Here is a 72,089-nt window from a genome sequence, read left to right as displayed (position 1 = left end):
TAGGATAGACAAAATGCAAGAAACAGTTAACAAGGACCTAGAAGAACTAAAGATGAATCAAGCATCGATTAAAAACACAATAAATGAAATGAAAAATACTCTAGATGGGATCAATAGCAGAATAACTGAGGCAGAAGAACGGATAAGTGAGGTGGAAGATAAAATAGTGGAAATAACTGATGCAGAGCAAAATAAAGAAAAAAGAATGAAAAGAATAGAGGACAGTCTCAGAGACCTCTGGGACAACATTAAACGCACCAACATTCGAATTATAGGGGTTCCAGAAGAAGAAGAGAAAAAGAAAGGGACTGAGAAAATATTTGAAGAGATTATAGTTGAAAACTTCCCTAATATGGGAAAGGAAATAGTTAATCAAGTCCAGGAGGCACAGAGAGTCCCATACAGAATAAATCCAAGGAGAAATATGCCAAGACACATATTTTTTTTTTTTTTTTTTTTTTTTTTTTTTTTTTTTTTGCGGTAGGCGGGCCTCTCACTGTTGTGGCCTCTCCCCTTGCGGAGCACAGGCTCCGGAGCACAGGCTCAGTGGCCATGGCTCACGGGCCCAGCCGCTCCGCGGCATGTGGGATCTTCCCAGACCGGGGCACGAACCCGTGTCCCCTGCATCGGCAGGCGGACTCCCAACCACTGCGCCACCAGGGAAGCCCGCCAAGACACATATTAATCAAACTGTCAAAAATTAAACACAAAGAAATCATATTAAAAGCAGCAAGGGAAAAACAACAAATAACACACAAGGGAATCCCCATCAGGATAACAGCTGATCTCTCAGCAGAAACTCTACAAGCCAGAAGGGAGTGGCAGGACATAATTAAAGTGATGAAGGAGAAAAACCTGCAACCAAGACTACTCTACCCAGCAAGGATCTCATTCAGGTCTGATGGAGAAATTAAAACGTTTACAGACAAGCAAAAGCTGAGAGAGTTCAGCACCACCAAACCAGCTTTACAACAAACGCTAAAGGAACTTCTCTAGGCAAGAAACACAACAGAAGGAATATACCTACAATAATGAACCCAAAGCAATTAAGGAAATGGGAATAGAAACATACATATCGATAATTACCTTAAATGTAAATGGACTAAATGCTCCCACCAAAAGACACAGAGTGGCTGAATGGATACAAAAACAAGACCCATATATATGCTGTCTACAAGAGACCCACTTCAGACCTAGAGACACATACAGATTGAAAGTAAGGGGATGGAAAAAGATATTCCATGCAAATGGAAATCAAAAGAAAGCTGGAGTAGCAATTCTTATATCAGACAAAATAGACTTTAAAATAAAGACTATTAGAAGAGACCAAGAAGGACACTACATAACGATAAAGGGATCGATCCAAGAAGAAGATATAACAATTGTAAATATTTATGCACCCAACATAGGAGCACCTCAATACATAAGGCAAATACTAACAGCCATAAAAGGGGAAATCAACAGTAACACAATCATAGTAGGGGACTTTAACACCCCACTTTCTCCAATGGACAGATCATCCAAAATGAAAATAAATAAGGAAACACAAGCTTTAAATGATACATTAAACAAGATGGACTTAGTTGATATTTATAGGACATTCCATCCAAAAACAACAGAATACACATTTTTCTCAAGTGCTCATGGAACATTCTCCAGGATAGATCATATCTTGGGTCACAAATCAAGCCTTGGTAAATTTAAGAAAATTGAAATTGTATCAAGTATCTTTTCCGACCACAATGCTATGAGACTAGACATCAATTACAGGAAAAGATCTGTAAAAAATACAAACACATGGAGGCTAAACAATACACTACTCAATAACGAAGTGATCACTGAAGAAATCAAAGAGGAAATTAAAAAATACCTAGAAACAAATGACAATGGAGACACGACGACCCAAAACCTATGGGACGCAGCAAAAGCAGTTCTAAGGGGGAAGTTTATAGCAATACAATCCCACCTTAAGAAACAGGAAACATTTCGAGTAAACAACCTTACCCTGCACCTAAAGCAATTAGAGAAAGAAGAACAAAAAACCCCCAAAGTTAGCAGAAGGAAAGAAATCATAAAGATCAGATCAGAAATAAATGAAAAAGAAATGAAGGAAACAATAGCAAAGATCAACCAAACTAAAAGCTGGTTCTTTGAGAAGATAAACAAAATTGACAAACCATTAGCCAGACTCATCAAGAAAAGAGGGGAGAAGACTCAAATCAACAGAATTAGAAATGAAAAAGGAGAAGTAACAACTGATACTGCAGAAATACAAAAGATCATGAGAGATTACTACAAGCAACTCTATGCCAATAAAATGGACAACCTGGAAGAAATGGACAAATTCTTAGAAATGCACAACCTACCAAGACTGACACAGGAAGAAATAGAAAATATGAATAGACCAATCACAAGCACTGAAATTGAAACTGTGATTAAAAATCTTCCATCAAACAAAAGCCCAGGACCAGATGGCTTCACAGGCGAATTCTATCAAACATTTAGAGAAGAGCTAACACCCATCCTTCTCAAACTCTTCCAAACAATATCAGAGGAAGGAACACTCCCAAACTCATTCTACGAGGCCACCATCACCTTGATACCAAAACCAGGCAAGGATGTCACAAAGAAAGAAAACTACAGGCCAATATCACTGATGAACATAGATGCAAAAATCCTCAACAAAATACTAGCAAACAGAATCCAACAGCACATTAAAAGGATCATACACCATGATCAAGTGGGGTTTATTCCAGGAATGCAAGGATTCTTCAATATACGCAAATCAATCAATGTGATACACCATATTAACAAGTTGAAGGAGAAAAACCATATGATCATCTCAATAGATGCAGAGAAAGCTTTCGACAAAATTCAACACCCATTTATGATAAAAACCCTGCAGAAAGTAGGCATAGAGGGAACTTTCCTCAACATAATAAAGGCCATATATGACAAACCCACAGCCAACATTGTCCTCAATGGTGAAAAACTGAAACCATTTCCACTAAGATCAGGAACAAGACAAGGCTGCCCACTCTCACCACTCTTATTCAACCTAGTTTTGGAAGTTTTAGCCACAGCAATCAGAGAAGAAAAGGAAATAAAAGGAATCCAAATTGGAAAAGAAGAAGTAAAGCTGTCACTGTTTGCAGATGACATGATACTATACATAGAGAATCCTAAAGATGCTACCAGAAAACTACTAGAGCTAATCAATGAATTTGGTAAAGTAGCAGGATACAAAATTAATGCACAGAAATCTCTGGCATTCCTGTACACTAATGATGAAAAATCTGAAAATGAAATCAAGAAAACACTCCCATTTACCATTGCAACAAAAAGAATAAAATATCTAGGAATAAACCTACCTAAGGAGACAAAAGACCTTTATGCAGAAAATTATAAGACACTGATGAAAGAAATTAAAGAGGATACAAATAGATGGAGAGATATACCATGCTCCTGGATTGGAAGAATCAATATTGTGAAAATGACTCTACTACCCAAAGCAATCTACAGATTCAATGCAATCCCTATCAAACTACCACTGGCATTTTTCACAGAACTAGAACAAAAAATTTCAAAATTTGTTTGGAAAAGCAAAAGACCCCGAATAGCCAAAGCAATCTTAAGAACGAAAAATGGAGCTGGAGGAATCAGGCTCCCTGACTTCAGACTATACTACAAAGCTACAGTAATTAAGACACTGTGGTACTGGCATAAAAACAAAAAGATAGATCAGTGGATCAGGATAGAGAGCCCAGAGATAAACCCACGCACATATGGCCAACTTATCTTTGATAAAGGAGGCAGGAATGTACAGTGGAGAAAGGACAGCCTCTTCAATAAGTGGTGCTGGGAAAACTGGACAGGGGCATGTAAAAGTATGAGATTAGATCATTCCCTAACACCATACACAAAAATAAGCTCAAAATGGATTAAAGACCTAAATGTAAGGCCAGAAACTATCAAACTCTTAGAGGAAAACATAGGTAGAACACTCTATGACATAAATCACAGCAAGATCCTTTTGGACCCACCTCCTAGAGAAATGGAACTAAAAACAAAGATAAACAAATGGGACCTAATGAAACTTCAAAGCTTTTGCACAGCAAAGGAAACCATAAACAAGACCAAAAGACAACCCTCAGAATGGGAGAAAATATTTGCAAATGAAGCAACTGACAAAGGATTAATCTCCAAAATTTATAAACAGCTCATGCAGCTCAATAGCAAAAAAACAAACAACCCAATCCAAAAATGGGCAGAAGACTTAAATAGGCATTTCTCCAAAGAAGATATACAGACTGCCAACAAACACATGAAAGAATGCTCAACATCATTAATCATTAGAGAAATGCAAATCAAAACTACAATGAGATATCACCTCACACCAGTCAGAATGGCCATCATCAAGAAATCTACAAACAATAAATGCTGGAGAGGGTGTGGAGAAAAGGGAACACTCTTGCACTGCTGGTGGGAATGTGAATTGGTACAGCCACTATGGAGAACAGTATGGAGGTTCCTTAAAAAACTAAAAATAGAACTACCATATGACCCAGCAATCCCACTACTAGGCATATACCCTGAGAAGACCATAATCCAAAAAGAGACATGTACCAAAATGTTCATTGCAGCTCTATTCACAATAGCCCGGAGCTGGAAACAACCTAAGTGTCCATCATCGGATGAATGGATAAAGAAGATGTGGCACATATATACAATGGAATATTACTCAGCCATAAAAAGGAACGAAACTGAGCTATTTGTAATGAGGTGGATAGACCTAGAGTCTGTCATACAGAGTGAAGTAAGTCAGAAAGAGAAAGACAAATACCGTATGCTAACACATATATATGGAATTAAAAAAAAAAAATGTCATAAAGAACCTAGGGGTAAAACGGGAATAAAGACACAGACCTACTTGAGAACGGACTTGAGGATATGGGGAGGGTGAAGGGTAAGCTGTGACAAAGTGAGAGAGAGGCATGGACATATATACACTACCAAACGTAAGGTGGATAGATAGTGGGAAGCAGCCGCAGAGCACAGGGAGATCAGCTCGGTGCTTTGTGACCGCCTGGAGGGGTGGGATAGGGAGGGTGGGAGGGAGGGAGACGCAATAGGGAAGGGATGTGGGAACAGATGTGTATGTATGACTGATTCACTTTGTTATAAAGCAGAAACTAATAAAAAAAAAAACCCAAAACAATTAAGAAAATGGTCATAGGAACATACATATAGATAATTACCTTAAACGTGAATGGATTAAATGCTCCAACCAAAAGGCACAGGCTTGCTGAATGGATACAAAAACAAGACCCATCTATATGCTGTCTACAAGACACCCACTTCAGACCTAGGGACACATACAGACTGAAAGTGAGGGGATGGAGAAAGATATTCCATGCAAATGGAAATCAAAAGAAAGCTGGAGAAACAATACTCATATCAGATAAAATAGGCTTTAAAATAAAAAACATTACAAGAGACAAGGAAGGACACTACATAATGATCAGGGGATCAATCCAAGAAGAAGATATAACAATTATAAATATATATGCACCCAACATACGAGCACCTCAATACATAAGGCAACTGCTAACAACTATAAATGTGGAAATCGACAGTAACACAATAATAGTGGAGGATGTTAACACCTCAATTACACCAATGGACAGATCATCCAAAATGAAAATAAATAAGGGAACAGAAGCTTTAAAGGACACAGTAGTCCAGATAGATTTAATTGATATTTATAAACATCAAAAACAGCAGATTACACTTTTTTCTCAAGTGCACACGGAATATTCTCCAGGATAGATCACATCTTGGGTCACAAATCAAGCCTCAGTAAATTTAAGAAAACTGAAATCATATCAAGCATCTTTTCTGACCACAACGGTCTGAGATTAGAAATGAATTACAGAGGAAAAAACATAAAAAACACAAACACATGGAGGCTAAACAATACATTATTAAATAACCAAGAGATCACTGAATAAATCAAAGAGGAAATAAAAAAATACCTAGAGACAAATTACAATGAAAACATGATCCAAAACCTATGGGATGCAGCAAAAGCAGTTCTAAGAGGGAAGTTTGTAGCTGTACAAGCCTACGTTAAGAAACAAGAAAAATCTCAAATAAACAATCTAACCTTACACCTAAAGGAACTAGAGAAAGAAGAACACAGAAAACCCAAAGTTAGCAGAAGGAAAAATCATAAAGATCAGAGTAGAAATAAATGAAATAGAAACAAGGAAAACAATAGCAAAGATCAATAAAACTAAAAGCTGGTTCTTTGAGAAGATAAATGAAATTGATAAATCATTAGTCAGACTCATCAAAAAAAGAGGGAGAGGACTCAAATCAATACAATTAGAAATGAAAAAGGAGAAGTTACAACAGACACCGCAGAAATACAAAGCATCCTAAAGACTACTACAAGCAACACCTTGCCAGTAAAATGGACAACCTGGAAGGAATGGACAAATTCTTAGAAAGTTATAACCTTCCAAGACTGAACCAGGAAGAAATAGAAAACATGAACAGACCAGTCACAAGTAATGAAATTGAAACTGTGATAAAAATCTTCCAACAAACAAAACTCCAGGGCCAGATGGTTTCACAGGTGAATTCTATCAAACATTTAGAGAAGAGCTAACACCCATCCTTCTCAAACTCTTCCAAAAAATTGCAGAGTAAAGAACACTCCCAAACTCATTCTATGAGGCCATCATCACCCTGATACCAAAACCAGATGAAGATTCTATGAAAAAAGAAAATTACAGACCAATATCACTGATTAATGTAAATGTCAAAATCCTCAAAAAAATACTAGCAAACAGAATCCAACAACACATTAAAAGGATCATTCACCATGATCAAGTGGGGTTTATACCAGGGATGCAAGGATTCTTTAATATATACAAATCAATCAATGTGATACCCCATATTAACAAATTGAAGAAGAAAAACAATATGATCATCTCAGTAGATGTAGAAAAAGCTTTTGACAAAATTCAACACCCATTTATGATAAAATCTCTCCAGAAAGCAGGCATAGATGGAACCTACCTCAACATAATAAAGGCCATATACGACAAACCCACAGCAAACATCATTCTCAATGGAGAAAAACTGAAAGCATATCCTCTAAGATCAGGAACAAGACAAGGATGTCCACTCTCACCACTATTATTTAACATAGTTTTGGAAGTCCTATCCATGGCAATCAGAGAAGAAAAAGAAATAAAAGGAATACAAATTGTAAAAGAAGAAGGAAAACTGTCACTGTTTGCAGATGACATGATACTATACATGGAGAATCCTAAAAATGCCACCAGAAAACTACTATATCTAATCAACGAATGTGGTAAAGTCACATGATACAAAATTAATGCATAGAAATCTCTTGCATTCGTATACACTACTGATGAAAAATCTGAAAGAGAAATTAAGGAAACACTCCCATTTACCACTGCAACAAAAAGAATAAAATACGTAGGAATAAACCTACCTAGGGAGACAAAAGACCTGTATGCAGAAAACTGTAAGACACTGATGAAAGAAATTAAAGATGACACAAACAGGTGGAGAGATATACCATGTTCTTGGATTGGAAGAATCAATATTGTGAAAATGAGTATACTACCCAAAGCAATCTACAGATTCAGTGCAATCCCTATCAAATTACCAATGGTATTTTTTATGGAACTAGAACAAAAATCTTAAAATTTGTATGGAGACACAAAAGACCCCGAATAGCCAAAGCAGTCTTGAGGGAAAAAAACGGAGCTGGAGGAATCAGACTCCCTGACTTCAGACTATACTACAAAGCTACAGTAATCAAGACAATATGGTACTAGCACAAAAACAGAAACATAGATCAATGGAAGAAGATAGAAAGCCCAGAGATAAACTCACGCACCTATGGTCAACTAATCTATGACAAAGGAGGCAAGGATATACAATGGAGAAAAGACAGTCTCTTCAATAAGTGGTGCTGGGAAAACTGGACAGCTACATGTAAAAGGATGAAATTAGAACACTCCCTAACACCATACACAAAAATAAATTCAAAATGTATTGGAGGGCTTCCCTGGTGGCGCAGTGGTTGAGAGTCCGCCTGCCGATGCAGGGGACACGGGTTCGTGCCCCGGTCTGGGAGGATCCCACATGCCGCGGAGCGGCTGGGCCCGTGAGCCATGGCCACTGAGCCTGTGCTCCGGAGCCTGTGCTCCGCAGGGGGAGAGGCCACAACAGTGAGAGGCCCGCCTACCGCAAAAAAAAAAAAAATGTATTGGAGATCTAAATGTAAGAACTGGACACTATAAAACTCTTAGAGGAAAACATAGGAAGGAGACTCTTTGACATAAATCACAGCAAGATCTTTTTTGATCCACTTCCTAGAGTAATGGAAATAAAAACAAAAATCAACAAATGGTACCTAATGAAACTTCAAAGCTTTTGCACAGCAAAGGAAACCATAAACAATACGAAAAGACAACCCTCAGAAGGGGAGAAAATATTTGCAGATGAATCAAGGGACAAAGGATTAATCTCCAAAATATATAAACAGCTCATGCAGCTCAATATGAAAAAAAAATAACCCAATCCAAAAATGGGCAGAAGACCTAAATAGACATTTCTCCAAAGAAGACATACAGATGGCCAAGAAGCACATGAAAAGCTGCTCAACATCACTAATTATTAGAGAAATGCAAATCAAAACTACAATGAGGTATCACCTCACACCAGTTAGAATGGGCATCATCAGAAAATCAAAAACAACAAATGCTGGAAAGGGTGTGGAGAAAAGGGAACCCTCTTGCACTGTTGGTGGAATGTAAATTGATACAGCCACTATGGAGAACAGTATGGAGGTTCCTTAAAAAACTAAAAATAGAATTTCCATATGATCCAGCAATCCCACTACTGGGCATATACCCAGAGAAAACCATAATTCAAAAAGACGCATGCACCCCAATGTTCATTGCAGCACTATTTACAATAGCCAGGTCATGGAAGCAACCAAAATGCCCATCGCCAGACGAATGGATAAAGAAGTGTGGTATATATATACAATGGAATATTACTCAGCCATAAACAGAAACGAAATTGGGTCATTTGTTGAGACGTGGATGGATCTAGAGACTGTCATACAGAGTGAAGTAAATCAGAAAGAGGAAAACAAATATCATATATTAATGCATATATGTGGAACCTAGAAAAATGGTACAGATGAACCGGTTTGCAGGGCAGAAATTGAGACACAGATGTAGAGAACAAACGCGGAAAGTGGCGGGGTGGTGGGGATGGTGGTGTGATGAATTGGGCGATTGGGATTTACATTGATGACTAATAAGAACCTGCTGTTTAAAAAAATAAAATTAAATTTAAAAATTTTTTAAAAACAAAGTAGAGGAATTGATCATGATGTGAGAATTTTTAGTGTAAGCAAACAGGAGTGTGCATTTTGCCATTTATTTATTTATTTTTAACATCTTTATTGGAGTGTAATTGCTTTACAATGGTGTGTTAGTTTCTGCTGTATAACAAAGTGAATCAGCTATACATATACATACATCCCCATATCCCCTCCCTCTTGCATCTCCCTCCCACCCTCCCTATCCCACCCCTCTAGGTGATCACAATGCACTGAGCTGCTCTTCCTGTGTTATGCAGCTGCTTCCCACTAGCTATCTATTTTACATTTGGTAGTGTATATATGTCCATGCCACTCTGTCACTTTGTCCCAGCTTACCCTTCCCTCTCCCTGTGTCCTCAAGTCCATTCTCTACGTCTGCATCTTTATTCCTGTCCTGCCCCTAGGTTCATCAGAACCTTTTTTTTTTTTTTCAGATTCCATATATATGTGTTAGCATACAGTATTTATTTTTCTCCTTCTGACTTACTTCACTCTGTATGACAGACTCTAGGTCCATCCACCTCACTACAAATAACTCAGTTTCATTTCTTTTTATGGCTGAGTAATATTCCATTGTATATATGTGCCACATCTTCTTTATCCATTCATCTGTGGATGGACACTTAGGTTGCTTCCATGACCTGGCTATTGTAAATAGAGCTGCAGTGAACATTGTGGTACATCACTCTTTTTGAATTATGGTTTTGTCAGGGTATATGCCCAGTGGGATTGCTCGGTCGTGTGGTGGTTCTATTTTTAGTTTCTTAAGGACCCTCCATACTGTTCTCCATAGTGGCTGTATCAGTTTACATTCCCACCAACAATGCAAGAAGTTTCCCTTTTCTCCACACCCTCTCCAGCATTTATTGTTTGTAGATTTTTTGATGATGGATTTTGCCATTTCCTGAGTTGGGGAGGATTATAGGAGGAGCAGTATTACCAGGGTGATCAGGTGCTCAGATTTGGATATGTTCCTTTTGAAATGCCTTCTAGAAATCCTATGTGATGGAGACATCAAGTAGGAAGTTGTACATGTAAATCTGGAGGTCAGAGGAGAATTCCAGATATATAAATCTGTAGATATAAATCTGTGGTCATCAATTTATAGATGATATGTAAAGCCTCGAGACTAGATGAGACTGAAGGTGTGAATGTAGATAGAGGAAAGAAGGCCCAGGAGTGATTCCTGGGATATTGTATCATTTAGAGATTGAAAGGTAAAGAATCTTCTCAGGGAAGAAACCGAGAAGGGGTAGCCATGAAGGGAGGAGATGCATCCAGGGAGTGTGACATCCTGGAGACAAATAAAATATCTCAGGGGACAGGAGAGGCTAGCTGTGTTAAGAAATATAGACATGCTAATTATGATGAGGACTAAATATTAACTCAGGGATTTGTAACTTGTAGGTCACCAAGAATCTTATAGTTTATAAACTTTCATATGTGGTAGGGGAAAATATAAAAATGGGATGAGATAAATTGAAGAAAGTGAGTATAGACAATTTCTTTTTTAGGTTTTACTGCTAAATGGAGAAAAATTCGGTGATAACTAAAAGTGAAGTGGGAATTTCTGGCTCCCACTTGGGATGCAGAATACTGGAAAGAGGCCATTCTTACTCACCACAGCAAAAGACAGTTAATTGTCAAATTCACAACTTTTCCTGAACTATCAGAGAGCTTAGGTCTCAGGGAAAACAAACAATTTAAAATATAAGGTAAGACTGGTGTTTCTAAATAGAAATGGAATGCAACAAGCACTTGCTTACCTGTAGCAGGTACTGGATTTCATTCAACAGTGCAAGAAAGTTTTAGCTAAAAAGTTTAATAAATTCTAAAGGCTGAATGTTGGCTAGCATGAGAGTATGGAAACTGTGAGAACCATAGACATAAGGGTTGTTCAGAAACACTTGCATCCTCTTCTCCATGGGTACTCATGAGAAAGACTGAGGGGCAAGCCTTTCTTGCAGTGCAGGCCCTCTGGAGAGGAACAGCAGCATTGCAGGAAGATGTAATGCACTTCTTTCCTATTTTTCCTACTGATCAAAAACCTCCAGCTTCTGTGAGAAGGGTACCAAACTCTATTGCTTTCAGGCCACAGTTAAAAACCCATTGCAGCTGGAAAAAGGGAACAACAACAACAAAATATTCTGTCCCTTAGTGGGGCAAGAAAATGCCCTGGGCCCAGATCATTAGAAATCTCCTGCTACTGGTTGGAGGGGTAGGAACAGTAAGAAGTCTCCACCTCTGAGACCCAGTGACACAGCATCTGTCAAAGACCGAAGCTGAACCAGAACAACAGAAAACATCCCCCTGTTTCCACCACCTGGCTACCAAGCACTGAGTAACAAGTATTAGTGGTCTACAGCTGGGAGAGGGGTATAAGCATGTGAAGAGACCCTCTCTGAAGTGCAAGTGCAAATAAAAGACCTGAAGCTGTGGGTAGAACAAACACTGAGGAAAACCCTCTGATGAATCAACTCCTACCCTAAGCATAAGAAAACACTAAAGGAATTTGAAGCCTGTTATGCACTAGGAATAACTACAGCAACAATAAATCCCCAAAGCAACTCAATTCTTGACTAGGTTGACTCACAGCATGCTAGAGACCTAGCAAAGGAAACAGTGTGCCCATTTGCAGGAATACGTACTATTTATCTAAACCTGTACACAAGAGATGTTTGGCTTAGTCTACACAAGGTGTTTGGCTTTCAAACAAAACAACACACCAAAAGCAAAAACTAAAATAACAGATGATCAGGAGATGAAGTTAACAAAACCAGACTCAAGTTATGCCCAATTGTTGAAACTATCAGATAGGGAATTTAAAATATTTATGATTAATACTATAAAGGCAAGAGTGGGAAAGGTGAACAGCATGAATGAACAGATGGAGAATTACAACACAGAGACAGAAATCATAAAAAAATCAAATGGAAGTGCTAGAAAATTTTCAAAAAACATGGTAACAGGGATGAAGAATGTCTTTGATGGGCTCATCCGTAGATTTGATAAAACTAAGGAATTAAACAGCAAACTTGAAGATAGTTCAATAGAAATTACCCAAACTAAAACATAAAAAGAAAAAAGAGTAAAACAAACAAAGAAACAAGAGGCTTCAAGAGCTGTGGGACAGTATCAAAAGGTCTGATATGCATATAATTAGAATCCATAAAGAAAAAGAGAAAGTGTACAGGACAGAAGAAACATTAAAGATAAAATGACCAAGACTTTTCCAAAATTAATGAAAGACACAAAAATTATAGATCCAGGGGGCTCAGAAAACACCCAGCTAAATAGTACTCTTCCCTCAAAACATTCCTAGGCAATTTTCATTCAAACTGCTGAAAATCAAAGAGAAAGAGAAAGTACTCAGAGAAAAAAGAAACATTTATACAGAAGAGCAAAGAAAAGAATTACTATAGAATTATCTTTTAAAAACTATGGAATCTAGATGACAATTGATTGACATCTTTAACATGCTAAATTAAAAACAAACTTTCAACCAGCAATTTGAAACCTAGGGAAAACATATTTCAAAAATTAAGGAAAAATAAACACTTTTTTTTCAGGTGAGCAAAATATGAGAAAATTCATTGTAGCAGACTACAAGAAATTTTCAAGAAAGAACTTCAGGCAGAGGGTTGTAATATACAGAAACCTGGATTTACACAAAGAAATGAAGAGTATAAGAAATGGCATATTTGAGGTAAATGTAAATTTTTCTTAGTTTTAATTGTTCTCTACACAAAAAGAGGACTATCAATGTGTTGTGTATTTATATCACAAAACTAAAATGTGTGACAGTTTAGGATTTTGGAGTATAATGTTCTAAGGTCTTTACACAGTACGTGAAACAGTGTACCATTCAAGGTAGACTCTTTTACATTAAAGATATATATTGTAAACCCTAAGGCAGCAGTCCCCAAACTTTTTGGCACAAGGGATCGGTTTCATGGAAGACAATTTTTCCACAGATGGAGCAGGGGGATGGTTCAGGTGGTAATGTGAGTGATAGGGAGCGGCAGATGAAGCTTCATTCGCTTGCCCGCTGCTCACCTCCTGCTGTGCGGCCCAGTTCTTAGGCCATGGACTGCTACCGCTACCAGTCCATGGCCTGGGGGTTGGGGACTCCTGCCCTAGCGCAACCAGCAAAAAACTACAAACAATAAGCTGATAGTGGAGACAAAATAGAAAATAAAAATGCCTAATCTAAAAGGCGGCAGAAAAAAATAGTTTTCCTGTTATTCCTTCATGCCTTTTTGTAATCTATTCCAAACAGAAAAGAGTATTGTTTTTAATTTACCATTTTAATAGTTCTTAAGTGTACAGTTCACTAATGTTAAGTACATTCACATTACTGTATAAGCAACACTCCAGAACGTGTTTTATCTTGAAAAACTGAAATTCTATACCCATTAAACAACAACTCCTCATTCCCTTTTCCTCCAGCCCCTGGCACCCACCATGCCATTGTCTGTCTCTATGAATTTGACTTCTCTGGGTACCTCATATAAGTGAAATCGTACAATGTTTGTCTTTTTATGACTGGCTTATTTCACTCAGCATAAAGTCCTCAAGGTTCATCCATGTTGTAACATGGGAAATGAAGGATTTCCTTCCTTTTAAAGGCTGAATAATATTCCATTGTATGTATATACCACGTTTTGTTTATTTACTCATTTGTTGATGGGCACTTGGGTTGCTTCCACCAACATGGGTGCATAAATATCTCTTTGAGACCCTGATTTGGATTCTTTAGGGTATATACCCAGAAGTGCTGGATTATATGATAATTCATATATTTTTTTTTGAGGAACCTCCATACTGTTTTCCACAGCAGTTGCACCATCTTACATTCTCACCAGTGGTGCACAAGGGTTCTAATTTCTTCACATCCTCGCCAGTGCTTATTTTCTGTTTTTTTTTTTTTTTTTTTTGTGGTACGCGGGCCTCTCACTGTTGTGGCCTCTCCCGTTGCGGAGTACAGGCTCCGGATGCGCAGGCTCAGCAGCCATGGCTCACGGGCCCAGCCGCTCCGCGGCATATGGGATCCTCCCAGACCGGGGCATGAACTCGTATCCCCTGCATCGGCAGGCGGACTCTCAACCACTGCGCCACCAGGGAGGCCCTGTTTTTTTTTTTTTTTAATAGCCAAATAACAGGTGTGAGGTGGTAGCTCATTGTGGTTTTGATTTACTTTTCCTTAATGATTAGTGATGCTGTGCGTCCTTTCATGTGCTTACTGACCATTTGTTTATCTTCTTTGGAGAAATGTCTATTCAAGTCCTTTGCCCATTTTTAATATACTTGTTTGTTTTTTGTTGTTGAATTGTAAGAATTCTTTACATATTCTGGATATTAACCCCTTATCAGATATATTATTTACAAACATATTCTTCCATTCTCTGGGTTGCCTTTCACTCTGTTGATTGTATCCTTTGATGTAACCATGACTTTTTGAATTCAAAATAGCTTATTTTTATCCCAACTAAACTTCATGGCTTTGCATGTTTTCATCCCTGCCTAGAATGCCCCCCTACCTTCCTCTGTTTGGATAACCCCAATGCATCCTCAAAGAGAGTATATTTTAATAAGCCTGTAAGCCTTGTCCATTCTATACTTTTAAACTGCATTCTGAGTTCCAGGTTCTCCCTTTGTGACTGTTCAGTCACATCTTAAACTGTTGTATTCGCCCTGACTGCACTTTATTGTGTTGACCTTCTTTTGTTTCTTCTTAGTACCAAACTCCTCCCTGAATCAGAGCCTTCACATTTGATGTTCTTTCTATCAGGAATGCTCTTTCTCAACCTCTTTATCTGCCAAATTCTCATCACCCTTCAAGTTTAAATTTACATGTTAATTTCCTCAGGGAAGTTTTCCTTCACCCTAGAGACTTAAATCAAGTTAAAGTGTTAAATAGTTTCTCATGACTCTAATTGTCCTTCAAAACATTTATTAAAATTGTAATTATTTATTATTTTAGGGTCTCTTGACAATGACATCTGCCTAGTTCTGACCATTCTAATTATTCATTTTTTTCTTAATCTTAATTTTTTTGAGATTTTTTTTTGATGTGGACCATTTTTAAAGTCTTTATTGAATTTGTTACAATATTGCTTCTGCCTTTTGTTTTGGTTTTTTGGCCCTGAGGCATGTGGGATCTTAGCTCCCCAACCAGGGATTGAACCCTCATCCCCTGCATTGGAAGGTGAAGTCTTAACCACTGAACTGCTAGGGAAGTCCCCCTTAATCTTAATTTTTAATCTTAATAAAAGTAAGGATCTTGTCTCTCTTGTTTATCACTTATATCCCAGTGCCTTGCACAGTGCCTGACATAGAGTAGGAGATCAGTTTATAGAATAAATGAATGAAGTACAAAGACGTAAAGAAAAGGAGCATTTTGTTTAAGATGTGGGGGAAACAGCAGTTGAAAAGCACTGATATAATTATGAAATAAAAGCAGCATATAGTATAAGTGTTCGCTAGATAGGAATTTAGAAAGCAGTCTATTATTTTCAAAGGAGGAAACTGAGCCAAGATTGTTTGTGACTTAATTCTGTTGTCACACATCTAATAAGTAACAGAATGAAGCAGGCTGAGATTCCATCATCATAAGTATAGTGCTCTTTACAATACACGATTCAGCTTTTATAGCTCCCCAAAATGCTAAATGGTAATGAAGTAAATGGACTTGTATTAAGTCGATCATTTGCACAGGAGTATGGATGAGGTCATCCTGAAATGGACCCCATGTCAATTTAGCTAAGTGTTCTAGAAGTTCTAGTAACTTCTGATGTCAGTTCTAAAGGTGAGTTCTGTGTGAGTCCTCTTCCTCTAATGGCTTTCTAACTCATAAATTTATCCATAAATTTTGCATCACTTTATATTTGCTGCCAGGCTGCTCTCTGCATCAACGGGTTTTTAATATGTATTATCTACTTAGTAAATACGTGCTTCCTTTAATTATTTCTAATTTGCACTGCTCAGGGAAGAAAGGTTTAGAGAAGCAATCTGGGAGTGTCGAATGAGCATAGGTCTTGGATCTTGGGTTTGAATTCTGACTCTGCCCTCCAAACCTTAGTTCTCTTATCTCTGAAATACAGGGGTAATAATACCTACATCCTAACATAGGTGAAATGAATTAATGTATGTAAAGGCATGACAAATAGACAAGTAATCATTTAATATTAGTTTCATTCTCAGCCTAGTCTTTATAGATTTGGTGAGCTAATCATTTCACTAATGTATCTGTTATGATTCTAGATTTTGATAATGAATCTTTCAGCTCAACCTTTTCAAATAGCAGAGTCTGAAACTCTTGAGTTCCTGTCTTCACAATGGCACCTGCCTTTATATTTCTGACCATCGTAATTGTTATTTTTTGGTCTTCTCTACTTCTGATGTACCCTTATAATATCTTAATCAATATTCCAAGTGTGGGCCACCAGAGTTTAATAGAAGGTAGGTTATAGTTTCTCAGTGTACCTGTTGATGATTGATTGTTATAAATATTAAGAAAGAACTTTTCATAAAATTGATAAACCAGGAATTCATCCATTTTTTTCTTAGGTATTTACTGATCTTCTCTTTTGTACATAAATTATAGTCGCCCAATTTAGCAAATATAAAGACAGGATGCCCAGTTAACTAGCTGTCTTGTATTTTATTTGGCAACCCTACCATAGATATGAGATAATCTCGGTATAAGAATAAAAGATTAATATATGGTTTCTCTCTAAGGAATTTTTTTTTTAAGTTAAGGATATAGGACTTAGATAGGTAACCAGGTGTTACATGGAAAGAAAGGGTTGCAAGTGGATGGTATATAAGTTCCTAGGGCTGCCATAACAAGGGACTCCAAAATTGATGGCTTGATATTACAGAAATTAATTTTCTTACAGTTCTGGAGGCTAGAAGTCTGAATTCAGAGTGTCAGCATGTTTGTTCTTTCTGAGGGACTCTGAGGGAGAGTCAGTTCCATGCCTCTCTCTTCTAGCTTCTGGTGATAGCCAGCAATCCTTGACACTCCTTGGTTTGCAGATGCATCACTCCATTTTCTGCCTCAGTCTATACATGGCATTCTCCCTGTATATCTCTTCTCCTCTCCTTATAAGGACACCGATCCTATTGGATGAGGGACCACTTAATTACCTCATTTTAACTTGATTACATCTGCAAAGGCCCTATTTCAAAATAAGGTCATGTTAAAAAGCACCAGAAGTTAGGATTTCAACATATCTTTTTGGAGGACACAATTCAACCCAAACAGATGGTGTGGATATTGAATGCCATAGAGTTCAGGAAAAGAATCATCTGTTTTGGATGGAAGATGAAAAAGGCCCACAGTAGTGTCAAGAATTAATTGAGCTTGACTTTGAAGGGTGGGGAGACCTTGTTGGAGAGGAGGAAAAGGGCTGGAAGTGGATGATGAATAAGAGAATAGTGAAGGGACTCATCTTCAAGGAAAGGAAGATATTTGCTGTAATTTACTAAGGATAATCACAATCATGCTGCAAACTCTGAGAAAAGCAACAATAATTAAAATTCCTCAGCTCAGAGAAGCAACAGTGTCTTTACAAGACAGATTTTATTGGTGTCCAAGTTTTCTTTCATGTCTAAAATTCAAATTGCTCAGTGTTAATTAGGTTTTGGCACCAACCCCAGAGATACTAGAGGGACAAGCCTGGGAAACTACTATAGGCAACGTTTGTATCCCTGAAGAAGGCACTAAGCCAGTTATACTGGACCCAACTTGGAGATTATATTTTAAATAAAATATTTATGTAAAATAAGGTGTAAACTGTAAGCAATCAATACATTCTCACTGTAGTTAGAATGCTATTTACTCAATAAATGGTCAATCTTTCTGACTTTTTAGGAGTTATCTGTATAGCAAAGTTGGTCTGGATGAAACAAAGACCAGAAAAAAGGCTTTATAAGCTTTACTGATCATATGAGAAGCCAGTGTAGAAGCATGCTAAGCTGGTTCTGTGTTTTTGTGAATGTGTACCATATTATGGCACACCATAGAATGTACCATATTTCTATATAGACTAAAGGTTTTAGACCTGGATTTCCAAATTCTTGAAGGAAACAAGTGAAAATCAAGTTAAATAGTAACTCACAGAAGAAATAGAAGATTAAAGGGACAAGCCAGAAGAAATGCAGGCAGTGGGCTATTTACTCTTTTTCTGGGGACTTTTCTGGATATGTGTATAATTTCTCACATTTTCCCTGCTATAATTAGTCAATTAAGTTTATGTGAAGCTCTTTTTTAAAAAAAATGTCAGTTACCTTAGAACTTAGTAAATTACTGAAATGCTACAAGGCTAGGGTTTTCTTTTGGTTTTGTTTCAAAAATTCATTTGAAAAGGAAGGGGAAATCTAGTAATTGTGATGAGCTCTTGCTTATTCATTTTTAAGTTACCTTTTCCCCTTGTTGCTGCCCTTTTTAGTCACTAAAGAAGGAAGTGCAAATACAGGGATGGACAGTGAAAAGAACCTCTTGAATCATTGTGTTACTTACAGTTCTGTGATATTTGCTGCCAACAGAGATTTGGGTTTGTAAGGCTAATAACCACAGATCTATGTATGTTACATTGTCAGTTGTTCAGATAAACTACCACAAGGCTGGGGTCTTGGAGACTGAAAAGTTCAGATGTACTCAGTGAGAAAATAAGGATGTGCCTGCTTTCCATTTAATATATCATTGTTTACAAAATTAATTTTTAATAAAAGGGTGAACATAAATATTTTATTCAATTATTATATTGTTGAATCTATTTAGAGCTTAGTGCAAGAGTTAATCAATCAATCAATCAATTATGATTAACAAGAAACCTAGATCCAGTTGCATACCTCATCCATAATCTGCAACTTATATCAGAAAAGCTTCTGCTGTCTTGGTTCTTTCCAGGCATTGGTAAATCTGACTCAGCAGAACTCCAGGAACTCTGTGATCCCCTGCACTTTGGCTGCTGACAAAGCCCCTGGAGGCTTTCTTCTGCCAGACACCTTTATTTAAATAATCTTCATTCTGGAAAGAATGTTTTCCATGCTTACCACTTATCAAGTGAAAGGCGGCATTTGTCTTTCTAACTTTTAAGGATCTCCCCAGGTTCCTTTCTTAATTCCAACTTTACTAGCTTGTGTTAAAATTCTACATCCCCAGGTTATTTGTGATAGATGTGCACATAGCTGGGGTCCTTATCTGCACAAAAAGGAATAGCAGCTCAGAATTAAAAAAAATCCTCCTTTCCCCTATGGGACTCAAAAAATCTTTTTTATTTTAGAACATCTTAAAAACATATAAAGGAGAAGGGAAAACAACCCAGAGTATCACCACTTAAAGGCAATTGTTATCAGTATTTTAGTTAATATTCTTCCAGTCTTGCTGCTTCCTGCATATTTTATTTTGTAAACTAATTTCATTTGTATTCTCTCTAAAATGGTGTGTGTGTGAAATTTTTTTAAAGCTAAAGCTGTTCATCAGAAGTGGTATAGCAAGGTCATGAATTCAGGAATGTGAAGACAGAGTGTGAGAGTTCAAAGTCTTATTCCTCTGTTTTTGCAAACTCAAGGAAGTGATTCAGCTTCTTCAAATCTTAGTTCCCTCATCCATAAAATAATCTTGGGATAAACATCTTTGTGTGAAAAGATTTTTCTGTAGTTCAGTGTATTTTCTGAATTATCTCAATTCCAAAAAGTAGTTTGACTGGGTCAAGCAGGGTGAACATACTGTAAAAATTTCTTTCCAAATGTGTTGTTGCTGTTTAAGTTTCCATCAGCATGGTATAAACCATGAGGGATAATCATAAATCATGGTTTTAAGCCTCTCTAACCTTTAGGATGGTTTGTTGTGTCACAGTAGAAAACCAATACAATGAATTAATACAGAGGAAACACAAGCTCTTTGGTTTGAAATACTCCTTCTTTAAAAATTAGCAGCCACTAAACATTGGAGCTGTCACTGATAGCTTTTTTCAAAGTGGAAATACAGTCATAGAAGACAACATTCCAAATTAACTGATGAAGAGAACAGAGAGGTGAGAAGCAATTAAGAAATGAACAGGATGTAAAATTTAACATGGGGTTGGTGGTAGAGAGAATTAAAAGAGACTTGGTAAAATGGCCATTAAGAATCAGTTTGGTACAGTATGCAAGTCAAGGGTTGAGGTGACTTGGGGATTTGTGGAGTCTAAAAGATAAGGTGTTTTGAAAGGACAAATTAAGGGTTAAATGACTTTTTGCCTTGAATGTCTATTCCCCTATAGATTGATGGATCTTTGTTTCTGTCTCATATAGTATGGGGGGGCCAATATCGGAGGGCGTGTTGATATATTTAACATACATTGATTTTGTATTTGGGTAATTTAGTAACAATGTCTATGTATTTCTGTGCCAATGGTGTTTTTAAAAAGTATTATCTTTGTGAGTTTTGGGATGGGTACTAACTCCAGATTTCGTTTTGTTATTTAATTTGGTTTATTTCTACCTTGCAAATGCATATAAGTAATTGGAATTTAAGATTATACACTAGAGCTACATAGGATGTAGCAGAATTTAATTGACTTAAAATACACTAAATGACAATATGAAGAACATTCATTTTACTTAGTATTTTATAGTCACTGTTTATCTTTTTGGTAGCCCCCTAACTATACTGAGTTTATGAATATTTCTGAGGAAGGTGGATTGACAAGTTTATGGAGAAGAACTTCTCTTGAAATGCTGCTAATGAAACCATCAGCCAATGTTCTAGACAATTGAGAGGCCAGATCCAACTCCCTTGAGCTTTCCTTTGAGGGATGAGATCTCAATAGAAAAGTTAGTATTGAGAGACTTTTACTTTTGACATTGGATATATTACCACTTTCTTTCCACTTCCAGTTTGCAATCAAAGTCATCTGTTGCTCCAGTGCAGACTGTTTATTTTTTAGAAGGGTTAAGATTTTTACTACATGAACTCAATTGTGTAATTACGTAACAGATCTGGTAACTGCTTCAGAGGAACCATTTTAATCTATGGGGTGCCTGAGATAGTCTTTAAAGAACATCTAATTACATAATTACAATGCCTAATAGACTAGAGTAACGGGTAGCAGGAATATCTTTGGAGCCATAAGAGAAATCTTACGGCCTTTAGGTAGGTCATATAATATCAGTTATGAAAATAATCCCTCCATTATATCATTATGTAACAGCACATAATGGCAAAGGAGATATTAATTCTGGATATAATAAATATTACATGCATTTTGCTCTTTTGACATAAATGACTTTCTTTAATTAAAAAAATATGTAAAATCAATTGAAGATATCTTTATCCTGTGAGAAAGAAAAAAATATGATATTTTAGATACAGAATGACAGTGACATTTGAAAGAAAAATTTTTAAAGATTTTGTAAATATATCAAGTTAATTACAGAAGCATGCATATTAATTTCAAAACTACAAAAAAGCAGTTAAGATTTCAAAGACAGACAATTTAAAATAGTATATTCATATATTTGAATCTGGCATACTATTCTTCCTGAGTAGTAATGAAAAAAAATCAGGAATAAAACTAAAACATGCCAGCACCTTCAAATACTATGATTGCTTTAGCTATATGCTGGGGGTGAAGGTTTTGTTGAAATCTGGGCAGTTCATCAGAAGAAAAGTGAATTTTAATCAAGGTTCATGTTGTTCAAACATTTTGGTGTTGGTGATATCATTCTTTAAAATCTATTTAGGAATATATAAGCAAATACTAACATTTTGACTCTATTTTATATAACTGATAAAAATCTGTCTTGGTTGTTTTATGAACAAGAGGCTTTTTTGTTGTATGTTTTAAATTAAGGATACATTTTACAAAAAAAGCCCAGAATCTATCAAAGTATAACATGGTTGGAGAGTCATTACCCATAAAAAAGTTTCACACCAAAGTATATCTGATGACAAAGCAAACAAACAAATAAATACAGGACATGATTGACAATGGGTCCAGATACATACTAAATCTACTTTCCCTTTGCTTTCTATTATTTTTGTTTGGTCTGCATGAAAACTAATACATATGCAGGGAAAATTCTAAAATTGTCTGCCATAAGCATAGGCTTATATTCTCTGAGACCACTGGTATGTAGAGAAATAGTTGGCATCTGTAAATGAACATTTCAAATGTTTCACAGAGCCAGCAATTTTGGGAAGGTTTTTTCAACGAAATTTTTTGATAAAATTATCCAAGTTTTGGTCATGACAAATGTTTAAACAGTACATTTTTAAATTCACCTAGGGACAGTTATCAAAATATGGCCAAAGTGTTTACATGCCTTTATATTATATCTTATTTTAAAAAGTCAAGTTTTGCTTGGTATGTGTAAACTCCCTATCCTTACATATCTTTTCTTCCCCCCCAAAATTTGAATGGCATTCAAAACCCACTATGTTGGATTGAGTTCTGCACATGGGAATATTCATATTAACATCTCAAGCAAATATAACTTCTCATTTTTGAGGCCTGAAAATATTTCCTTAACTAATAAGTATCAGTTCATTATTCAAGATGGACAGTATATATGAACTATGTTTCACATATGCTAGCCCCACACTGTGGGGTAATACTTAATGCCTCTCTTGCTCATCAGCGTTCTCAAATAAAACACAGCAACCACGAGCACAGTGACTGTATAGTTAAAGTCATTCTTCTACTAAATGAAAAGTAAGAAAATTCTGGATATGACTACGAGGGAGTAACAGGACCAGATTTGCTTTCTCACCCTAACCAACTAAGAAACCAGACAACATATATAAAGCAATTGTTATCAGATATTACATGGCAGATAGCACATGATTATTATCCCTGATCACAATGTAAGCTGTATGACTGCCCCAGTTTACCACCTAGAGCCTGTATACTCTCTGCTGTGCAGGGACAGAGGAAGCAGATTAAAGCCATGGAATCTCACTGAGCTTTAGAGACATTGATTGGAATTTAAGGAAGCCAAAATATTGGAGCAAAATAAGCTCCACAAAGACAGAACTTGAAAGATCTGCAGAGATGTCCCCTTGAGTCTTTGGCAGAGTACCAGTCTGCTCATGCATGAGAATAAACTATCCAAAGCTGGCAAAAGAACCACTGGAAATAAGTAGGCTGAACAATTCCTGAAGCTAACCATGGGCTGAGAGTAGTTTCTGTTTGTGTCAGATTCGTGAAGTTTCATAATAAATGAGGCATTGGGTAAAATACTTAGAAGAAAATTATCTTAGTTGTAGGGTCAAATTATCTCTAGAATAAAGGCCGCTCTGGACCTAACCTAACAAAGCTTCAAAGCAATCCTATACAGAAACAAAGTAAGACCAGGTAATCTAACTGAATCCCAGACAAAGAGGGCAACACCATTTAAAGGAATACAACAAAATTCTCCACTTCACAACATAAAATTCAATGTCTTACATACAAAAGAAAATTGAAAGGCATACAAAGATTTAGGAAAATATTACCCGTAAAAAAATCAATCAGTAATTCAGACTCATGAGTAATAGAAATGATCAAATTAACAGACAAGGATGTTAAAAATAACTATTATAAATATGCTCCATATTCGCTCATTAAGGTTGAGATTGAGGAGAGCATGAACATGATGAGAAATGTAGAAGATATAAAAGGACTCAAATGAAACTTCTAAAAATTAAAAATAAAATACATAGAATGAAAAATACACTGGTTTGGATTAATGTCAGATTAGACCTTGCAGGAAAAAAAATCAGTGACCTTGAAAACGCAATAAAATTTTTCCATATGAAGTAGAAAGTGCGGTGGGGGAAAGAATGAAAAAAAAAAGAATAGAGCACCAGTGATCTAGGAAACTCTCAGGCAATCTAACATATGTGTAATTGGTATCCTAGAGATTAAAAAAAAAAAAGAAAGAGGGGGAAAGAAACATATTTGAAGGAATAATGACCAAAATTTTTCCAAATGTGATAAAAATTAGAAATGTACAGATTGAAAAAATTCACTGTACGCAAAGTAGAGGAAATTAAGAAAAACACACCAAGGCACATCATAATTAAATTGCTGAAAACTTATAATGAAAAGAAAATTGTAAAAGTAGCCAGAGAAAAAGACAAAAAGGAACAAAGATAAGAAAGACAGCTGACTTATCACTGGAGGCTACAAAAGCCAAAAGACAATGGAACAGTATCATTACAGTACTAAAAGGAAAAAATAAAAGGACCTGTCTATCTGGTGGTGCAGAACTCAGTATTTGGTGACTGGGAGGACGGATTGTGGTAGATTTTATGACTCATGATCCTTCCTACCAGGGCATTATGCAACTCTATCCTGTTCAAATTAGGGGTGGCCATGTGCATGAATGTCTAGGCCAAAGAACAGTGGTAAAAGTGTGTCATATGTCACTTTAGAACAGAAACTGTAAGAATAACATGTCTCTTTTATTTTTTCCCTTGAGACAGGCAATGTTATAGATAGAGGCAGGTCCATCAGCCTGGGATATGGAATAATGATAACATGAAGCTGAGCCATAGCTGACCCACCCATAGATGACATGGAACGGGAACAAGAGATTTAACATGTCATAAACCATTGTGATTTTAGAATTGTCAGCACAGCCTAAGCTTGACCATCCTAACTGATACAGGCAGCAAGATTAACTTGGGGAAACTAGGGCAGATTCACAGCATAAGACTCTAAAAGAGAATACTCACACATCTTGCAAAGCCCTCAAATAATACAGTGCCAACTATGCAAATATTTCTAATTTAGAAGAATGGTGATTGGTACCTTAAAGAAACTGAAGCAGATAGCAAAGAGCTCACTTGCTAGTCCAAATTTCTAAAAGATAGAAAAAAATTAGAAGAAGAAAGAAACAGACCCAAGACAAATGTAAGAGAATGAAACCATACTGTAAAGCTTCAGAGAAGCTAGAATACCATATGAAACTTGAAAAATAGCTGAAGGCAATAGAAAGATTTGGTTAGCAAGGAGAAAAGCAACAAAAATGTAGTTTTTGTGCTTTGAGTTGATGGTGTAATATTAAGGGATTCATAGAAGTAGGCAGTTCTTAAAAGAACTAACTGAAAAGGCCATTAAAGGCATGTGGAAAAGAAAGGAAGTGTAGGATAGGTAAAGAGGGTACAAAAGTACATAACTGTGTAAAAGGAGTACAAATCCATGGTTCAGAAACACTGTATCCTAGTGCTTTTCAGGGATTATTTCACTGGGATTGCTGAATGGCTGCTGATGACCTTTGACTACATTCTCTGTTCTTTGTTCCTATATATTATAGAAATGTGATTTTTCTTATTTTGTATATTGATCGCATGGCATTGCAGAGCTCTTTAATTCCAACACATTAAATGCTTTTGAATTTTTGAACTAAGCAATATTTGTCAGCCAAAGTGATATATTTTTTACTTCTTTGCAATTCTTATAATTTTAAAAACCATTTTGAACTGGGTATAATGTTTATTTCTCATTTTCATTTCTAAATTTTAACCTTTAAACATATTGTCCACTGTGGGTGTTTTTTTTTTGACAGATATGAGACTATGGATATTTCTTCTATTTTCAGTTTGCTAAGACTTTCTTTCCAATCACAAAGACATCTTAGGATATTAGACTTGCTTTTCCTATATCTATTTAGATGTTATTTTTTCTCATTGTAACAGTAAAAGTGGATAGATATTCAAATTTTAATGAATACTTGCATTCTCGGTATAAATCCAGTTGGGCCATGATGTTGTGGTGGCTGTTTCTAATACGTTAGATTTTTCATCTGTATTGAAAAGTGAAATTAGCTGGTAATTTTCTTTTCTCTTTGATTCTATTTTCAGTATCAGGGTATGATAACTTCATAATGAATTAAGATGGATTTATTTTTTAAGTTTTCTTATTCCTTAGAATAGTTAATATGAAATTTGGAATTTTATCTTTCATTGATTGATTGAAGCAACAAAAAAAATTATCCAGATTTCAATTTTTTGGTATAGGTAGTTTTTTACATTTTAAATCAATGTATTTAATGATTATGGCTTTATTCCTTATTTTTTAAAATAGAGTTTGTTAACTTGAGCAGTTTTAGGTTCACAGCAAAAATGAACAGAAGGTACAGAGATTTTGTACATATACTGCCCACACACATGCACAGCCTCTTTCACTATCAAAATCCCTCACAAGAGCAGTTCATTTGTTACAATCAGTAAACCTGTGTCTACACATCATTATCACCCAAAGACCATAGTTTGCATTAGGGTCCACTCCTGGTGTTGTACATTCTATGGGTTTTGACAAATGTATAATGGCCTTTATCTACCATTACAGTATCAATATAATGTAGTTTCACTGCCTTAAGGTTTTGGGGGGTCATAGTGTATATTTTAGCCCCAAACTTGCTTGGCTCAAATTACTGGGGGAGACTGTTTTATCTTACTTGGATTTGATGATGAGACAGAACAGTGTCTTTTTATCTTTTTTTGTTAACAGGAGAAGTTTTCTCCAGCCAAAGTCTTGAGCAAGGGTATAGCCTTGTGAAGATTTAGCCTTTTTCAGTTGGGAACAGGGTGTATTTTCAAGTCACCAATTTGTATGAACTCAAATTTACCACCACATACTATTAAAACTCAAGTCTCCTAACCACTAAATTTCATATAAATTCAGCTGTGCATTTATAAGAATGTTTGTTATGCTTATTTCCACAGAAATTCTAGTTTCTTTTTTTTGGCATGGGGAAATTTCTAATCTGCCATAATCTTGCAAATAGAAATGCTTTGGGGTCTCAAAAAGTTTCAAGATCCGAAGAAATATTTAATAATGGGGATGCATGATTTATAAAAAATAAGAAAGAAATGAAGAAAAAAGTATTCTATGGGTTTGTGATTGATTAGCCTCTGTCAGTTCTCCAGAATATTATAAAGACACTATTAAAAGATTGGTAGGAAATACTTAAGCAAAAATCACTAGGGTTCAAATTGACATTAAATATAAGTTTTAAGACGAATATCATTTTTGGACAAGGTCACTCAAGTTAGAGAGTGTCAGACAATAAGGATTGTGTCTGCAACATTAGGAAACAAAGAATGATCAAAAAATTTAAAGGAATCAATGAGTGTGGGTGATGGGATTGGTACTATGTATCTCAATTTGAGGGAGACTTCTGAAAAGAAGTCTCACGCAATCTTACTGGATGAGCTTTCAGTGTAGCAGATGTTGGTGCCCTGTCCATATCCCCTCAGCACTCAGCATTTTGATAGCTCATTACTGCAAGCACCTGCCACTTTCTGCCTGAGGACTTATCGGTCCCCAGCAGTGTGCTTGGCCCATGTATAGGCCAGGGAGTCAGCACCTTGTCAACAGCCCTAAGTCATTGAGAGACAAAAGTCCATGGCTCTGTACCCCAGTTTTCTCATCCCTCCACAAAGAGTCCTGTATCGGCTTCCTTGCTTCCCTTCCCTGCTTCACTTCCCACTCTCCTCCACCAGCACTCTCTGAGAAAACTTCCTAAATAAACTACCTTTCCTTAAATCCAGATTCTAAGATATGAAAATCATTTCATAAACTGTTAACAATAATTGTTGTTAATTAGTTTATGTCAGAAGGGATGTTTCTAATGATACCCTGTGAATGTATTTTTGCCTTTTCTTTCATAATTTCATAAATAATTGAATAAAAATATAGAAATTTTCTTAACAGATTTGGAGATGACATAGTATAGGTGCAGGGGGAGATGTAGTGAATATGTTAGATAACAGAATCGGGATCCACGTAATTTTTAATAGGCTGAAAAACAGATAAAATCTAACAAGGTTTTATATTGATGGATTAAGATCCTGCAGTTGAGTCTTCAAAATGTGTGATATTATCATTATGTGATAATATTTTAGAGCTATTGGTTAATAGTAAAATTAAAGATAGTTAACACTGTGTGTAGCTGCTGAAAATGCAGATGTGATTTTGGGTTAGATTAATGAAGGAATATCTAGACCAAAGGAGGTGACAATTATGTTTAAGTCCGTAATAAACAGACAATGATGTTTTGAATATCTTGCTTTTCAAAGGATAGGAACAATCTAAATGCTAGAGGAGGAAGGAGGTTGAAGGCAGTTGGAAATGTTATATGGAAAATGATGAAGTAAATATGGTTGTTAGGCATCAAGAGAAGAAGAATCAGAAAACATGATAATTGTCTTTCACTGTTTAAATATCTGACTGGTGGGAAAGGAAAAAGACATGCTTGAATGACCTTTAGAGTTATTCATATCTGTATAACCAGTGTCTAATCCAGTGCTTGCATATCGTAAGAGCTCAGTAAATGTTGGACAAATGAAAAATTAATGGTACTGCATATACATCTCATTTAACTGTGCAGTTGAGAGAGGACACATACTCTTTTTATTTTTCTGTGTTTATCCATCCTTTTGTGTATCTCATATTTGAAGTCATTCTTTGGATAATGAAGTCAAGATAGAGGACCAATTTTCTGCTCTATGAAATATCTCCCAATAATAGTGATTCTGTAACTGCACACTGTAATGATTATGAGGTCGATGCCTCTTGATAAATACAGCCTCCAGTTTCCTACTCTGTCTCATATAAACTGTCCCTGAGTTTATTATCTATAGCAGTGGCAAATGTTTGTGGTAATGTTTGCTTCAGTCTTTTGTCCTGCCTGTTATATTTTCCTTTTGTATTTCCCTTGGGTTATATCATGCTTCAATACATTTAAATCTTAATATAGCAAGTGAATTTATGACATAAGGGAATAAGCCCACTGACTTCTATTATTCCCCACCTCAAGTTTTCCCCTATTTCCCAATCATTTTATGCCTTCTTAACAGCATATTTCAGACTGAGAATCAGATGAAATTGTACGATAAAAACTGTATAATGCATTTCTTTGTTTATGCATTTTGGAGTCCTTTTCTTATCTAGTCCAGTGAGACAAATGGTTCTTTTTACAGAGGCGACTACCTTAAATACCTAGGTGCTTGCTTATTGTGGAGTTATGAGGAAGCTGGCATCCTGCCGTGCATCCTTCAGGTCCTGGTTTGATGGCCCTTCCTCTCAGATGTTCCTCATGACTCCCCATGTTAAGCTTAGCAGTATCTCTGATGTGCTGCATCAGACTTTGCATCCCACTGTTTGTAAAGTCTGTCTGCACACCCTACCAGGCAGTAAAAGTTGCATCCTCAGCACTTAATACCGTGCCTAGAACGTAATAAGCACTCACTGACTACGTGATGAGTATATTTGTTCAGAACAATACTTTTTCAAAAGGTGCTTTTGACTGAAGGAAGCTATTTCTGTTATTCTCTTTCTAATACTCTTTCTCATTTTGTTTTATATCTCAGCATTGTTGAACCTACAGTTATAACCAGTTGTATCCCTTGATTACTATGCAAAATTTCCACATGGCTTTACACTTCTCTGTGTTCCTAAGAGGCTGATCCACTCACAGTATTTCAAAAGCAGATTTTGAGAAAACCTATACTTGGAAGATGCCCCCTTTTTGTTTTGTTTTGTTTTTGAGAGCTATATTCAGAGGTGTAACCTTGCACAAGTCAGCTAGCTTCTATGGACCTCAGTCTCCTCACCTGTAAAAGAAAGGAGGACTGGATAATCCCTAAGGTGAATCCAAGAGAAAACATTCTTTAATTCTGTGATTGAGAACAGTTTTCAGTAAAACCTATGTAATTCCTTGCCCTTCCCTCCCCACCTCCTGCAAAGGCACCCTGATCATTTTTTCCTTTTCTTTCGGCCTGATTGTCTCTTCTTGTTTATGGCTGCCACTAATTTGCTCGTTTGCTTGCTGGAAAATAGCTAATTAAAACCCACTTCAGCTAACAAGCTGACTGGGACCATGCAAATGTCACTCTCTGCTGTCTCCTATTTCCGTTTGTACTTTACATTATTAGTGTTTTTTTCCCTCCCTCTGTTATAATGAATGTGAGGATAGATGTAGCGCCCTCTTCACAGGTGTGCACTGGTACAACGGCCACCATCCCAGGAAAGCGCTGCTGTTTTACTGCACGTCAGCACTTTGAGTGTTATTACCCCTGACAGTTAATGGTTTCAGACTACATCGCTTGTTAGTGCTCGATTTTTGAACAGCTTCATCTATCTCTTTGTTTTTACAGTGAGTGGCCACATTAAGTATATGTATCTGAGCTATTAGCCCCGTCAGTTCATTGCATGCATTTCATTTGGTGCAGGATTCTTTTTTCCTCTGTAAAATTAGTATGTATTGTCATCGTATACTTCAACACATTGACTTTTGTTATAATTATGCTGTCATCATTGTGCTTCCACACATTTGCTAATTTATTGTAGCTAAATTAGACCTAATATTAGCAATTTTGCAGCTGTTCCTTTAGAATATACATGGCCATATACTTGTATGTTATTTAGTAATTATAGTCCACAGCAAAAGAAAATGGACCTTGTTCTCAAGAGGGGGAGAGGGGAAAGATGGAAATAAAAACAAATTCACCTGAGAGCGAAAAAGAGAGCAAGAAAATGAAGAGAAAAATGCATTACAGGAAAGTTAGAAGGAGTAGATGGCAGAGAAAACAAAGAGCAGTGAATGCTTTTGTAGGATGGTGCAGTTCGAAGGGCACGCGTTTTAGGCCTGAGACTCGCAAAGAAGCAAGCATTCTCTGGGAAGGAGTTTTCACTGCTATACTCTTCTGTTACTGTGAATATGCTACCTACTTGAATAGCCGAGCAAAGAATACCACGGGGAAATGATGGTAGGGATTTTGTGTGAATTGCAAAGAAAAGGAGACAAGCACAGCCTGTGTGGGTGCTTCCATGAGAACATGGTATTCAGTATACTGAGGTTCAAGGCTTAAATCATTAGGTTTGAAAACATGCCTGAATCGGAGACTGTGAGGATAAGGAAATAAGAATGGTTTGGATCTTTACATTGTTCAGAATAATAAACAGCTTTTTTTTTTTTTTGCGGTACGCGGGCCTCTCACCGCTGTGGCCTCTCCCGTCGCGGAGCACAGGCTCTGGACGCGCAGGCCCAGCGGCCATGGCTCGCGGGCCCAGCCACTCCGTGGCATGTAGGATCCTCCTGGACTGGGGCACGAACCTGCGTTCCTTGCATTGGCAGACGGACTCCCAACCACGCCACCAGGGAAGCTCTAATAAATAGCTTTAAATGCAGGTTTTCACTTTGTATCTGGAGATGATATTTGAAGGAATATGAAAAAGAGTTCCTGCAATGTGTACTCCGTGTGTGTATGCACATGCGTGCATGTGTGTGTGTTTGTTTTGCATTTTAATTAGGTTATGAGAGTTGGACATGATACAGGCATCTAAAATTATACAATGTCAGTTTTGGTATAGTGTATGAGGCAAGATGAATGATCAACAAGATAGATCCTCCTAGGACACAAACTGCTTGGTATGAATCGTTGGGTATTTTGTAAAGCCACCTGGGTACTGTTTAATATACTGAGTTAGTAATCCATTTAATGGGACCCTCGTGGTCTAAAAGGATTCATGAGTTGTCCCAGGGTTTATGGGCCTATTCCTAGGAGGTAACTTACTAGGAGAACCTAGCTCAATAAGTACTCGTTGTTATGAATATATTCTATGTTTTAATGGATCCAAAACATTATGTACAATGGTTAAAAACAAAATAAAACAAAACTTATAATGGCTCTGATGTCTTGACCTTGAGAATATATCCTAGGCAGGTCAGGTCTATTTTCCTAGGGGTAATATGTTACTTAGTATATTAGAGATTTGGGCGTAGCATCCCTCTTTGATATTCATATTTTCATTCCAATCAGGTCATAAGAGATAGATTTTTGTTGCTGACTGTACCCCATTCTGACTGCCCTCTTTTGCTTCTTCCTCAGTAGGGCTGAATATCTCATTTCTCTCTTCCTCAGTTGATCAAAGCCTGCTCTTCAGCTCTTAGAAAACAAAGCAAATTGAAATGGCTAAAATATTTTGTAGTGTTACTCCTCACTGGGGTTTTATATTTTTACAAGGAACACTCCATTAAACTTAAAAACATGATGTTCCAGTAGTGGAATTTGGGGGAGAGTCAGTAGGTGGGGAAGCAAAAAATTTGAGGGTTTTGGAGCTTAAGAAATCAACACATGTAGAGAGTTATGGATTCATAAATGTGGCTTTTTCCCTTTGAGAAGATATTGGTCTTATTAGAACTTGCAAGGCCATCAGTGAACCTAACCCCAACCTCACAGACCATGGGGACAATTCCAGTTGGGATTTAAGGCAATGTTGATTTAATAAATAAGGGTTGAGGGGCTTCCCTGATGGCGCAGTGGTTGAGAGTCTGCCTGCCGATGCAGGGGACACGGGTTCGTGCCCCGGTCCGGGAAGATCCCACATACTGTGGAGCGGCTGGGCCCGTGAGCCATGGCTGCTGAGCCTGCGCGTCCGGAGCCTGTGCTCCGCAATGGGAGAGGCCACAACAGTGAGAGGCCCGCGTACTGCAAAAAAAATAAATAAAATAAATAAATAAATAATAAATAAATAAATAAGGGTTGAAAGTCAGAGACAGCGAATATCCAAAAGCACCAATAGCAAGTGAAAAAAAAAAAGCCCATGAGGTCCTCTTCATGCCCTGGTATTGTTCCTTTCAGATCACATTGGATTGAAGCACCATGTGATATGTTCTTTGCATAAAGCAGATTTTTGAGTACAGAGCTCAAGTAGAATTGAAAGGACAGCAGGAGAGTGCCAGTCATTCTCTTGATAATCCTTTGCAGACTCCAGTCCCTTAACCCACAGGGATCTACTGCTTTAGCCTACCTTTGCCCACTGGGACAGCTGATGTTGAACACTGACTCTACCACCTGTTTTGAGAATCTAAAATTGATTAAATTAAAGTCCCCCCCCGCCCCCACAGTCTACCTCCTCAGGTTCATGGAAACAGAAGACTGCTCCCACTTGACTTTTTTGTCCTAATCTCTATAGCTCCAGAGTAAGCTGCTCACCCAGATACCAGGGCAAGGGAAGATGGTTGATAAAAGCGAACAGTAGACTTTGAGATTTGCCAAATTTTTTGAATGGTTTGGTGGCTGCTTCTTAGGACAGGGCCTACTCTCTCAGTCAATCAGATTCAGAGACAACATTTAACTCCTTGACCATTCCAGGCTGTATGGCATGTTGTATTATGTGGTGATCAGAGACACTCTCAGTCATTTCTTTTAGAAGATATGGCTTTGGTTTTGGCTTGATTTCTTACTACGCCAGCTTTGCCGATTTTATTCACAGGGCATTGCCATTTTTGTATTGGTAGTTAATTATTGAGTTTTAATTCTATGTAACTCTGGGTAGGATTAATCCACCAAATATTTATTGAGAACTACGAAGTGCCTGGCATTTGTATCTTTCAGGCAATTATGAAATATGGAAAGGCCCTTCTGACAGAAAATTAGTCTCTGAAATAATATTTTGTAGGCTTCATTTACAACCTTTAATTTTCTGCCTTCACATGATTTACATGGGCAACACACTCATCAGTAACCTTAATCATTACATTCTCTGCTTCTCAATAGGAGATGAAAATGGAGAATGGGTCAAGATATTCCACCCCAAGGTGATTCAGGATCTCTTGGGCATAAGAGAACATGGGATAGTTTAAAAAATCTCTCTCTACCCCTGCCTTCAACCTTTCAATGTCAGGCCAGAGATTTTGATCTGTCACTTTACAGGGTATAGCTGGTGTGTCTTTTTTTTCATTTGGAGAATTATGGCATTCTAGAACGGATACAAATTAATATGTGCATCAGTAGGAATTAGCATGTTGGATATTTTAAAAGCAAGCAAATAAATAAAACAAAAACAAACACAATATTACCGCGCATGGTTTCTAGCATGGGGAAAGCAATGTCCTGCTTGAAGGGGTCAGCCAATGGGTGCATTGTAAACTAGGCTGAAAAGTAAAAAAATAAAATCTATTGGAGTCCTGGTGAGCTGCTGCATTAGGGATTCTGTGAAGCCAGATAGAACATGGCTGCTTACTGGCTGGGGAGAAGCATCAAAACTATAGAAAAACAGTTTTCTGAAAGCTTGTGGAGCCCAGAGGTCTGACCTCATGTTTTTGCTGTAAGTCACTTCTGTTCTTAGCAGGGCATTTTGTGAGGACCTAGCTCTTGAATTTCCACATTTACTCTCTTGGGCCTATTGTCTCAAGAATTTTATGTGTGTGTGTGTGTGTGTGTGTGTGTGTGTGTGTGTGACATGTCCAAATTATGTATATGCTCATGTTAAGTAGATAAAAATTAACTAAAAATATCCTCCTAGAGATCAATGTGCTGAAATTAAAATGCAAGCTCATAATACCCCCCAAATTCAGATTAATCAAAGGCTAAAAGATCAAACACTTAGGAAACTCTTTGGTCTTCAATTTCTAGATGTCTTCCAAATGTCAAGTTACAGGGTAAAATTACAATACCTTCCTTCACCCTAAGATGTTACCATAAACCGTGCTTCTCAAACTCTTCTACTGAAGCAATCTTAAAGTGTTCTCAATGGCAGAGAAAAGAGAGCAAAGAATGGTCATCGTGGAGGGAGAGGAGGGTAGTTGTAGTCAGATACCAGCTGCTGCAGAGGAGAAGAAATATTTTTGGAGTCTAATATTTTATCTTAACAATTAATGTGAATTTTTCCATTCTTTTTTTTTTTTTTTTGCTGTACGCGGGCCTCTCGCTGTTGTGGCCTCTCCCGTTGCGGAGCACAGGCTCCGGACGCGCAGGCTCAGCGGCCATGGCTCACGGGCCCAGCCGCTCCGCGGCATGCGGGATCTTCCCGGATCAGGGCACGAACCCGTGTCCCCTGCATCGGCAGGCGGACTCTCAACCACTGCGCCACCAGGGAAGCCCTCCATTCTGTTTAACAGTGCATTCATGGTTCTTCTAATTTTAAATGTTTTCAAAAAAATATTTGAATACAGGAAGAAGTCCCATACTTTGGTGCTTTAATGATTAAGGAATGACCTATCTGAATAAAAACCCAGCTGCATAGGCATACTTGTATCCAATTTTGGAAAAACCAACTTAATTTACCATTGGTTTTTTAAAGGAAGTCATGGGAAAAAACTAGAAAGAAGTCAGATGAATGGGAAATTTTCTTAAAGATCATTGTTGTGATTGTCTTGGGAACAGAGAATATGACAGTTATTAATTTAGGATTCAGAGTGTACTCCAGTAGAGGTAGTTTTATACTGGTCCACAAGATTTAATTGTAAGAGCATTTTTCTTTTCTACTATTTCAAAACTTTCTATTGCCTAGCAAATTAAATTGGTTAGCCTACCTCTTCTAATCAGTGACTCTTAGAAGTAAAGAAGCTGTAGAGAAAGTCAGGTCCACGCTTTTGACATAGCAATCTTGGGAACATGGACCCATGAGGGGTAGACCCTGTTTTTGATAAAGAGCAAGAGGAGGGAACCTGTGGAATCTGAACCACAGCTGTGAGGTCTGCCTAGTGCACCAGCCTCTCTTTACTGCTCAGGTAGTGCCCTTACAATGAACTCAAACCCTTCAACTCTTCCCGGACAGAAGCTTTGGAAGGGACTTGTCGGCAGAGGGCACCTGGACTGTGAACTCCTGCTGTCTTGGGACCTTGGGTGGGAAAATTGGTATGGGGTTGGGAGCGCAAAGATGGTTGGTGTCACATTCTTCTTTGTCCACGCACTTAACAATTTTGCCTCTTTTCCCTTTATAGAAGCGTCTACTGCTAAGAAGGCTCAATTTCATTGTTTCATATGCAAGGGATAGGATAGTTCCCTATTTTGAATTCCTCTAAATAGCCTGAGACCAACTGAAACAAACCAGTAAACAAACAAACAAACAAACTGTTTATTGGGTCTCCTGTGTTTAAGGCTTTGTGGTATCCACTTTCAGAACCCTACACAAAATGGTACCAAGTAGATATTTTTGAGGTATAGCCTTCTCCAGGACATATTATAAACTGAAGCTAATTTACCCATCAGGCTGACCACACTCATTCACTCAGAGATATTAGGAACTTGGTAGATTTTCATGAATATACTCTTCAGGAGCTAAATTCAACGTCACTATTGAGTCACAGTTGCCAGCTACTTTTTAACATCATTGTGCAAACTGAAAACCATTGTGAATATATTTTCTTAAGATGAATGGAGATAATGCAGATTTCTTTGGAGCACTAGTTATAAAGACTAATTCTATAGGATAAGTGCTCTGGAACTAAGGGGGGCTCGTAGTCAAAATGTCTCTTTAAAAAGGAAAAGGGGTGAAAACAGGTATCTCCTTGCTTTGGCACAGTGTATGTGCTTCTGACATGGGTCATTTTGTCATCTTTGTTTTATATTTCAAAGTCTAATGCAGTAGGTGGATACAAGGAAAATTCAATGTCTGTTGAGTAAATGAACAGAATTACTGATTTCAGTGTTATTGTAATGAATCACAGAAATTCTTCAAACTCAGAGCCTGATTTAGCTGTCCATCCTATTCTGATCCTAACTGATATGATATACTGAAAAGGGCCCAGCATCACATCTGTAGTATTCTTGACAAAACCATATAATCTCCACCTAATCGTGGGGAAACATAGACAAATACCAATTGAGAGACCTACAAAATGTCTGATCAGTAGTCTTCAAAAGTGTCAAGGTCATAAAGAAACAAAAGCAAACAAAGTCTTCCAAAGACTGGAGCAGTGTCACAGATTAGAGAAAGATGTGCGACAATTAAATGCAACATGATATCCTGGATTGGATTTTGGACTGGAAAAATAATCTTATTGGAAAAAGTGGAGAATTCTAATAAGGTCTGTAGATTACTTAATATTATGTCAATATTAATTTCCTGGTTTTAATAATTGTACTATGGTTTTATTAATTGTACTATAGTTATAAAAAATGTTAACATTAGGGGGAACTGATGAAAGATATACCGAAATCCTCTGTAATATTTTTTCTACTTTTAAAAACTCTAATATTATTTCAATATTAAAAGTTAGAAGAATTAAAAAAATCTCTCTCTGCCATTGAAAGGTCTAGAAATAACGAGCGACCCAGCCACAGTGAGCCCATCTAATGTCAATACTGTGTCCTTTCCGTACTATTTACTTTTAAAAGTTATCAGTGCTCCTTGTTGAAATTGCTGATTTCAGGTCTCTGTCAGAAAATGTGTAAGATGAGCCCAGGACATCTTATCATAACAGAAAGCAAGGATATAAAAGACAAGATGAGTTGGGTCAGGACGACTTCAGAGTAAACTTAGTGAGTCTACCCTGGCCAAAGATGGGACAATTTGAACTATAGTAAAGAAAACAGCTGCAAAAGGTCCAAACATAAATTATGTTTAAATTCATGGGTTCATGATGATGTTGGGGGGAGAAACCTAATTGGTCACCTTTGGAGAATGTTGGTATCAGGGAGGAAGAAAACTTTCCTTTACCCTTCTAGGTTCTTCTGGCTTGTCTAAGAATTAAATAGACAGATTAACAGGAGAAAATCAAATTTAATATTTTGTGTATGGAAAACCCCACATACATGAGAAGTGCAGAGACAGAAAAGTAAAATGAGGTATATAAGCCATCCTGAACTGAGGAATGGGATAAGGACCTGGGGCTTCCAAGGAAAGGAGTGTCATTCACAGGACAATAAGAAGAACAGATTTTTTGGTAATTCGATGTTTGCTGTACCATATAGATGGGGCCACTTAGATAAAATTTCTCTCTCATAATAACTCTTCTTCTGGGAAAAATCCTCAATTTAAATTCTTCTAGGTGGTTAAGGGAGGGGCAGTAGTTTCTCTTGAACCTACAGGGTCTTTTTTTTTTTTTTTTTTTTTTTTTTGTGGTACGCGGGCCTCTCACTGTTGTGGCCTCTCCCGTTGCGGAGCACAGGCTCCGGATGCGCAGGCTCAGCAACCATGGCTCACGGGCCCAGCCGCTCCGCGGCATATGGGATCCTCCCAGACCGGGGCACGAACCCGTATCCCCTGCATCGGCAGGCGGACTCTCAACCACTGCGCCACCAGGGAGGCCCCCTACAGGGTCTTGATAGCCTTTAGCTCAAAATAATTCTCATGCAAATATAGCATATTATTGGGATGCTCATTCTGAACCCCTGCACTAGGGAACTTACTCATGATTTTGGAAACTAATAAATAAGGGGGGAAAACGCAGCATTTTCTTGCCTTTCCTATACAACTGAATCTCAGAGTAATCAATAGCAAATTACTTGAACACTAGAGGTAACCTCTGATTTGTAGCCAGAAGGTTGGTCAGAAGTACACGTGACCAGCTGGACTTGACATTGTCATCCTGAGTTGGAGCGTGTTGTTGGAACATCCAATTTGTAGCTGGTTGGTCGGAAGCAGTTAATAACCTGGGCTTGTGACTGGTGTCTAAAGTGTGTGTGGGAGGGGAAGTTTTATGGGATTGAACCCTTAACCTGTGAAATCTAATACTCCCAGTAGATAGTGTCAGAATTGAGTTGAATTGTAGGACACTGAGCTGGTATCCAGAGAATTGCTTGTTGGTGGTGGGAATTCCTCCTCTTACACACACTCACACACACACACACTCACACACACACTCACACAACACACTCACCACACTCACACACACACACACATTGTAGTTGGTGAGCAGAAAACCTATTTAAATATCATAATAGATTTCAGTGGATCTAGGCAACGATTACCAACGGCTGCTAACACCACAAAACATTGTGTTTCTCTAGATGGAAGCACACAGCACCAACTATGAACTAGTTTTTTAAATTTTTTGATCATGAATCTGATTAAACATTTAGATCTAACTAACATTTTAAAGGAAAGAAACATGTCTAAATAATACCATTGGGAATAAAAAATCAAAACTGTGAGACATCCTACTACCACAAATAACTGGGTTTCTTCAACAAAAAATTGCAAAAGAAAAAAATTTAGGTGGAACCTTTACATGAAAAAGTCTTAAGAGGCATATCAACTCACTGTAATACATGGACTTCATTTGGGTGCAATTCAAACATATTATTAAAAAAGGCTATTAGGGGTAGGAAAATGTGAACACTAACTAGATATTTGATCATATTAAAGAATTACTAATTTTTAGATGTGATAATACAATGTCGTGGAATTTAAAAAACAGTACATAGCCTTTAGCAATGTACACTGAAATATTTACAGATGGAATAATATGTTGTCTGAGGTTTACTTTAACATAATAAGAAGGAGGATATGTGGGTGGGGTATAAATGAAAAAAGACTGGGCATAAGTTGATAATCGCTGAAGCTGGGTGATGCGTACATGGAATTCATCATACTATTCTCTTTAGTTTTGTATATGTTTGGAACTTTGAAGATAAAAAATTTTTTAAATATCTAACAGACTTTTCTTGAGAGAAATCTGATGGACTTATGGCATAACACAGCCTTATACTCCATATGCTAATAATTCCCATGTTCTTCTTCCCCAAATTCTGGCATATAGCAGACAAGCCAGAAGTTGGAGGAGGAGAGACTATTTGTTCTGCACATTCAACAAAGTCAAAAATTTATTTTGAAATATTTTGCAATAAGGAAAAGCATGATGTGTTTTTCTAACACTTTACCCCCACAAACCACATATTTTAGTGCCACTTTTGGTTTGTTTCCACTAGAATCATGAAAATGTTTATGGGTAAAATCTATTTGCTAAAAAAAAAAATTCTTAGTTTTTTCTTCCTTAAAATTTTGTCAGAACTTCCTGTACTCTCCCTTCTGAATAAGAAGTGAAATTAGAAACTTTGAATATGAAGACTCTTTGACTTTGGATTTCTTTTTTCTTTCTTTCTTTTTTAACATTTTATTGGAGTATAATTGCTTTGCAATGGTGTGTTAGTTTCTGCTGTATAACAAAGTGAATCAGCTATATGCATACATATATCCCCATATCCCCTCCCTCTTGAGTCTCCCTCCCACCCTCCCTGTCTCATCCCTCTAGGTGGTCACAAAGCACCGAGCTGATCTCCCTGTGCTATGCGGCTGCTTCCCACTAGCTATCTATTTTACATTTGGTAGTGTATATATGTCAATGCTACTCTCTCACTTTGTCCCAGTTTACCCTTCCCCCTCCCCGTGTCCTCAAGTCCATTCTCTTTGTCTACATCTTTATTCCTGTCCTGACCCTAGGTTCATCAGAACCATTTATTTTTTAGATTCCATATATATGTGTTAGTATATGGTATTTGTTTTTCTCTTTCTGACTTACTTCACTCTGTATGACAGACTCTAGGTCCATCCACCTCACTACAAATAACTCAATTTCGTTTCTTTTTATGGCTGAGTAATATTCCATTGTATATATGTGCCACATTTTCTTTATCCATTCATCTGTCGATGGACACTTAGGTTACTTCCAGGTCTGGGCTATTGTAAATAGAGTTGCAATGAACACTGTGGTAGATGACTCTTTTTTTTTTTTTTTTTTTTGCTTTATAACAAATTTAATCAGTTATACATATACGTATGTTCCCATAACCCCTCCCTTTTGCGTCTCCTTCCCACCCTCCCTATCCCACCCCTCCAGGCGGTCACAAAGCACCGAGATGATCTCCCTGTGCTATGCGGCTGCTTCCCACTAGCTATCTACCTTATGTTTGGTAGTGTATATATGTCCATGCCGCTCTTTCACTTTGTCACAGCTTACCCTTCCCCCTCCCCATATCCTCAAGTCCATTCTCTAGTAGGGAGATGATTCTTTTTGAATTACGATTTTCTCAGGGTATATGCACAGTAATGGGATTACTGGGTCATATGATAGTTCTACTTTTAGTTTTTTAAGAACCTCCATACTGTTCTCCATAGTGGCTGTATCAGTTTACATTCCCACCAACAGTACAAGAGGGTTCCCTTTTCTCCACACCCTCTCCAGAACATATTGTTTGTAGATGTTTTTTTTTTTTTTTTTTTTTTTTTTTTTTGTGGTACGCGGGCCTCTCACTGTTGTGGCCTCTCCCGTTGCGGAGCACAGGCTCCGGATGCGCAGGCTCAGCAGCCATGGCTCACGGGCCCAGCCGCTCCGCGGCATATGGGATCCTCCCAGACCGGGGCACGAACCCGTATCCCCTGCATCGGCAGGCGGACTCTCAACCACTGCGCCACCAGGGAGGCCCTGTAGATGTTTTGATGATGGCCATTCTGACCAGTGTGAGGTGATACCTCATCGTAGTTTTGATTTGCACTTCTCTAATGATTAGTGATGCTGAGATTCCTTTCATGTGTTTGTCGGCAATCTGTATATCTTCTTTGGAAAAATATCTATTTATGTCTTCTGCCCATTTTTGGATTGGGTTGTTTGTTTTTTTTGTTATTGAGCTGCATGAGCTGCTTGTATATTTTGGAGATTAATCCTTTGTCAGTTGCTTCGTTTGCATATATTTTCTCCCATTCTAAGGGTTCTCTTTTTGTCTTGTTTGTGGTTTCCTTTGCAGTGCAAAAGCTTTTAAGTTTCATTAGTTCCCATTTGTTTATTTTTGTTTTTATTTCTATTTCTCTAGCAGGTGGCTCAAAAAGGATCTTGCTGTGATTTATGTCATAAAGTGTTCCTTCTATGTTTTCCTCTAAGAGTTTGATAGTGTCTGGCCTTACATTTAGGTCTTTAATCCATTTTGAGCTTATTTTTGTGAATGGTGTTAGGAGGTATTCTAATTTCATTCTTTTACATGTAGCTGTCCAGTTTTCCCAGCACCACTTATTGAAGAGGCTGTCTTTTCTCCACTGTATACTCTTGCCTCCTTTATCAAAGATAAGGTGACCATATGTGCATGGGTTTATCTCTGGGCTCTCTATCCTGTTCCATTGATTTATATTTCTGTTTTTGTGCTAGTACCATACTGTCTTGATTACTGTAGCTTTGTAGTATGGTCTGAAGTCCAGAAGCCTGATTCCACCAGCTCTATTTTTCTTTCTCAAAATTGCTTTGGCTATTCGGTGTGTTTTGTGTTTCCATACAAGTTGTGAAATTTTTTGTTCTAGTTCTGTGAAAAATGCCATTGGTAGTTTGATAGGGATTGCATTAAATCTGTAAATTGCTTTGGACAATATAGTCATTTTCACAATATTGATTCTTCCAATCCAAGAACATGGTATATCTCTCCATTTGTTGGTATCATCTTTCATTTCTTTCATCAGTGTCTTATAGTTTTCTGCATACAGGTCTTTTGTCTCCTTAGGTAAGTTTATTCCTAGGTATTTTATTCTTTTTGTTGCAATGGCAAATGGGAGTGTTTCCTTAATTTCTCTTTCAGATTTTTATCATTAGTGTATAGGAATGCAAGAGATTTCTGTGCATTAATTTTATATCCTGCAACTTTACCAAATTCATTGATTAGCTCTAGTTTTCTGGTAGCATCTTTAGGATTCTCTATGTATAGTATCATGTCATCTGCAAACAGTGACAGTTTTACTTCTTCTTTTCTGATTTAGATTCCTTTTGTTTCTTTTTCTTCTCTGATTTATAAGACTAGAGAAATAAGAGGGTTATGAGTACAGTCATTTTATTCTCTTAGTTTCAAGATGCAACGGCAATTTTTCCAGCATCAGAAAGTGTATATGTTTTTTTCTGTATACTTAAGGTAAAGGTCCAACTGAATTATCAGATCTGACTTAATTTATAAGGCTGTGAAATTTTTAATTTATATTTTTTATTAAAGTAATACCTTAACATGGCTAAAATTCAAATAGTACAGACAGGCTTTTCATCAAAAGCAGTATACTCCTGTCTTACCCATCTTCTCCATTATTTCTGCTCCTCAGGGGCAAACAGTGATTTTTGTTATCCTCTCAGATATATGAGATATTGTCTGTTGACTGCTATAATAGATGAAGACTTAACCCCCTTTTATAGGAGGTCCATGGATGGGGGGTCTGTTAGCTCATCTTGCCCTGGAGAAACCTGAGTTTGTACATTAATGATGATGTCTATAGTATCAATTTTAGTACATTATTGATGTTTTTGCCAACAGCAATTTTAGTCATCTGATTCTGGTTGATCCGTGTTCAGTTAGTACAGGGTTGAGGTCAGAGGTGATACAAAAGGGAATAAAGTTTTGGAAAGAAAAACTAATCATAAACTCAGGGAACTCAGTTTTATGGGGACTCAGTTTCAATAGCCTATCATTATAACAATTCCCCTTCATAATTTTCTCCTTTTTTCCCTTTACTTTACTCACGTGGGATAGCCTTATTCCTGGCTATATCTGCATTGTCACCTGCTCTGTGTCAGTACCTGGATACTTGAACATGTCTGAAGGAAAATGTACAGCTAAGTTGACTGGTCTCACTTTATTTTCATAACCACTAAAATTAAATATAACCTTGTTGTTGCCCAGTATTTATATTTCTATAGTTTATTCATACTTTTACCCTCTTGGACACTATTTTATTTCTTGCCCTCAATACTCCAGCACTTTCTTCCCCATACTCACTCTCAGAAGATGACCTTATTTTAAATTTCACTGAGAAATTATAAGCAATGAGAAGAAAAGTTCTCAAGGCTCTGACGCACACTACCATCTTACCTGTATCTGTCCTGTGACTGTGAATGAACTGCCTGTTCTCTTCTCTAAAGCCAGCGTCTCCACTTGTGTCCTAGTTACAATATGCCTATTACTACTTTAGGACATCACTCCAACAAGTAATTGTCTCCTCTATCTCCTGCACTGTATGTCTTTTCTTCTGAATCATTTCATTTGTGTACAAACATTCTGTAATTTCTTACATCTCTTTCTTGACTTATCTTTCAAGTGAATTTTCCATTTATCTAAGGACAAAACTCCTGGAAATAGCTGTATATAAGGATATAATAAAAACCATTGAATTGAACACTTTTAAGTGGTGAATTGTATGGTATTTAAATGATGTCACAATAAAATTGTTACCAAAAAAAAAAAAAAAAGCGTTGTATATCCTGCTCTTCTACTTTTTTTCTCTCCCATTTTCTCTTGAGCTTACTCCAGTCTTTCTTTCCTACGATACAAAACCAAAACAAAACAGCTCTTGTGATCACCACTGACCTCTATTTGCTAAATACAGTGGTCTCTTGTTAGTCCTCCTCTTACTTCACCAGTATTCAGTTTTTGACATAGTTGATTGTTCCTTCTTTGAAGCCGTTTTAAAAATTTGTTTTCCAGGATACTTGATCCTTCTCTTCCCTCACTGGCTGCCTCTGTTTATCTAGCTGATCTCTCTAATGTGGAGTGTTCTGGGGCTCAATCCTAGTATTTATTCTACTCTTCAGCTATAAAAATTTCTCAGGTGATCTCATTCAGTTCATGGTTTTAAATTGCATCTATATGCTACTGAAATCCAAGTTTACATATTCAACCTGATCTCTCCCCTGAATGTTAACTCATATATCCAACTAATATATCCATTTAGATATCTAATATCTAGCTGACCATTCAGTGACTGTGTTTGGATGTTTAATAACCATCTCACATTTACATGTTCAAAATGAAATATTATTCTTTGCCCAAACCTGCTTCTCCTTCTTTTCAGTAATGAGAACATCATTTTTGTGGTCAAAATGTTGAAGCTGTCACTGACTTATCTCTCTCACACTTCACAGTCAGTCAACAAGCAAGTCTTATCCATAAGCTGACCATGTGTTCTCATTGCCAACAGTTTCCCAGACTGTATTGGTCTTTCATTCTTTACCAGTGTCTTATTGACACAGCAGCTAAAGTAATCCTTTTAAAAATGATAAGTCAGATCATTTTGTTCCTCTATTCCAAATAGTGTGGTAGAATTATATTTTCTTTGCTGTGGGCTCAGTGCTGTTTAAATAAGAATTTTCCTAGTCTCAAATTAGAAAAATGATTCTCCTTTTTGTTACACAATCCACCCAAATAATTTATCTCAAACTCTTCCAAACTCTTAATTATTTTATCTTTTCCTTCAATTTCTTTCAAATCTAGAAATCTCTCTTTCTGCTCCTGACTGGATTGGATGCTCTTTAAGATCAAAATGGGTATCACCTGGAACTTCATTGACTACTCTTTGGGTTGTTCACCTTGTTTACTGCATCCCATCATTTTCTGCCTTGTTTTTTCCTCACAAAATTTGTAGAAAGATATTCAAATAAATTCACCAAGAAAGGATGAAAGTGTCTTTATTCTAATTTAACTGAGTGGCCAGATATATAGAACTCTAGGTGAAAATAAATTTTCCTCTTTGTGAGACTCACTGTACTGTCTTCCAGCATCCACCTTTGCTGATGATAAGATGTGATGATCTATGATTCTGAACTTTTATGCACCCAGTTATCTCTGTCTCCCTGGAAATCTTTTAGGATCTCTTCTTTGGTGTTCTCAGATTTCATAATAACCTGTCCCATTTCCAAAGTTCTTCATTTATTTGTGTAGACCAAAGTTTCTTATCTATATTTTTTCCTCTCGAGGAACTTCCTTTACTATTTCTCATATAGGGCATTATTTCCCTAAGTTTATGTTTATCCAGTTTAAGATGAGAAATCTGCTGTAATTCTTATCCTTATTCCTCTATGGATAATATGTCTTTTTCTCTCTGGCTGTCCTTCAAGATTTTCTCTTTTTCTTTTGTTTTTAGCATTTTCAATGTGATATATTCAAGTGTGTTTTATTTTGGGGTATTCATTCAGCTTATTTTTCTCTGAGATTGATCTGTAGTTTGGTATCTGTCATTAAATTTGGAATATTCTCAGTCATTTTTTCTCAGAATATTTCTTCAGTTGTTCTCTCACTCATCTTCTGGGATTCCAGTTATGCATTTGCTAGACCATTTGATATTGCCCCACAGCTCTTGGATACCCTTTTCTGGTTTTTGTTTTTGTTTTATCTCTTTGTGTTTCTCTTTACATTGCTTCAAGTTCATGGGTTCTTTCCTATTTGTATTGCCTCTACTAATGAACTTTTTGAAGATATTCATCACTGTTTCGGTGTTTTTGATTTCTGGAATTTATATTTGATTTTTTCATATAGTTTTCATCTGTCTAGTGAAATTACAATTGATCTTGTATGTTGTCTGCCTTTTTTCATTAGACCCTTTACATATTAATTTACATGTTATTTTCCTTTTCCTTTTCAACATCTATGTCATTCCTGTGTCTGATTCTGATGATTGTTTTTCTTGCATTTTTGTGTGCTTTGTGATTTTTTTGTTGAAACTTGGTATGTTGTATTGAGTTAAATGTTTTTTATTCTTAATGATGAGTATGAGTGCTGGCATGCCTTTACTTCTACTAGGCCTTCAGTTTGGATGTTTGTGTTGATCTAGTAAGGAGGTGAGCTGGGATTGAATTTCGTTGTTAGAGTTACCCTCAGTGAACAACAGATTACAAGTTACTTAGTGATACCTGTGTTTAGCATGTAGGCTAGTTTGCTAGAAGGTTTATTTAATGTCTATTCTTCTCTTGGCTTTGTGTCTTCTCTTTGCTGTATTCCCTGGAGAGATTTTTTTTTTCAGTGCTGCTCTACCAGATGTATTCCAGTTATTTTTACTCAAAGCTTGTTAATGCATTGATGGGAATAGTGGAGGATGAGTTCTGTAATGTTCTGATGGAATCTCAGTCTTAGGCAGACACTGTGAGCCTGGGCATTGGTGGTGGCCTTCATGAGTACTTCTGCCTCTCTTCTAGATGTAATGCTGGACCTACCACATATATTTTCCTCTTCCCTAGGGGTAGAGTACATTTTTTTCCCCTTTCTTTATCCCTCCCATAGCTTCAGTGGGTGTCATCCTTGCCCTAAGATAATAATTCTGGTGCTCTCCTTTATGCAGGTTAAGGCTTTTATTCAATATGGGTGATAGGGAGGATGGTTCTAGTGGACTTCAGCTGTGCATACTATCCTCCTTCCCCAGATAGTACTATGAGGGAAGCTTTCTCAGGATTCTCCCCATTGTTTCTTGTAAGTACTTGGTGATATTTGTGGAAGAAAAGCCTTCAAGAGGATAAAAGTCACTATGTCTGTGGCAATCGGGGACTCACACTAGCACACCACTGGTCTTTAGAACTTCATTAAAATTTTTAGCTGAATCTTCCTACTAGCTTATATGGTATCCAGTAGTTTCTCCCCTAGGTTAGGAAATACTTGGGTCCTGTTTCTCCCTGCAGGGTTTGTCTTTCCTTGGATTTCAGGTTTGGTTACTTACCCTAAACTTTATTTTATGATGGCTTCAGTAAAAGTTGTTAATTTTCAATTTGTTTAGCTATTTTCTTGTCAAAACATTAGGGTAATGCTCTTTCCAGTTCCTTTCATCTCCAGGTTCATAATGACTTGTTTAAGTGTGTCTTCTTTTAATTCTTTATTTTTTTTAATATGGTGAAATTCACTCTTTTTTTGTGTACAGTTCTATGAGTGTTGGCAGACATACACAGTAGTGTAACCATCATTACAATCAAGTTGTAGATCAGAAAAAATTCCCTGTTGCCCATCATAGTCATCTCTTTTTCCTACCCTCAGCTCCTGGCAACTACTGATCTTTTTTCTGTCTCTTCAGTTTTGCCCTTTTGAGAATGTTATAAAAATGGAATAATATAGTATGGAGCCTTTTATGTATGGTTTATTTAACTTAACATCATACATTTAAATTTAATCCATTTTGTTGTATGTATCAATAATTTGTTACTTTGCATTGAGTAGTATTCCATTGTGTAGATATAGCACAGTTTAGATTTATTTTGATTTAGAATGAATTTGCTAATTGTAGGACATTTGGATATTTTCCTATTTTAGTTGATTATGCACACAGGTTTTTGTGTAAAAAATATCTTTTTATTCTTTCAGGTAAATACTGAAATTTAAAAATTAACATTGCTATTATTAATTCCTAAGATATTTTTCTTGTTCTCTGAGAATTCCTTTTTTCCCCATAGCACTCTGTCCTAGTTTTATGGATAAAATATGTGTTCAAATGCCTCTGAAGATACCAATGAGAGAAATAGTATAAAACATTTTCTGGGAATTCCCTGGTGGTCCAATGGTTAGAACTGTTCACTTCCACTACAGGGGGCCCGGGTCCGATCCCTGATCTGGGAACTAAGATCCCACAAGACACATGGCATGGCTGAAAAAAAAAAAGTTCATGCTCTTTCATTGCCCACATTTGTTTAAGAATAACACAATAAAAAGTTAAATATGTGCTCCTTATGTGTTCATAAAGCTTGTTTATTGGTGTGGAGGAGATAGGTCAGTCACATAGGACATTTGAGAATTTCAGATATACAGATTTCTAATTAATCTTCCTGTTTTCACTCCCATATTTCCTCCTCAATCTCTCTCCCTGAATCTCTTCTTGAGGTTCTATTTACATGTCTTCCCCCTTATAACCTTTTTCTCCACATATGGGAATCAGTTGAAAAGTAGACAGGTATCATATTGGGGAAGAAATATCAGCTTTGTTCCTGGAAAAGCTGGATGAGATAAGATAGATTGTGGCAACATTGGATTTTTATTACTTTTCTAAAAGCCTGGAGTTGAAACCCACCTAAATTTATAAACAGGGGAAATATTGACACAGCTAGTTTGAGATCCTATAGAAACTGGGCCTTAATAATGATGGGCCTCCAGACTTAGACATAGGTATGCCTTCCACCTGGTATAGAAGGGAATGTCCCTATCCAACTAGACTAGCCAAACATGAAAGTTGCAACCACCAGAGACACTGACCTTCACATGCTCAGAGTGCTCCTACCAATTATAGAATTTACTCTTTTGGTTCAGGAGGGTGGAAACAAGGGTGGAATGCCTTTGAATGTTCTCCTATTGTGGTTCTTTTAAATTTAAGTATAGCTGATTTACAATGTTATATTAGTTTCAGGTGTACAACATAGTGATTCAAATTTTAAATTACACTTCATTTAAAGTTGTTACAAAATAATGCCAGTATTTTCCTGTGCTATACAATATATTCTTGTTGCTTATTTATTTTATACATAACAGTTTGTATCTCAGGCATTTGCTATTTAAAACAAAAACAAAAACCAAACTCCAGGAAGTTCAGATGCTCTGTTAGGCTGGGCTACCTTTGCTTTGAGCATGCCATCTCCTTGCTCACAAAACTATAGTTCCTCTGTATCGCTTATAGAATATATTCTAAAATTCTTGGTTTGGCATTCCAGCTAACAATTTCATTTTCAAGACTTCTCTCCTTCCTTAACCAAGCTCTTTTAGTTTGAATGGACATGTCACTATTCCCTGTCTAGTATATTTGCACAGTTTGTTTCTGCCCATGAAATTCTAGTTTCCCATTTTTTCCTCTTATCTACTGTTCAGATCTTATTTTGCCATCGGTACTTCTCTGATCATACAAGTAGACAATGGGTTCTCAGCCTTTTGAGTTTTCAACATATTTTTCATGTCATTTTGGAACACTTACATGTGACAGACAAGGGAAATCACTAAATGCACATGGATAAATGGGACAATCTCTGAACATGGAGGATTTTTCAGGCTATTGGGAAAAGAGACAAGGATACAGCAGTAATATGACAGTATGTTAATTGTCATCGGAGCGGATTCTTGAAGGATGAGTCTAGTTTATATAGGAAAGGAAGATAGGAAAAAGGGAGAAGATTCAGGCAGAAAGACAGATATGTATAAAACCATAGAATTGGGAAGGAATATATTATATTAGGGTAATCACAAGTAGAACACTTAGGTATATTCTGAGGTCACCAAAAATGATGAAACTGGAGAATTTAACAAGGGAAGACCATTAAGGAAAGCTTTGTAAGTCCTAGCAAGGAATCTTATAAGAAATAGGAAACAACTGATGGATTGTAAAATGAGGGGAGTGGCATGATCAGTTTGCATTTTATAAATCTGTATCTCTGGAATAAGCAAGAGATTGGGTTTTATTTTGTAAGACTAGAGATAGAACAGAGAAAAGGCTGTTATAGTAATATAGGTGACAAATGTTTGAGAATGATGGACATCTGAACCAAACTGTTGGCAGTGGAGACTGAGAGGAGACAGACCAAGAGTAATATTAAGTTTGGCCAGATTCCTCGCTCTTTCATACTCAGAGAGTTTAATCTCTATATGTCTATGAGTATGATACCAAGAAGTGCTCACTGACAAAAAGCCATGCTTTGCTCAGTTTAGTAAAAATTTTGTACCAATATAGATGGACTGCAACCCTAGAGAAGAAAGGAGAGAGAGCAACGAGACAGAGAAGGGTAGCCAGTATTTAAGTGGAATCTTAGCAACAAAGTACTGTGAACGCAGTATGCTCATAATAAGAAAGGCGATTGGCCAATTTTTGACCCAAGTTTGAGTGTCTCCTATAACATGTCACATATCACATATGTACACTAATTTAATTTTATCTTAAAGTAGTAATATACACATAAAACTAGCCATTAAGTGTAAAACAGTGAAGTAATTTGCAAATTTTCCTACGGCATGATAAATTAAGCATGGAGAACACTAGGAATGCAATTTGCAGTCATTTATAATGCAGTGTTTTATGTTAATAATTCAAAATCACATGCTATTTGAGACACTTCTAGTTAATATATTTATGAAATTGTCAACTGTGACTGTTTTGGTTCCATTTAGCTAAACATTTCAACAGAATTTGCTTATTGTTATTTAGTGTTTGCTTGATGGCTCCAGCAATATCAAATGTAGGAATAATGGAAGATTGTTGTACAGGGTTTTTTCCTCATTGTTAAAACTGCTTTCTGATCACACTTCCAAACAACTCAAGTCAATGACTGTGTTCTCCTCTAGCACCCAAGTGCTTCAGACACTTTGTTTAAAAGTTTTAAATGGAAAGGAGATAAGTGCCTGGATCAATAATTAATTGAAGAGGAAAGTTCATACCTTGTTAAAGAGTTTTTAAAATATTAAATACATTGCATGTCTCAAATCCATAGACACTGACATTTCTTTAGAGTTGATAATCATGCCTGTTAGGGACCATTTCTTTATATTATCATCTTTATTTAGATGTTTTTGAATATGAGGAGAAGACTAAATATTCATAAGTTGGCTTGTTGAAGTTTTATGATAATTGGACTTCATGGAAGCAAAGTTTAATCCTCCTGAGGGTATTTCAGTAAAACTAAAGAACAAAACAATCTCCAGACCGAGAGTAATTAAAGTGGGAATTCAAAGTTCACTCTAGTGGTACCCTGTGCATTAATAATAAGGAAAACTCTACTGGCTTTCTTTCTTGTTCTATATCCAGATGAGTCAAAAAATAATTTTTTAGTTTTAGAGATTCTGTGAGATTTTGTATGATCTAAATAGAAGTGGACATACATATCTTCTCACCAAGAAAGAAGCGTTTTCCCTCCTTTACTTGGATCACTGGTGTTTCCTGAATCTTGCAGAATAATTCATACCTTCTGTGAGTGACATTCACATTGTACATTATTGTCACTCACTTGACAGCAGTAGAAGCAGTGGTTAGACAATGCCAAGCTTAGTCCCTATAGCCTAAAATTGTCACATTCGGAAAGGAGATAGAGAGGAAATTGTAAAATGGATTAGGTTTGGGAACTCTCTCAGTTGGCCCTTGTGGTATGTTCATTTTTGAAATTCTATCAAAGTTATCATTTTCATATCTAAAATGTACTTATTGATTATGCAATGGACTGGAACGCTGAATAATGTGACATTGGGAAAAAACCTATAATATACTGATGATTGTGGGAATATCCAAAATATTTGATAAACTTTGAAAGTATGTTGTGGTTTTTGAAGGGAAAACCAACTACATTATAAATGCACATGGGCAGGATTTTTAACCACAGAATGTTCTTTTAAAATTATGAATTTTAGAAGTTTATTCTGTGGTTAAAGAAGAAAACTCATAAAATACCACAATATAACAGGAACAATGAAATAATTTTACTTCTGCCAAACTTTAATGGTAAAGCACTCATCTGAAAAAAATATGAAAGATAAGTACATATTCATGCCTTAAAATTAGGCATCACCAATGCACTGTGCAATATTTTAACTGATGAAACATAAACGTATCTGAAAATCCCTGGCTTTTATGTTTTTATTTATTTTTCCTTTCTATAAAAGAACTTAAAAGTGTTTTTGTGTTTCTTTCAGAGTTTTAAAGGATTTTACATTTTACCTGGGACCTGAAACTAGAATGAAATGTTAGTAATGTCAAATTAGTTTAGCGACAGAAACTTGTCTCCATCATTGGCAGCTGGATCTCAAGCTCCAGGACCTTCTGTATAACAGTGGGCAGAACTCATTCCAGATTCTGAGTTCCCCTTGTTTTTAGTTTTGTATAGTTAAGTCTGTCTGCCTGGACATGTCAAACTACTATTTCTCAAAACCCTTAAGTTGAATGAAAGAAGCCAGGTACCAAATAGTACTCTGTGGTCCCATTTACATGAAGTTTAATATCAGGCAAAACTAATTATGGTGACAGAAGTTAGAGTAATGATTTCTTTAAGAGAAGGGTGAATAGTGATGGGAAGTTTGTGCTGATTGGCTTATGAAAGATTATAAATAATGCATTATATATTCCTTTGAAAACCTGTAAATCTAAGTATTATGACAAGTAGTGGTTACGATTGAAGGAATAGAATGGAGATGGGCTAATTCTTAAAAAATTTAAGGAAAGTTCTGGGATAGCAAGGACTGCTGACTTAATAAGTTCAAAAATTTATCTAATTATGAAAAGTTGAGAATCAGGTATTCTGGGTGAAAAACAGAACCAAAACAAGAAAATCAATATATATCAGGAATGTCTTTTCTTATGTTTCTGTTAAACTTTACTGAGCCTGAAAGGCTTAGATTCAATGTTAGCAGACCCCTTGTATTCTTTTTTTAAATAAATTGAGGTATGCTGTACAGTCAGTAAAATATACAGATCTGGAGTGCACTGCTCTACAAAGTTTTACATAGGTATGCACCCATGTAACTATGACTCAGATCAAAGTCTTGGACATTTCTATCCTTCAAGAGAGTTTCCTCATGCTCTTTCCCTATCATTGATTCCATTCTTCCCAACTCTTCTATCCATCTAGCTTAGTATTTCCTTGCCAATCTTTTGACTTTTTGATAACAGCTATCCTAACAGGTGTGAGATGATATCTCATTGTGGTTTTGATTTGCCTTTCCCTGATGATTAATGATGTTAAGCATATTTTCATATAGCTGTTTGCTATTTGTATGTCTTTGGAGAAATATCTGTTCAATTACTGTTCTCATTTTTAACTTGGGTTGTTGCAACTAAATTTTGTATATTGATTTTGTATTCTGCAAAATTTTTTTATCAATTCTAATGGTTTGTGGCAGTCTTTAGGGTATTGTATATATAAAATAATTTCATCTACAAACAAAAGCAATTTTACTCCTTTCCAATGATTTGGATGCCTTTTCTTTATTTTTCTTGCCTAATTGCTCTGGCTAGAACTTCTAGTACTATGTTGAATAGAAGTGATGGAGAGTGGGTATCATTATTTTGTTCCTGATCTTAGAGGAAAAGCTTTCAACTTTTCACTATTGAGTAGTATTTTAGCTGTGGGCTTGTCATATATAGCCTTTATTATGTCAAGGTACATTCCTTCTTTATCTGATTTGGTAAGAGTTTTTAATAATAAAAGGAAATTGTAATTTTCAAATGCTTTTTCTACATATATTGAAATGATCATTTTTTAAATCATTCATTCTGTTAATATGATGTATCACATTTCTTTATTTGCATATAGTGAACCATCCTGGCTTCCCAGGGATAAATCCCACTTGCTCATTTTGCATAATCCTTTTAATATGCTATTGAATTTAAGTTGCTAATATTTCATTGAGGATTTTTACATCGCTGTTTATGAGGGATGTTGGCCTGTACTTTTTTTTTTTTTTCTAGTGCCCTCGTCTGGCTTTGGTGTCTGGATAATGCTGGCCTCATAAAATATGTTTGGAACTGTTCTCTCTTGTTCAGTATTTTGGAAATTTATGTTGTGTTTCTGTTTTCATTTGTCTCAAGATATTTTTTGATTTATCTCATGATTTCTTTTTTGACTCTTTGGCTGTTCATGCATGTTTAATTTCCACATAGTTGTAAAATTTCCAGTTTTCCTCCTATTACTGATTTCTAATTTCATACCATTGTGGTTGGAAAAGATGCTTGATATGATTTCAGTCTTCTTAAATTTCAAGGATTGTTCTGTGGACTAACATATGATCTATAGATAATGTTCCTTATGCATTTGAGAAGAATGTGTACTCTGCTGCTTTGGAGGGAATGTTCTGTAAATGTCTGGTAGGCCCATTTGGTCCAAAGGATAGTTCAAGTCTAACGTTTCCTTATTTATTTTCTATCTGGATAACCTAACCACTGTTGAAAGTGAGGCACTGAAGTTCCCCAGTTATTATTATTGTATTGCTGTCTATTTATAGCATTAGGTCTGTTAATATTTGCTTTATATATTTAGATGTATCGATGTTAGGTGCATAAATATTTACAGTTGTTACATCTTGTTGATGAATTGACCCCTTTATCATTATATAATGACTATCTATGTCTTTTGTTACAGTCATTGGCTTAAATCTACTTTGTCTAAGTATAGCTACTCCTGCATTATTTTACTTTTCATTTGCATGGAATATCTTTTTCCATTTTTTAGTCTATATGTGTCCTTAAAGCTGAAGGGAGTTTCTTAGGCAACATATCATAGGTGGGTCTCATTTTCTTATTCATTCAGCCACTCTACATCTTTTGATTGGAGAATTTATTCAATTTACATTTAAAATGGTTATTGATAGATAAAGGCTTACTGTTGCCACTTTGTCAATAGTTTTCTCAGTGTTTTAAAAATTCTTTGTTTTTTTCTTCCTTTATTGCTGTCTTCCTTTGTGATTAGAAGATTTTCTGCTTTGATTCCTTTCTATCTTTTATATATCTACTATAAGTTTTCTCTTTGTAGTTACCTTGAAGCTTTTATATAACATCTTTTAGTCATAACAGCCTATTTTAAGCATAACAACTTAACTTTAAAAGCTCTCACCTGCCACACACATTTTATTGTTTTGATATAATAATTTACATCTTTTTATATTGTGTATCCATTAACAAAATTATTGTATCTATAGTTATTTTTAATACTTTTGTCTTTTAACATTTATACTGGAGTTGAAAGTGATTTACTTACCACTATTACATTTTAGAGTATTTTGAATTTTACTATATATATTTACCTTTACCAGTGAGTTTTATACTTTCATGTTTTTATGATAATAATTAGCATTCTTTTGTTTCAGCTTGAAGAAACCTCCTTTATCATTTCTTGTAAGCCTGGTTAGTAGTGATGAATTCCTTCAGCTTTTGTTTGGCTGTGAATATTTTTATCTCTCCTTCAATTCTGAGGATAGGATAACTTTTCCATGTTAAGTGTTTTTAGTTGGTAGTTTTTTTCATTTAGTACTTTAAATATATCTTTCCACTCCCTTCTATCCTTCAAGGTTTCTGCTGAAAAATCAGCTGACAGTCTTACAGTGGTTCCCTAGTGTGTAGTGTGTAACGAGTGACTATTCTCTTGCTGCTTTCAAAATTCTCTTTGTCTTTAACTTCTGACAGTTTGATCATAATAATGTGTCTCAGTGTGGACGTATTTGGAGTCATCTTTCTTTGGTATTGTTTAGGCTTTGTGTATGTGGATGTCTATTTCTTTCCCTATGTTTGGGATGTTTTCAGCTGTTATTTCCTTGAATTATCTTTATGCTTCTTTCTTATTTCCCCTTTATAATGTGTGTATTGGTCCCCTTTATGGTGTCTCAGAAGACCCTTGAGTTATCTTCATTTTTTTTCCCATTGTTTTTCCTTTTTATTCTGATTGGATAAATTCTATTCCCCTGTCTTCTAGTTCACTGATCCTTTTTCCACTTGTTCTATTCTGCTGTTGAAACTCTCTATTGAATTTTTCAGTTCAATTATTCTTCAGCTCTGTGATTTCTGTTTGGTACTTTAATATTTTCTATCTCTTTGTTGAAATTTTCACTTTTTTATTCATTGCTCTCTTGACCTAACTGAACCTCTTTATGACTATTACTTTTAACTCACTTTTGGATAATTCACTTATTTCCATTTCATGAGGGTTGATTTCTAGAGATTTATCTTGTTATTTTTTTTTTGAAATGTATTCCCCCATTTATTCATTTTCCTTGACTCTCCATGTTTGTTTCTGAGCATTAGATAAAACATCCACCTCTCCCAGTCTCTATAGATTGACCTCATGTCGGATATGAAAGTTACCAATCAGCTCTGATTGAGAGTCTTGGTGCCTCTCAAACCTTTGTGCTTGTCAAAGCTGTCATCTTTGTTTTAGTGGCTCTCAGGAAATTAGGGTGTGCCTAGTCCTGTCAGTGCCCCACAGGTGTAATAAAGGCCCACGTGTTCATTCAGGCTCACAGAGCACTACAAATTGCCCACCCCATCAACTCCCAGATGCAGGCTAGTTGGAAACTCTGTGCTTAGGCAGCAGCTGGGAAAGTCAGGACTTTAGACATGCAATCTAGACCCTATCAGGGAGAAACTGGGGGCTGGGTGTTTTTGTTTATTCACTCTGTACTGAGCCAGGGAGAATAGCTTGTGAGAGTGCTTGTGTTCCCATATAAAACGTTCTCTTTGTTCTTTGTAGGTCTCATGTATGCTAAGCCCTATGAACTCCCAGAATGAGATGATATAAGAGCCAGTCCCTCTTGTGGAAGTAGTTTAGATGTGTGGACAAAGTCATTTTAGGGAGAAGCTGGAGAGTTGGTTTTATTTCTGGGGGAGCAGAGGGTAAAAGTCACAGGAAGTCCCCATATACCTATGCAGGCTCCTAGAGGACTACTAATTATATGCTCTGTCAGTTTCCAGATGCAGGCTAATTAGAAGCCCAACCTTTGGAAAGCAGTTGTAAAAACAGGTAGTCAAACCCCTTCCTTGAGAAACTGGGAGCATTGTATTTTTTGCCTGTCATCTCTGCACTGGGTCAGTGTGGATAGCTGCAGGATGTGCTCACACTTCTGTTCACAACTTCCTCTTAATTTAATGTAGTCCTGGGGAACTTGTGAATGCCAAGTCCTATCAGCTCTCATAACTAGTGACTTGAGAGTACATGCCTTTGGTGGGAGCCATAAATGTTGGAGTGCTATATGCATGAACAAGCTCCTTCCAAGGAGAAACTGGAGACTTTTTATATTTTATTGTTGCAATGAGCCAGGGAGACAAGGCAGGGGAAGCACCCACAAGCCCTTTCAGGCTTCAGGAGGAGTTCAGTCAGCTCCCAGATACAGGCTGATTAAAAGCCTGACCCTTGGGCAGCAGGTGGGAATATATGCAGTGAAACATCTTCTAGGAAGAAACTGGGATCTGGGTGTTTTGCCTCACTCTGCACTGAACCCCAGGGGATAACCACAGGAAGTGGTCATATGTGTTTAAAAATCACCTGTTTGTTTCCTGTGGTTTTGGGTGGATTCACAAATGTTAAGTCCCATTAGATTTCTGAGCTATGTGATTTGGGAGCTAGTCCCTTGAGTGGCAGCCATAAAAGATGGAGTACTAGATGTGTTTTCCAAACTTTGGACTACTCAGGAAGAAACCTGGAGTTGGGTGTTTCTCCTGGTTGTAAGGTGCTGTGCCTGGAGTGGGATTTGTGGCATGAGTGTGTCTCAGCTTCTCCTATTCATTTTATTGTCATGTTTTTTCTCAGTCATTTGATGTGTAACAATCACTTAACATTTCTGGATTTCTCTCAGAGAGAATTGTTCCTTATGTAGCTGTATATTTGGTGCATCTGTGGGAGAAGGGAAAGTCAAGAGCCTTCTATTCTGCCATCTTGCTGATGTCTCACATCTTTTTGATTTTTCTATTGTTGCTATAATATTGACTGTGCAGCAAATGAAACATGCACCATTTTTGAATAACATTGGAACGAGGAAATTAGACTAATATATTTTTAAGATTTAAAAATTTTTCTATCACATTAGGCCACAATTTTATGAAATTCATATAATTTTCTTTCCTTCAATGCTAACCACTACTTGGCCAGTTCATATGTCTTTAAATTTCATATTTCCAACTGCAAACCTTATTGCTTCTTCCACTGAAGCCAAGTCAATTTGTTTGTAATCTTTCCAGATTCTAGGAGAATGGAATTCAAGAGAAAGATACTGAACTTCCAGCTTTTTAGAAAAATAAATGACATGTGACTTTCTTGTATCTCTATGTTGGTGAAGTGGGCCACATTCATATGGTATTTTTTCCATTTTGAAAGCACTTTTATCTAAAACACATCATTATTCCTGTTGTTTTTGGTGACATATTCAAGTGTGTCATTGCATGCCCAGATGTATGATGTTTGATCAACGTGCAGACATTACTTCCCCTGCCCTGGACATGTATTCTTATCCCTCCCCCTACCCTACCTCAGGTGAAGGCCTATCCTTTTATATATTTTCTGCCTTACGTATGGTTTTTAAATTTTTCAGTTTTTGTCTTTACAGTTTCTCCAAATCTTTGTTTTTTTTCTATTTTATTAAAGAAAAAATTATAAATTATTTAATAGTATAGTAGTTCTGTGACTTGGAAGAAATTCTTTACTTTTTAAGGTTTGTTCCTCTTCCACAAAACGAGGGTATGAGCTATCTGATAGAAATGCAATGTGAGCCACACATGTAATTTAAAATTTTCTAGTAGCCACACTAAAAAGTAAAAAGAGAACCAGATGAAATTAATCTTATAATATATTTTAAACCTAATGTGTTCAAAATATTGTTTCAACATGTAGACTAACTATATAAAAATATAATTATTAACCAGAGATATTATTTTCTTTGTTCCATATTAATCTTTTTTACTAAATGTATTTTACACTTACAATGTGTCTCATTTTGAACTAGTCACATTTCAAATACTTAATAGCCACAAGTAGCTTAGTGTCTTGGCCAGTGCAAGTCTGATCTCTGAAGGAAATTAAGATTATTGTTGAACATATTCAATCTATTAAACACCAACAAAGTTAATGTGGTGCTTGATGAACTGTCCTTCCCTTCATACTTTTAACACCTATACTTAAGAGTACCTTTCTTATTTTTTGGGTTCTTAAGAGTTCTTTCCTCTTTTCTTCCTGGCCTTACTTATAGCCATGCAGTCAGAATTGCATGTACTGAAACCTCACTTTGCACATAATCCATATTCAAGGTATCCTATCCATGGCATTTCATTTTTTCCTCTATCCTGAAATCAGCCTTCCTAAAATCTAGGTTGCATACCTGTCAATTTCCTGTTCATGATTTCATTCTTCCTTGTTCATCTGCATCTTATCTGTAATGCCCCTTTGGCTCCCTCCATCTTCTAAAAGCTGAAATTGTCAGCAAGACAATAATTTATCAGATGCTCTACTTTTTAAGAGAATGAGACTCCCATAGATACCCTGATAATAGCAGTCCCCGAATGATTCTTTTTTTTTTTTTTTTTTGCGGTACACGGGCCTCTCACTGTTGTGGCCTCTCCCGTTGCGGAGCACAGGCTCCGGACGCACAGGCTCAGTGGCCATGGCTCACAGGCCCAGCCACTCCATGGCATGTGGGATCTTCCCGGACCGGGGCACGAACCCGCGTCCCCTGCATCGGCAGGTGGACTCTCAACCACTGCACCACCAGGGAAGCTCCCCCAATGATTCTTTATCTTGCTTCTGTGCCAATTTTGTAATTTCTATTACAAAAACTTATCTTGTAGCCTCTATTTGTTTGGGTTATATGTGGAAGTCTCTTACAACAATATGACATAAGCTTGTCCTTCTGTGTGCTCACAGTACTGCTCAGATGGTAAACTTAAATACAAGTATGTACATACCTTCCTGATACACAGTGTTTCCTTCTTCCTTTTAGATTTGTGACTCTTGAACTTGGACATATCCCTTTCATTTCAGACATAAGTCCCAGGCCGTCAAATATCAGTAGCGAATCCCAAATTTCAGTGCTGTGAGAGCCTTTAAGAATCCTATCAATTAAATCCCTCACTTTGTAAGATTAGGAAACTAAGGTTTACAGAGACAGTTTCTTCATGTTTACATACCTGACATGGTTGAGACTCTTTTGATAGCCCTTTAGTAAAATTTAATTTCACTTTGTTTCCTTTATAATTTTACCAGTTGGTAGACACCTAGGACTAAACTTTCGTCTCTCGTTTGTACCTAGAAGACTTTTTATCTGAAAATGTCTGTATTTCACTTTCACTTTGCTAGCTCTTACTTTACACATAGTAAGCATTTGAATAATGGAAAAATAAATGTCACATCTATTCACTTCTATAATATTCAGTTTTGTATGGACTTTTAAATCTGTCTCACAGTTCTCTTTAAAGTCTCCTTGATTATATCAGAGTAAAAAGCGGCCTCACAGTGGTCCACAAAGTAATGTCATCCCTTGTTTTCTGATCTTATTTACTGCCACTCCCCTCCTGGCTCAATCAGCTCCAGCCACCTGGCCTCCTTGCTATTCCTCAAACACACCAAGCCCTTTTTTGCTTCAGAACATTTGCACTTTGGAGTTGCCTTTGCCTGGATTATTCTACCTGCAGATATCTAGATAGCCACTTGACTTCTTCATCAATCACATCCTCACTTCAGCCCTCTAACCCACTAATCCACCCTATGTAAACAAAACCATCTACAAGTTACTTCTCTCCCCTGCCTTGCAGATATTCCTCTTCTTCCTAACCCTGCTTATGTCAAGAACTACATCAAATCCCTCAATAACTGTTCTGTCAGCTTCTGGTCCATGCCCCTCTAACCACTGGAAATCAGGTCCTAACTAAGAAACTTCCATGTCAATGCCTCACTGTCCTCATGTCCCCATCACTCAATCCATGCTTCTGAACAGCTATGTATTCCTCCTACATTGCAATTCTCTCTCCCCCACAGAATGTTTTTAATTTTCTCATCTCATTATCAAAGCAGAGTTTTGGCTGCTTAGTAGTGACAAATTTCTCCAAAGACATTCATTTCAACCCAGGGTCTTTGCTTTATATTTTACAAGTAAAAGCCTCATTGAGGAGGCTTTCTCAGAATGAAAAGAGGTCTGCTCAAATTAGTTATTCAAATATAAAGGGGATAAAATATTAAAATATATGCAGGTATAACCTTTTCTTTTACTTTATTTTTTAAAGGAGATTCTGTATTTTCCATTTTGGGGGCCTCCTGGCCTTTCATAAGCTGAGCAGAACTGGAAAAAGCCAAAGAACCTCAGTTGGTCTGTATGAGAAAAGGTGAGGGAGAGACAATGAAAGGTAGAGTCAGTGACAGTCAGATGGCTGAAGAATGAGAAGTTTGGGGGGTTTAGATAGATATAAGATAGCAGCACAAAGGAGTGGAGCTTCAGGGAAAAAAAGGTGTATCCAAAGAAGGATGTTAGGAATGCTTTCACAGTGCACGTGATATAGTCTCACTTTGCTTCCTCTAAAGAAAACTTTGGTATACATCTGTGATTATATTAGAAATCCTCTTAGCCCAGACAAACTGGTTAATTGGTAACTGATTAATTTTAAAATATATATGGTTATTGTGGGGATGGAAAAAAATGTTTCATGAAAGTTTTAATTTTAAATTGGAAGTACATACTTTGAGGTAGGGCCAAGAGCTATTAAGTGAGTTTGAGTCAACGAAAAGATATCTGAATTATTTTATTGCATAAACTCTACCCATAATTAATCAATTTCAATCTTTATTTTCTTAATTTGGAGCAATCCCTTAGAAGTACCTGGGAGATAATTTAAGTACAGAATAATTGTATAGTTTTACATAATCCCTAATCTTCAACAGTTTTCTTACCCACACCCAACTCAACAACAATATTTTAAGCAATACTCAAGTATTACAAAGCATTCCGTCTTGTTTTCTTTTTCACTACAACCAACAACTCTTTTACCTTATACACTTCTCATTTCATTGATTTATATAATAATAGACTAAATATTGTAATCACTGTAGCAAGTACAACTGATATAATCAGGTTTGAGGACAAACACTACTGACTCTAGAGGAGCAGAGAACTTAATTGTTGGTAGGAGAAATATATCAGTGTACCAGAGTGGAGTAGCATACTATCTGCAGTGTTCAGTATGCTATGGTTATAATAGAGTTTGATACAGAGAATGAAGAACATCAAGGCCAGTTCAATGCTTCTCAGAGTCTGACTTGTGTTTCTTTTGGAAAAAATTGGCTTCGAATCCATCCAATGTAATTGAAATTTCACAAATCTCCACCTCTTATAACACGGAGGATTGAGTAAGGCTTTGGAAGTCTGTCATTGCTAGTTTTCATACTTCCCATCCAGGCTTCAAATATTGTAGGGCCAAGTTTTGCAAAACACAGATTAACACTGCATTCTGTGTTGTCACCAGTAGCATCCATAAGAAGGGATGTGATGGCAATAAAAGAACTATTTCCTCCTATGCTTCTAACTCCAGGCATAATGTCTTTAACATGTTTCACTTTGATCTCTGTATAAACTACAAGTCTTTCTCAGTGTTTCTTGTAAATGATTTTTGAAGTCTTGTCTTCTTATCATACTAATTCTGGGTGGAGGGTAGTATGGCATAATGGATTGAATAGGCTTAATCAGTTAGACAAACCTAAATTTGGATTTATAGAATTACAGTCCTGTGATTTGGGGCAGTTTGATTGAGTTTTGTTATCCTCACCTTCAAAATAAGTATTAATATAACCTGGATTGTAGAGTTGTGAGAATTAAATGACATAATGTATGCAAAAGGCCTAGCCCAGTGCCTGATGCACAGTAGGCATTTGATCAATGCCAGCTCTTGTTAGTAACCGTCTTCCTCAGTCTTTAATCCATCCCAGTGATGATGTTATCAGTTCTCCACATAGGTATTCATGCCTGCTTAGTAACTCACTATTTGAAAATCACATAGGCAATGCACCTAGCAGTCATATGAGGCAAGGAGAATAAAAGACAAGATTGAAGGCATGAACCCACCTCCTACATCTGACTTAGTGGTTTGCAAAAACACTTTGATGGCCTGCTTTAAAAGTACTAGCAAAGTGATGCCTTATATTCATATCCTTACATGATTTATAGTTTTGTTTTGATTTTTTTTACTTCTTAGGGTTTAAGTGCCTCCTCCTTTCAATTGATTCCATTTGAAAAGATGGTTTATTTTATTTATTTATTTTTAAAATTAAATTTATTGGAATACAGTTGCTTTACAATTTTGTGTTAGTTTCTACTGTATAGCAAAGTGAATCAGCTATACGTATACATATATCCCCTCTTTTTTGGTTTCCTTCCTTCCCATTTAGATCATCAAAGAGCACTGAGTAGAGTTCCCTGTGCTATACAGTAGGTTCACATTAGTTATGTAATTTATACATAGTATCAGTAGTGTATAGATGTCAACCCCAATCTCCCAGTTCATCCCACCCCACCCTCCCCTTTCCCCCTTGGTATCCATATGTTTGTTCTCTACATCTCTGTCTCTAATTCTGCTTTGTAAATAAGATCGTCTACACCACTTTTTTCAGATTCCACATATACACGTTAATATATGATATTTGTTTTTCTTTCTGACTTACTTCACTCTGTATGACAGTCTCTAGGTCCATCCACATCTCCGCAAAAAAAAAAAAAAAATGGCACTATTTCATTCCTTTTTATGTCCGAGTAATATTCCAATGTATATATATACCACATCTTCTCTATTCATTTCTCTATCGATGGACATTTAGGTTGCTTCCATGTCCTGGCTATTATAAATAGTGCTGCAGTGAACATTGGGGTACATGCATCCTTTTGAATTATGGTTTTCTCCAGATATATGCCTGGGAGTGGATTGCTGGGTCATATGGTAGTTCTATTTTTACTTTTTTAAGAACACTCCATATTGTTCTCCATAGTGGGTGTACCAATTTACATTCCCATCAACAGTGTAGGAAGGTTCTCTTTTCTCCATACCCTCTCTAGCATTTACGGTTTGCAGATTTTTTGATGATGGCCATTCTGACTGGTGTGAGGTGATTCCTCACTGAAGTTTTGATTTGCATTTCTCTAATAATTAGTGATGTTGAGTAGCTTTTCATGTGTTTCTTGACCATCTGTATGTCTTCTGGAGAAATGTCTGTTTAGGTCTTCCACCCATTTTTTGATTGGGCTGTTTGTTTTGACATTGAGCTGCATGAGCTGTTCGTATATTTTGGAGATTACTCCCTGTCAGTTGCTTCATTTGCAAATATTTTCTCCTACTCTGAGGGTTGTCGTTTCCTATTGTTTATGGTTTCTTCTGCTGTTGAATGCTTTCTTCACAATTCTGTTTTTTTAATTTTTATTTTTTTAACATCTTTATTGGAGTATAATTGCTTTATAATGATGTGTTGGTTTCTGCTTTATAACAAAGTGAATCAGCTATACATATACATATATGCCCATATCTCCTCCCTCTTGTGTCTCCCTCCCACGCTGCCTATCTCACCCCTCTAGGTGGTCACAAAGCACTGAGCTGATATCCCTGTGCTATGCAGTTGCTTCTCACTAGCTATCTTACATTTGGTAGTGTATATATGTCCATGCCACTCTCTCACTTTGTCCCAGCTTATGCTTCCCCCTCCCCATGTCCTCAAGTCCATTTGCTACATCTGCATCTTTAGTCCTGTCCTGCCCCTAGGTTCATTAGAACCTTTGTTATTTTAGATTCCATATATATGTGTTAGCATACGGTATTTGTTTTACTCTTTCTGACTTACTTCACTCTGTATGACAGACTCTATGTCCATTCACCTCACTACAAATAACTCAGTTTCATTTCTTTTTATGGCTGAGTAATATTCCCTTGTATATGTGTGCCACATCTTCTTTATCCATTCATCTATTGATGGACACTTAGGTTGCTTCCATGCCCTGGCTATTGTAAATAGAGCTGAAATGAACATTGTGGTACATGGCTCTTTGAATTATGGTTTTCTCAGGGTATATGCCCAGTAGTGGGATTGCTGGGTCGTATGGTAGTTCTATTTTTAGTTTTTTAAGGAACCTCCATAGTGGCTGTATCAATTTACATTCCCACCTTCAGTGCAAGAGGATTCCCTTTTCTCCACACCCTCTCCAGCACGTATTATTTGTACATTTTTTGATGATGGCCATTCTGACCACTGTGAGGTGATACCTCATTGTAGTTTTGATTTGCATTTCTCTAATGATTAGTAATGTTGAGCATCCTTTCATGTGTTTCTTGGCCATCTGTATGTCTTTTGGAGAAAAGTCTATTTAGGTCTTCTGCCCATTTTTGGATTGGGCTGTTTTTTTTTGATATTGAGCTGCATGAGCTGCTTGTATATTTTGGAGATTAATCCTTTGTCAGTTGCTTCGTTTGCAAATATTTTCTCCCATTCTGAGGGTTATCTTTTTGTCTTGTTTATGTTTTCCTTTGCTGTACAAAATCTTTTAAGTTTCATTAGGTCCCTTTTTTTATTTTTATTTCCATTTCTCTAGGAGGTGGCTCAAAAAGGATCTTGCTGTGATTTATGTCAGAGAGTGTTCTGCCTATGTTTTCCTCTCAGAGTTTTACAGTGTCTGGCCTTACATTTAGTTCTTTAATCCATTTTGAGCTTATTTTCATATACGGTGTTAGGGAGTGTTCTAATTTCATTCTTTTTACATGTAGCTGTCCAGTTTTCTCAGCACCACTTATTGAAGAGGCTGTCTTTTCTCCATTGTATATTCTTGCCTCCTTTATCAAAAATAAAGTGACCGTATGTGTGTGGGTTTATCTCTGGGCTTTCTATCCTGTTCCATTGATCTATATTTTTGGTTTGATGCCAGTACTATACTGTCTTGATTACTGTAGCTTTGTACTATAGTCTGAAGTCCGGGAGCCTGATTCCTCCAGCTCCGTTTTTCTTTCTCAAGATTGCTTTGGCTATTCGGGGTCTTTTATGTTTCCATACAAATTGTGAAATTTTTTGTTCCAGTTCTGTGAAAAGTGCACCTGGTGGTTTCATAGGGATTGCATTGAATCTGTAGATTGCTTTGGGTTGTATAGTTATTTCCACAATGTTGATTCTTCCAATCCAAGAACATGGTATATCTCTCCATCTGTTGGTATCATCTTTAATTTCTTTCATCAGTGTCATAGTTTTCTGCATACAGGTCTTTCATCTCCCTAGGTAGGTTTATTCCTAGGTATTTTATTCTTTTTTTTTGCAATAGTAAATGGGAGTGTTTCCTTAGTTTCTCTTTCAGATTTTTCATCATTAGTGTATGGGAATGCAATAGATTTCTGTGCATTAATTTTTTATCCTGCTACTTTACCAAATTCATTGATTAGCTCTAGTAGTTTTCTGGTAGCATCTTTAGGATTCTCTATGTATAGTATCATGTCATCTGCAAACAGTGACAGTTTTACTTCTTCTTTTCTGATTTAGATTCCTTTTATTTCTTTTTCTTCTCTGATTGCTGTGACTAAAACTTCCAAAACTATGTTGAATAATAGTGGTGAGAGTGGACAACCTTGTCTTGTTCCTTATCTTAGAGGAAATGATTTCATTTTTTCACCATTGAGAATGATGTTGGCTGTGGTTTTGTCATATATGGTCTTTATTATGTTGAGGTAAGTTCCCTCTATGGCAACTTTCTGGAAGGTTTTTGTCATAAATAGGGGTTGAATTTTGTCAAAAGCTTTTTCTGCATCTACTGAGATGATCATATTGTTCTCATCCTTCAATTTGTTAATATGTTTTATCACATTGATTGATTTGCATATATTGAAGAATCCTTGCATTCCTGGGATAAACCCCACTTGATCATGGTGTATGATCCTTTTAATGTGCTGTTGGATTCTGTTTGCTAGTATTTTGTTGAGGATTTTTGCATCTCTGTTCACCAGTTGTATTGGCCTGTAGTTTTCTTTCTTTGTGACATCTTTGTCTGGTTTTGGTATCAGAGTGATGGTGGCCTTGTAGAATGGGTTTGGGAGTGTTCCTCCCTCTGCTATATTTGGGAAGAGATTGAGAAGGATAGGTGTTAGCTCTTCTCTAAATGTTTGATAGAATTCGCCAGTGAAGCTGTCTGGTCCTGGGCTTTTGTTTATTGGAAGATTTTTAATTACAGTCTCAATTTCAGTGCTTGTAATTGGTCTGTTTATATTTTCTATTTCTTCCTGGTTCAGTCTTGGAAGGTTTGTGCTTTTCTAAGAATTTGTCCATTTCTTCCAGGTTGTCCATTTTATTGGCATATAGTTGCTTGTAGTAATCTCCCATGATCCTTTGTATTTCTACAGTGTCAGGTGTTACTTCATCTTCTGTGTGTTTCTCTGTCCTCTCATTTTGCTTAACTTACTGTGTTTGGGGTTTCCTTTACACAGGCTACAGGTTCATAGTTCCTGTTGTTTTTGGTGTCTGCTCCTAGGCAGACACCAAATGTTGGTTAAGTGGGTTGTGTAGGCTTTCTGGTGGAGGGGACTGGTGCCTGTGTTCTGGTGGATGAGGCTGGATCTTATCTTTCTGGTGGGTTCCTAAGGACTGCGTCTGATGGTGTGTTTGGGGGTGTCTGTGACTTTAGTATGATTTTACGCAGCCTCTCTGCTAATGGGTGGGGTTGTGTTCCTGTCTTGCTAGTTGTTTGGTATAGGGTGTCCAGCACTGTAGTTTGCTGGTCGTTGAGTGGAGCTGGGTCTTAGCGTTGAGATGGAGATCTCTGGGAGAGCTTTCGCTGTTTGATATTACATGGCGCTGGGAGGTTGCTGGTGGATCAATGTCCTGAACTCAGCTCTCCCACCTCAGAGGAACAGGCCAGACAGCTGGCTGGAGCACGAAGTTTCTGTCAGCCACATGGCTCAGAAGAAAAGGGAGAAAGAAAGAAAGAAAGTAAGAAAATAAAATAAAATAAAGTTATTAAAATAATTTTTTAATTATTAAAAATTTTAAAGTAATAACAAAAGAAAAAACAAAGTAAGAAAGAAGAGAGCAACCAGAAAACAAATCCACCAATGTTAACAAGTGCTAAAAATTATACTAAAAAAAGAAAAATAACGGACAGACAGAACCCTAGCACAAATGGTAAAAGCAAAGGTATACAGCCAAAATCACACAAAGACGCATACACACTCACAAAAAGAGAAAAAGGAAAAATATATATATCTATATATAAAAAAAGAGAGAAACCAAATCAATAAACTAATCTACCAATGATAATAAACTCTAAATACTAAACTAAGATAAACATAAGACCAGAAACAAATTAGACACAGAAAGCAAACCCCAAGTCTACAGTTGCTCCCAAAATCCAGCACCTAAATTTGGGATGGTTCGTTGTCTATTCAGGTATTCCACAGATGCAGGGTATATCAAGTTGATTATGGAGGCTTAATCCACTGCTCCTGAGGCTGCTGGGAGAGATTCCCTTTCTCTTCTTTGTTCGCACAGCTCCCGGGGTTCAGCTTTGGATTTGGCCCTGCCTCTGTGTGTAGGTCGCCAGAGACCGTCTGTTCTTCACTCAGACAGGACGGGATTAAAGGAGCAGCTGATTTGGGGGCTCTGGCTCACTTAGGCCGGTGGGAGGGAGGCGTACGGATGCGGGACGAGCCTGCAGCGGCAGAGGCCGACGTGACGTTGCACCAGCCTGAGGTGCGCCGTGCGTTCTCCCGGGGAAGTTGTCCCTGGGTCACGGGACCCTGGTAGTGGCGGGTTGCATGGGCTCCCGGGAGGGAGGTGTGGACAGTGACCTGTGCTCGCACACAGGCTTCTTGGTGGCGGCAGCAGCAGCCTTAGCGTCTCATGCCCGTCTCTAGGGTCCGCGCTGGTAGCCGCGGCTTGCGCCCGTCTCTGGAGCTCCTTTAAGCAGCGCTCTGAATCCCCTCTCCTCGCACAACAGGAAACGAAGAGGTAAGAAAAAGTCCCTTTCGTCTTCGGCAGGTCCAGACATTTTCCCGGACTCCCTCCCGGCCAGCCGTGGCGCACTAACCCCTTCAGGCTGTGTTCACGCCGCCAACCCCAGTCCTCTCCCTGCGCTCCGACCGAAGCCCGAGCCTCAGCTCCCAGCCCCGCCCGCCCCGGCGGGTGAGCAGACAAGCCTCCCGGGCTGCTGAGTGCCGGCCGGCACCGATCCTCTGTGCGGGAATCTCTCCGCTTTACCCTCCGCACCCGTGTGGCTGCGCTCTCCTCCGTTGCTCCGAAGCTCCCCGCCCTCCGCCACCCGCAGTCTCCGCCCGCGAAGGGGCTCCTAGTGTGTGGAAGCCTTTCCTCCTTCACGGCTCCCTCCCACTGGTGCAGGTCCCGTTCCTATCCTTTTGTTTCTGTTTTTCCTTTTTTTTTTTTTTTTTTTTTTTTGCCCTACCCAGGTACGTGGGGGAGTTTCTTGCCTTTTGGGAAGTCTGAGGTCTTCTGCCAGCATTCAGTGGGTGTTCTGTAGGAGTTGTTCCACGTGTAGATGTATTTCTGATGTATTTGTGGGGAGGAAGGTGATCTCCACTTCTTACTCCTCCACCATCTTGAAGGTCTCTCCAAGATGGTTTATTTTAAAGGAAAGTGCTTTGGTCGTTTTAAGGGTCTGCAGTACATCAAACGCATCTCCGAGGCCAGTGTAGAGTGTTCCTTACATGCTTTAAATAAAGCTTCTAACAGGCTGCATTACTGGGCTCACTCAGCTTGCTCTCCACAGCCAGTTTCAATTTCACTAAAAGGAAAGAATTGGTAATTAATTATCTAGGCCATGTAATGAGTTTCCATTACTTGGAATTCAATAAAGCTCTTTCATTGTGATCAGGCTGATCAATAGCACAGAAGGGCTAATAGAAACCATAGATACAGCTGGGATAATAGAATGGCTGTAGGAAATTAGGCTGGGTCCCTGGAGCCCTCTTTCTTCTCTCTAAGGAATGGAAGCTGCTCAGTAGCTGTTTTTTTTAAGAACACTCTGTGAGGCATTGTGAAATGAGTAGGCTATTGTGTTACTGCACAAGCTAATGGAAATTACCTTTACAAAATCCATACACGCTTGGAGCTGGAATGACTTTGGAGATTATTTAGTTGTATTACTCATGGATCACCATGATGAGATGGCCATGTTTTTGTACCAAAGTAATATCATCTTTATCTTTAACACCAACCTCCCCATTCCCTAACTGCCACTGCTGATTAGATAAAAGTGTGTAATTGATAAAAAAAAAAGTGCAATCCTTGGAGTAGCAAGAGACATGTAGTTGCCGACTGTAGAAAGATGTGAAAAACTAGGAGACAATGTAATTGTTTAACTGGGGTTTAGAACTGATAGACCCTACAAAGTGTGGACTTGTGAGGAAGGGTTAGGACAATGATTAAATCACATTTGTAAGGATGCCACTTGCCCAAGAAAGGAAAACCACACATTCCAACATTCTAAGAGAGGCCAAGGAGCATAGCTGATGCCTGAGAGTTTGCTTGTTTCAGTGGCAGTCGGTTGTGTTTTCCTATGAGAATTCTATTTTTCTTAAGGTATCTTGGGTTCTAAGTAGAACTCTGGTCCAATTCCTGCATTTTTCAAGCAATGAGACCTATTGTAGGTAGTAGAGGTACAGGTATATGTACATGTGTAGGTATAGGTATAGGTTTATTTGGAGCATTATGAAATGCTGATGGAAATTGTACCGAGATGAGAACCTGGCTGTGGCAGGTTGTATTTCCCAGAGATGACTGCAAACATATCTCCTATCCCACATGCTCTTCAGCAATGTGACCTTGCCAGTCCTCCACCAGGAAGTAGAGTGTATTTTCCCCTCCCTTGAATCTGGGAAGGCTCTATGACTGTTTTGACCAATAGAATACAGCACAGGTGACACTGTGCAATTCAGGGCATAGCTCTTAATTGACCTGGCAGCTTCTGCTTCCTCCTTCTTAGAAGCCAGCATCATGCAAGAAGTGTGATTTCTTTGAGACCACAGTGCTGTTAGAAACCCAAGCCACATGGAGACTCCTCAGATGACAAGATGCTTGCATGGAAAGGCAGACAGACAGACAAACACACGCACACACACATAGCACAAAGAGCACTGAGATGTCAGTCACATTAGTAATAAGTCATCTTGAAGTGAATCCTCTAACCTCAGTCACCCCAGCTGATGACACACAGATTAGAGACAAAACCCTCAGCCAAGCCTTTTCCAAATCCCTGACCCGCAAAGTCATGAACAAAACGGAAGTTATTTTAAATCACTAAGCTTTGGGTTAGCTTGTCATGCAGCAATAGGTAGTTGAAACACTAGGTCACTTGGCTTTCAAGTCAGTTTTATGTCCATGAGGCCTCAGTTTTATTGGAATAAAACAATATCTTTAGCAACACATCCAAACACCTTTTTGAGCTAACATTTTATTTGGTAAACAGAAAAGCATGTGGATGTCCTGTTAAAGTCACAGAAAACATTTCAGGCAAATACTCAAATTATGTGACAGATGCAATTTCATTAATCTTCATAACAACACCATGAAGGAAGGTATCATTACTTCATTGTGAGCTTGGAAAATATGAGAAATTTAGAAGCACAATCTCAAGCTTCCACCATGTTTCAGTGGTGGAAATTGAAGACCTTCTCACTGATGGTTACTTATCTAGGTTCCAGTAGCTGGAGAGGCTCATGAGCGTGCTCTTAGATGCCCATTCTCTAAAATCAGTAATTTGCTATATTTCATTTGTGTTGCCAACTTGTGG

Source organism: Hyperoodon ampullatus, assembly GCF_949752795.1.
Source record: "Hyperoodon ampullatus genome assembly, chromosome: 10".
NCBI classification, from domain to species: domain Eukaryota; kingdom Metazoa; phylum Chordata; class Mammalia; order Artiodactyla; family Ziphiidae; genus Hyperoodon; species Hyperoodon ampullatus.
Note: the sequence above shows the minus strand (reverse complement) of the source record.